The sequence below is a fragment of the Lissotriton vulgaris genome, chromosome 7 (assembly GCF_964263255.1).
Source record: "Lissotriton vulgaris chromosome 7, aLisVul1.2, whole genome shotgun sequence".
NCBI lineage: Eukaryota > Metazoa > Chordata > Amphibia > Caudata > Salamandridae > Lissotriton > Lissotriton vulgaris.
Genome location: NC_141695.1, coordinates 456,215,527 through 456,287,615, shown reverse-complemented (window position 1 = coordinate 456,287,615; position 72,089 = coordinate 456,215,527).

Sequence of the window (72,089 nt, the reverse complement as noted above, 5' to 3'; positions counted from 1 at the left end):
CTATACAAATGCAATTTTTCATTTCATTTCATTTCATTTCATTTCAACATGGACCTCATCAATGAACAATCCTTTGTTTCCTGTCTCCAAACCAGACAATACATATCATCTAGTTTTGGAGTACAGACATTTAAACTCTTGTTGCAAAACTTTTGCACACAGTGCAGCACTAATGAATAACATTATGTGTAAAAAATATAAAACCACATTAGATATTTCTAATGGTTTCTTCTGTCAAAATATTTCATCTGAAAGCAGGTACTTGACCACTTTCTCAATTATGTGGACACAGCGTCAATTCTGTCGTCTCCCCCAGGGATTCAAGAATAGTGCTGGGTTATTTTCAGCCAGAGTAACAGAGTTACTACAAACGTATGATGATGAGGCTTTATCTTATGTTGATGACATCTATCTAACAGACGATGACTTGGATAGGCAATTGAACAGGGTGAATACCATTATACTTGGTTTCGTCTCTGAAGGGTATAAATTCAACTTTAAAAATCAAGAATTGCTCACCTCAACATCCTTTTTCTGGAATATGAGTTATCAAGTGAAGGAAAAAGCCTGGCAGCCAACTTTTTAGAAAAGTGTGCACTGCTCCAACCTCCAAAAACGCTGAAAAACTTATAGGTTCTAGGTTTCCTAAATTTCTGAAGAACATATGTTCTAAACTATGCAAAAAAGGTTAAACCTCTCTACGAATTAATCAAACCTGATTTTAAAACAACTAATTGGACTCAAAAACATACAGAAATTTAGCATTCAGTGCAGACAGACATGTTAGCAAAAACACATTTACAGACACGCGTAAACGTTCGCAACCTTGTAATCAGAATAATCCCAGGAAAATGCGGATTCACATACTTAACCTTTAATGAAGGTAAAAAAGTACCAATTGCGTATAAATCACACTTGAACACACAAGCTGAAATGGAATTTACTCCAACAGAAAAAATTCTGACAGCAGTTCATACTGCAGTAGCAAAAGAGAAAACCCTCACACAGGAAAAAACGGATAATGGTCGTTACATCTGTACCTGCCTTAGAAGCAGTGACAAAAGCAAGCATTCTGAATGCAAAGGCTTTACATCCAAGATGGATACAATGGGTTAACTCTCTTGCTGCAACAGACGTTGAATACGTTTTTGACCCTTACTTGAAACCTCAAGAATTTATACAATACGAACAAGAATGGCCTCTGCCCACTGAGATTCTGCCTCTAGAACAGTACGAATGTATAATTTGTACAGACGGATTAGCACAGCCCGCAATTGGGGGTAAACAAGCTTATAGTGCTGCGTGCGCGATTGTTAGATGTCGCTGGCGCGATGGTAAATTACAACCTATGGTCACAAAAACAATATCTCTCAGAGAATGTACAGCTCAGCGAGCTGAACTACAAGCATTTAAGATGGCGCTTGAAAATACTGATCTCGAATTCCCCACACTCATAGTGTGCGATTCGTATTACTGAGTTCAATCTTACACTGAATACTTGCAGAATTGGATTCAAAACGGTTTCAAAGATGCAAAAGGTGGCACAATCAAGCATAGGTTGCTTTGGGAACAAGTAGTTCAATTACAGAAAGAACTACAAAAGACTCACTTGATCCATACACTGAGTCATCAGCGTGATGGCGTTCACGTTGCAGGAAATTTATTGGCTGATGAAGCTGCGAAGGCAGCAGTGCAAACGGCGTCCGTAGCTGCAATCACTCGTTCAAAAACAAAAATAGACTCTGAAATAATGCAGGCTGTCACCACTTTCAACAAAGACAGCGGCAAAACATTACCAAAAGGCTTTCACTCAAATACTCATATATAACTGATGCAAATAATATTCCTTTTGCTTGAATCCCTGGAGTGGGGGATATAGTAATACCAAACATGGAACATAGATTAGGACTAATCTAAGCAGTGCATGAAGGGCTCACATGCAGGTGTTTCCGCTACAGTGTCGTTATTAAAACAGAGATACTGGTGGCTGCGCATGAGAAAACAGACCAGAAACTATGTTTTAGAATGTGGAATCTGCAAAAAAATGAAAGTGTCTACGGTGAAACGTCCTGCGCAGATGCCCCTGTTAATTTCAGAAAAAACATTAGCTTGTGTTTACCTGGACCACTGCCGTCCCTTACGGAGGGATGGCAACTATAAATATATCACGGTCGCAGTGGATTCATGCTCAAGATTCATTTGGATGTGGCCCCAGCGCTCGGCCGACGCCCGAACTGTTATAAAAGATTTGCGAGTCTTTATCGGCACATACGCAGTCGGCACGCTACATTATGACCAGTGTCCTACGTTTAGCTCCAAGGCTTACAAAGACGCCTTGGCCAATCTGGGCATTGCATTGCAGTATTCTAGTCCATTCCATCCGGAGTGAAATTCTGTAGTGGAGAGAAAAAACGGGACATAAAGCAATCTATAACATCTAGGGTATTAGGCTCGGGTGACGGGTGGGTCAAAAATCTAATGAGTGTCCAACGTAGTCTAAATTATCTGTCAAGAAATTCTCTGGGTGGTATCATCCATATGAAATCCTTTTTGGTACTAGAATGCTTTTCCCGGATCTTAATTGTCACACTTCAGTGGTAGAACAAAAACCCTTTGATATCAAAGACCGTTTCGCTGTTTTGCAGGTCTTAAATGACATAAATGACAAAGCAACACATTACAGAAGCCAACGACGACTGAAGGGGAACCACCCGTCCCAGCAAGGCCTGCCTGGATACCAAAGATTGGGGATCTAGTCAGAGAAAAGATCGCCGACAAGAAGGAATTTGGGCCTTCTTACAGACAACCAGTACCTGTACTAGCAATCCACGGATCAAGAACAGTTTTACTGCCGCCCCTTGCTGTAAGAAAGGAGAACAGGTTTGTATCTATTGACCTGGTAAAACCACATCATGTGACCTATCTTAAGTCATAGGCCCAGTGGACTCCAAAAATGTAGCAGACGACCAAATCTTACTACTATCCAAGAGGTTCAAACTGAGAGACTCATCACCTTTGAGGAATCTACAGTGCGAAAAGAAGGACTAAGCAATAAAGCAATGGAACTTGTGCTTCTTGAAACCTAAATAACAGTTCGTCAAGAAACACCTACAATGATATAGCATCTGACTATACTAATATGACAAAAGATCCGGTAGCTCCAGTGATTTCAAATAATCCTGATGCAATACCTACCATTGACAGAACTGCCTCTGGCTATTTCATTAACTTTGATAAGTTTTCCGAGGATCCCAGCGAACCTGAAACAACGCCAGCTAAAAGAACTTTTAAAGAACAAGCAGCAGAAATTTTTCATCAACTGAAAAAGACTCATCTGGTTTCACCTTGGGGTGAACTTTGGATTGTGCTAGGCATACTTTTCTCCTACTTTGGCTAATTCTTGTATTAACTTTGGGAATGGTGATAATGGAAGATATAGTAAAATGAACACAGCAAGTAAGAACATCAACTTACTCCTCAAGCCACACAAATCATCTCATCATGAACAAAGAGACTTGACATCAGTGAACATCACAGCCATTCCTATACCTGATGGTAGAGCATGGGACAGAACTGATTATGACATCTTTGGCCCAGCAGAGCTGTTGAAGATTCCACATAAATTCAAGGTTTCCTTGAGTGACTTTTTTCACCCATCACTTTTTCTGATGATTGGTACTTTGAGTCTGTTAATAATATGATGTCATACTTAAAGATGTCTGCAAAATTTACAAAACATGAATACTTAGATGGTTCATCAGACTATAAACAAATGTACTGTTCTTTTCACTGTGGTCATCATTATTTGCACAAATCTGCAAACTCTAGAAATGTTTATACTTATAATCAATGGGAACATTTTCCAATGCCACCAAAAGGTAGCTCAAAAACATTTTATGACAAATTTCTGTACTTTTCAGGCTTTAATATTTCCAATCCAGAAACATTTTACTTTAAAAAAGTTAATAAGACAGGAATGAAAAGTATGTTGACTAATACTAAGAAAATGTATTCTGCGGCCTTTTATGCTCAGCTGTCCACATTAGGTTTTGACTTTTAGAGAGACAACATTGAGACTCTCTGGGGCACAAAAGACTGGCAGGTGCAGGGAATAGAAGCTTTATTTAGAGCCTGCATTATCCCTGAACAAATAATGTTTTTGAACGACACTGTGCAACAGACATCCTGTCTTGACCTAGCCAAGATAAACGTTTTAAACAAACCATTCATACCTACAACTACACCTGATAGTAAAAAGACCACAGAAGGAGGGGTCGACGTAAAAACAATTTTACTTAAAAGCAGAACTGATTCTGATTGGATGAAATGGTTAATCCGGCCAACAGACACAAACAAATGTCAAGATAGATTCCTTAATAAGACACAAGGGTTTACATTAACTAGGCCAGATCCAAGATATGTCCAGAGACAACATCCAGGGATAGTAACAACATACAGTGTAGGAAAACTGTGCCTTGAGTGGCTACAAAAGTCCACACTGACAGAGGTAAAACAACACTTGTCTTTACTTAAAGATGGTGTTGATTCGTACAAGGCCCTGCGGAACGGCGTCATAAATGTTTTATATACACTGGTTTATACGCCATTTATAATGAAGCTTGGAAAACGACAGAAGCAGAGACTGCAGAACGAATATGAGACATTGATCGTATTAATTTTGAGAAAGCTCTCTCTGTAGTTGACAATGGGTTAACGACTCTGTCATCCAGAATGTATTCTTTGGACAGCACAGTATCCTCTGCCATTGACATAATGGAACAGGACTTGCTCATGCTACAGCATCGACAGTCACAATTGCGTTCTATAATGCTTTTAGTCTGAACGTTACAAAATCTTCGTTCTGGATATGTGCCATGGAGTCTAATCAACACCACGTCATTGTTTTCTGTATTTAACCTTACAGATAAACAAATCACTCTGGCACAAAGAGGAGCAGACTATACGGTGCTGAGCATTAAAAAACTGAAAAGATTATCATTAACTGTTTAGGAAAAACCTGCAACAGAATGGCTAATACATGGAATATTCACTCTGCCAGTCACAATTTTCAATTTTCAATATTGTTTGAAACGTATACCAGCTGGCGTATATGAAAGGTTGGGTAAAAAATACATTACGTCAACCTGGGAATTACCTTATACACACAGATGTTGGAGTGGGGAAAATAAGTATTTCTCAGTGGTACACAATGCAAAAGCCCACCAAGCGGTACACTTTTATGTCAGGGTATTAATTTACATGGAGCCTGTGACTGTTTTTTACCAACTTATCCTGCCACCTGCAAGGTTCTCCAGTTGCAGTGATAGATCCAATTTTTAGGCAGCTTTCTAACGGAAGCTATATTATGTTGAATGATCACAGCTTCTGTGGCATGTTGCCAGGAATAGCCTATCTCGTAACTGTGTCTGCCATGGTCACTTATTGTATGCAAGTATTGTTTCCTAAAACTAAGACAGACGGTGAGTCGCCATTATGGCCTACACTGAAAATCTCTTCTATATGAATTGATACTTTAAGCAGAATGAAAGCTATTCTTTTACAAAAAACTGTGCCACTGACCTCGTCCAAAGAGACGTATGAACTACAAGTTGCAAGGTCCTCTCCAGAGATACATGCCTTTTTATCCACAAACTGCCCTGTACATTTTGTGGAAATGTTAGGTCGTATCTTAAACATGTCTGATACCAGTGGTATTGTACATGTATTTAAGACAGTTTTTGCAGGATCTTTTGAAGCAGTCCTCTGCATATTTCCAAACTTCGTGCACTCTTTGTTGGGCGGCCTGCCTCTCACTTTGGGACTCATAGCAGAAATACTATTTTTGTTCCGTCTGCTTCGATATGGCAAGTCAAGTCACCAGCGACACCCAGATTACCATAGAGAGCACTCTCCTGGCAATGAAGTGTCGTGAGCGCATGATACAGATTCCGTGCTTGGCTTGTTTAATAAATCTGAATACCACATGGTTTCTATCATTCCGACCAATCTGGCAAGATTGCATCTTACCTGTTCTACGATGCCTGCTATGTGGAGAAGAATGCGAGTTGGATATCTGTCTAACACTCCCATCAGAACTGCCAACGGATGTTGGTACTTTGCTTGGTTTGGTAACGCCCCATGCGTTGTGTTGTTCCCAGCGGCTACCAATCCTGATGACCGCATTCATTGAGGTCTCACAGACGCAATCTGCTGACGGTGAGATACGTGGATTGACAGGCACACAAGTACCATCTCCATCTCCATCTAACATTGCTAACGCGGCTAACGCTGACAACGATGCTTCACATTTTTGTGCAATCGGTCTACTTAACGAAGTGGTCCAACTTTCACCTACAGTGGTAGAGAAATTCTTTACCAGCTTAGAAGATTTTTGGGCACATGCATCAAGCGATTTTGGAATCGCAAACGGTGCAAACCGCAAAAATCGGCCGTTTGCGATTCCAAAATCAATTTTGGGATGCATCATTCATTTTACATTTATCGCAATTTTAGAAATCGCAATTATTTGCGATTTCTCAAATTGCAATAGCATTTAAGAAATCGCAAATTTTGCGATTTCTTAAATGCTGTGCATGATTTATTTTTTTGCGAATTCGCAATTTTGAAGGGAAAAATTACCATGAAGTACACCTTCATGGTAATTTGCGAAAAGTTTAAAAAATGCAAATAAATGCATTTTTGAAACTTACATTTTACACACACACATGCCCTTGGGACATGTGTGTGAGTAAAATGTACTTACGTGACATTTCAGGGGTGCAGGGGGGGTCATTTGGAATTGCATTCTCATTTTGCGATTCCTTAATTGCGAATTCGCAAAATGAGAATCCCTTCCCATTGATTCCTATGGGCCTTGGGGTCTTAGAGCGTTTTTGCTGTAGCCCTTTCTCTCCATTTGTTTTGCATCATGGTAAAAACTCTCCTTAAAAAGCCCCACCTTGACCCTTCAGACCTAGGCAACTTCCGCCCTATATACCTCCTCCCAGGAATCTCCAAAATCATTGAGAAGCATGTTAACCGCACCCTCTCTGAGCTCCTGGAAACCAACAACCTGCTTCACCCCTCGCAAACTGGCTTCCGCCCTAGACAGAACACAGGAACCGCTCTGCTGACAGTCATTGAGGAAAGCAGGATGTTGCTAGATGCAGGAGGTGCAGCAGGCATTATCCTACTGGATCTGAACGCAGCTTTTGACTCAGTCAATCACCAGGTCCTGATCTACTGCCTCGGCAAGCTGGGAGTAGCTGGTACCGCCCTGAGTTGACAGGCCGCACGTTTCAGGTCTTCGAAGACAATATAAGCTCCAAACCCAGACCCCTCCAATGCGGCATCCCCCCAGGACTCGTCGCTGAGCGCGACACTTTTTAACGTATATATGTTCCCCCTTGCCTCCATTGGAGGCCCCTTTGGGATTCATATGGTCACCTACGCCGACGACACCCAATTAGTAGTAGCCCTCAATCAAGCCTCTCCCTACTCCTCGACCCTGAGCGACTGTCTTACGGAAGTGGTGAACTGGATGGGATCCTCCCACCTGAAGCTGAACGGTGGGAAAACGGAAATCATGACCCTGGGTAATTTTGACAATTCTTCCCTTAGAACCATCTGGCCTGCCGCATGGGTCCAGCCCCCTCCCCCAAACCCAAAATGAAGAGCCTGGGCTTCTGGCTGGATCGCAATCTGATGACCAACAAGACTGTGGCAACCTGCTTTGGCCTAATCAGAATGGCCAGGAAAGTGCTCCCTTTGCCTCCCCCCTCAAGCCAAGAAAACCATGGTCCAGTCTATCCTGCTCTCCACAGTGAACCATGGTAATGCGCTCCATCTAGGTTCCCCCACCGCTGTCATAAACAAATTACTGGTCATCCAGAACTACGCAGCAAGACTTTTGACGGGGACGGCCAAACTGTCCTCCGCAAAACTAACCCTCCGCCTCCTTCACTAGCTCCCAGTAAGGGAGCAAATCAGCTTCAAATCCCTCTGTATTGTTCACAAATCCCTACTAGGTCTTGGCCCTCCTCTGATTTCCGCAATGGTTCAACCCTACAAATCTAGGATACAGCTGCGTTCAGATGATCTTCACCTCATGGCAACGCCCAGAATAAAACATGCTCATAGTGGCGGAAGACTCTTCTCCCTTAATGCTGGCAAACTCTGAAATGCTCTGCCTCTCCACCTCCGGACGGAACCCAATCACCTCGCATTTAGGAAACAGTTAAAAACGTTTCTATTTCCCTAACTCTGTCCTCCTTTGCCCTGCTCCAGACTAGTTGGTTCAGCCTTAGCGCTGGGAGGCCTCCGGGTAGCCACGCGCTGTACAAATGCCCTTTAATTTAATTTCATTCATTTACATCTCGGTCTTGACACAAGTTGTTACATCGACTTGCGTTAAAGGGACTTAGGAATAGTGTGAATTACTATTCCATATCCAGTCTACGTACAGTAGGGAAGGAGTTGGAATAGTAATTCACACTATTCCTTAGTCTAGAGCGCCCTCCAGTGCAAGTCGATGTAACGACTTGCATTGTCAAAACCACAATGTAACCATACCGCGTTGTAATGGTTGCGTGATAAAGGATGTTTTCTGTGATGTCCCATTACTGTGAGAGCATCATCCATGTTGCACCAATGACTCCTACTTTTTGATTATACCATACACTTTACCACTGAAAGCACATCTTTGACCCAATAGTTTGCCTACAAATCCACTTCGAACTGCTGACTGCTAGCTGAGAAGCCATGTCTATGCCAGTAGCATAGAGAGACAGGCCGTGGATAGCTGGTGAACTCTGGAGGATGCATTGTGGTTGCATCTTGCAGCCCCACAGAATAATTTCACTACTCCTCCCTCTGACATTCTAATGACCCCTGCATGTGTTCTGGACAGTGGTATAGTCAGCAGTGTGTTCACATCCTGAAGGCAGTACGCCTTATCTTGGTAGGGCTTCTAAAATGTGATTTACTTCCTCTGAAAGTTGCCCTCCACTGAACATTTAAGCTGTTACTGGAACCAGGAAATAGGAGCATATCACACTTATTTTAAAATGTTATTTTGGCCAACACATGATGCATGAAGTAAGTTTAAATGTAAGTACCTTTAAAAGGTCTTCATATTGCACCATCCATAGTACCTGCCAACTAAGCCAATGACCACTTTTGTTTTGAGCTTCTAGCTAGACATTACCAATGCCCAAACACGTTTTTGCATTTAACCAGGCTATCTCCAACCCAACACCAAGGTTATGGTACACTTTTCCATTGCCATGACAGCTGGGACTTGACACACTCATTTTAATTGTGAATTATAACACTGTTTTTTCCAGAAATATTCCAGGTAAGTTACAACATAATACTGTTGAGTTGAAATCACCTCCTTTTTAGAAATATGACTGTAGGTTTCTTAGAATATTTTGTTAAGATTTATCTTTTCATTCTTTTGCAGGAGTTTTACTAGTGATTGCATTTTGTCTGTTAATGTAATTTGTTACCATTTTATCGATTTTACAGTTTTGAAAGTGTTGTGCAGTTTTTCGTCTACAATATTTTTACCAAGGTTGTACTGTGATAACTAATTAGGAAAAAATAAATCAAATACAGTAAAGGACTTAACTGGAGCCAGTCAAAACTCTCATAATATTTAAACCAGTGCTGCCTTAGCTGGAAAATTATATTAATAATCCATCAGTGAACATAACTGCGTATGTTAATGAAACAGTACAAGGTAACAAAAGTAATTAAGGTTTTATGTAGCTGTAATTCACAAGATTGTCGTCTGGTATGTCCACATAGTCATTAGTTGTATCTATATATTAACAGATTCTGAAAGGCTGCCATTTTGTGGCAGACTTAATATTAGGCCTGGGTGGGACTCGCAGATTTTTGCTCCGCACAATTCTGCTAAGTTCCAAAAACAACTCTGTGAGATTCTGCTGAACTCTGCGAATGGGCCGGAGCGATTACACACTGAAAAATCAACACAAACGGCTCCACTAGTCGGCATGGGAGCGGTCATTTTGTTTTGGTTGCACTGTGTTTTCAATGCATGGTGCTGTGCTTGATTTGCCACTCCAATTTAAATATATTCCATTCCTCCTCAATCCCACTCTTCCACCCCTCATTTGCCTTTTTTATTATTAGTACATGTCTTTGTGTATTTTATGATTTTGTTTCTTTTTGTACTTTTTCTGTGACTTTTTGTACTTCTAGTTTTCCTTTTCTACTTCCTTTAGTTCTTCCATTCTGCATCATTTTCTTGCTTCTTTTTGTTCCCAACCCAGCGCCATGTTTGCGCAACAGGTAGCAAGCGGCGACACAAGTACGACTGTAACAACTTGTACTCCTTGCAATCACTGGCATTGTCAAGGGGTGCCCCCCCAACCTATTTTTTCAGAGGCTGAGGTGGCCACACTTGTTTTTTTGTGCAGCACCACCTCCCCTCCATGTTGGCAACAGGCAGCAGTCCTGGGAGTGGGTACATCCTGCATGAATGTCGGCCGCTCTGGGGGAGAGTGCACCAGTGCATGCACCGGTGCACTGGGTTTCAGTGCATGATGAAGCAGCTGACGCACCGCTGGGTCAACCTCTTGGGCTGGGAACAGTAGCTGCAAGACCTGCTGGATATCGAGGTCATGGGGCTCGGTGAGTAATTATTTACTTTTTGTTTACTACAATGCTAATATTTGTTTTTCAAATAGCATGCTGCTCACACTCAGAGGTAAGTTAAGTTCTATTACAAATATTATGTGATCCAGATTGAGCTAGCCAGGTGCTCTGTGGTCGGTGCTGATTTAGGCTGAATATGTAAGAAGTCAGGAAGACTTCTCTGTCCTGTCACTAAAATAGTGGTAGTAATAGCAGTGAGTTAGCATTCTCTGTGCGATTTTTTATGTAACTCATACAGTCCTATTCTGCCAATTATGTGTAGTATGCATCTGTGCATTGAATAGGGAGACTGAGTTGGCCCATCAAAGAGGGTTGAGAAGCAAGCATCACTACTAGTACTATAGGCCATCTGATTTAGAAAAGTACGCACTACGTTTGCCTGTCAAAATATTTTTGGGGAGATTGACTGTACCACTAATCTATTTTATGCATTATCCATTTTTCTGTATTTCATGTTTCTGAAGCTGACTTACTCATGTCTGTATTACTGTGTAGCTTTCTTCTGCTTTGTTAGTAAGCTTTCCCTCTCTGCTTATATATCTTGAGGTACTGTAAGGCTAAGATAACAGACTTTTGATACTCTAATGTGAAGACTGCCGAACCCAACTACGCTATTATTAAGGTTTTCTTTTTCTTGCTCATGCTCAAACAGTCAAAATGAGATAGTGGCCTTGGTCATGGTGGACACCCCAAATCTTTTATTATCATTCAATTATACTGTATACCAGTGGTTTCCATGACAGCGCAGCATGGCAGAAAAGTATGAGGTCCCATTTCATTTGCCAACCATTAAGCCCACAATAGAAAGTGCAGGTTTAAAAGGAAGTATAGCAGTTCCTGGTATTAATTTAATAAAGGGATAGCCTACTTCCATTAAAATCAAGTGAAAATTCGGACCTATTAAGGTAATAGCAATGAAAAACCTAATGTCCTTTAAAAAAAAACATAATAAAAAAAATATATATATGTGGTCACATATATATATTTTTTGTAAAGGACATTAGGTTTTTCATTGCTATTACCTTAATAGGTTGAATTTTCACTTTATTTTAATTCTATTGTGGGCTTAATGGTTTGCCCCTTTCTTTTCACACTTAAGAACCCAATGATGAGAATAAACACCTACTTGTTTGGTGTTTGAGTTTTTTTTTCCCATCTCTTGTTTTATCCCACCTTTTCTCCCTGCTGTGCTTTTTCATTACCCTTTTTTCCTCCTTGCAAGACTGTGTTTTGTTTTTTTGAGGGGTAGTGTTTTGAAAATCTTGACGCTCTTATGTTGTTTTGGAATAGAAGAGTTTTTACCATGGCCTCTTTCCAGAGAGGGGGAGCCTTGCCTGATATAAGTATTATTCATATGGGGGATAGTGGGACCGATGGTGGGGGCGACTTTGGTTATGATGTTCATAGGTGCTGGGTCTCTGGGGGATCCGCTCTTCACTGTGGGCAGAAGTGAGAGGAGCGTGTCCAAGGAAAAGAGGGGAAGTGTTCCAAACGGTGGGTGGCGAGCGGGAAGTCTGCAGTGGACCCACCTAGTGGCAAGTCAAGAGGGGTAAGAGTTTTTAAGATGCTCTGGATTTTGGAGTCAAAGAACTCTGCTTGGTTTTCGCAGCGGGTTCCCTGAGGGTCTGCCGGGATGGAGGGGGCTGCGCATTTGAGAAGCCTTTTCATGATAGCGAACGTCGCTCTAGGGGAGTTGGCTGCCTGCTCGATTTTAGCCTTGTAAAAGGTTGCCTGAGTTTTCCTCAATTCTGCTCTGTCGCTGCGAATGGCGTCCCTATAGATATGCTTATTTTTGACTGTAAAGTTTTTCCTCTATCTTCTCTCTAGGATTTTGCAATTTTGTTTCAAAATGCGCAGTTCCGTCGAGTACCAGGGTGAGCAGGTGGAGCAGAGTTCTTTGGTGGTTCAGACTTTAGGGAGGACGGTGTTCAAAGAGTCACCAATCCAGTTGCAAAAGTTGTTGTACATAATCACTGCGCAGGGGCTAGGCTGGGGAGTGTGCTTTGCAAGTTCACGGGTCCAGTGCTCCAGGGAGAGCTTAGTCCAGTGCGGGTGGGAGCGGCCAGGGGGACAGGCCAGGGGGACAGGCGAGCGGGGATACCAGGAAAGGGGCACCAGGTGACGATCGGACCAGGGGATAGGGATGGGGTTGCTCCCATGGAGCGATTTCATATTAGAGAATGCGGGATCCAGGCAATATCTCAGAGAATGCAAGGGAAGGAGGATTTTTTGCACCAGCTGAATGGACGCAAGATCTTTTGCAAGTTCCTGTGCAGCTGTGGCCCTAGGGTCATTGAAATGAAGGTTAAAATCCCCCAGGAGCAGAAAGTTCGGGGACGTGCTGGCTAAGTGGATGCGTTTTCGACCAGGGAGTTATAAAAGGCACCTACCGTCCCTGGGGCGCTGTAGATAAGGATTCCCGAGAGTGAGAAGACCGGGGTAACTTGTATTGAGAAGTTGACATTCTCGCAGTTCAGGAGAGGGCTGCAGAGGAGGTGACATGTAAAGTGGTCCTTATATATAATCGCAATGCCTCCGCCTCTCATTGCGGCTCTGTCAACTCTTTGGATCGCGTAGCCCTGAGGCAAGGCTTGTACAATGTCTGCTTCGCAGCTATCACTGAGCCAGGTTACATACCGCGTTGTGATGGTACGCCTTGCATCATCATACATTCGGACATCACTGGTATGATATGTGAGGAGAGACATATGTCAAACACAATGCAGTTAGAAACTCACCACTGTGATTGGAAATTTCACCCTCTGAACATGGCAAGCAGCTGAAACAACAGTGAGGCTGTCCTTGGAGGACATTTTTCCGAAATCCTGGAGAACAGCTCTCACTGCAGACAGAGCGTGGGACCTGGGAAGAAAATGTGTTGTGTAATAGTTAGATGCATTCACTACAGTCATTAGCTCTGTTAGACCTGCCAATTCATACAATGTTACCATGTGTCACAAGGTATCAGCAGAGTAAACATTAGCACTCAACAATGCAAGCTACCACGTTATGAAGACCAAGGTTAATTTGAAACCCTTACACAGAGTAGGTTTCCGGCTGGTGTGTGGAGGCCTAGAACAATGAACTCTCCCTTTGAGAGTTTACTGGAGTGAGCATTAAATTCCCTATCATACAGAGTCCATGTTTTTCAATTTATTTCAGAGCACAATTTCCCAAATATATTGGCTATTGAGCTATAATTTCGGACATTCTTTTTCAGAAATGTTTGAACTGCTCCCTCAAAACTTGTTTTGGAGCTGTATCTATGTCTGCAAGATCAGAGAGAGCTTGTATTGTCCCCTGAATCGACTGAACAGCTCTTCTAACAATGGATCACCTATACATCCCTTCTTCTAACAATCGATCTCCTGTACTGCCCCTCTTCTAACAATGGATCTACTGTACCATCCTTCTAATAATGTATTGCCTATACCACCCTTCTAACAATGGATCACCCATACAGCCTTTCTTCCATCAATGCATCACCTGTATATCGCTTCTAACAATGGATAACCTGTACCACCCTTCTTCTATCAATGGATCTCCAGTACCACCCTTCTAATAATGGGTTGCCTATACCACCCCAGTTGGTACTTGGTGTAAATAAACTCATTCTGCTCAGTGATGGTTTTTGTCTCTCCTGCATAAATCACAATGTGTAAATGGGGGCCTTAGCCTCTATTGTCCTGACTTTCCATTTTACAAGTCCTCCACTACAGACTTGTTCAAACAAGTCTGCCATGTCATGGTGGGTCAGCATCACTCCTTTCTTCACAGAACTCGATACCACCAAGGACACAGGAGCTGTATTGATGAAAAAGAGAAATCCACTGATCCAGCCGGTATTTCTAAATTTGATGGTGCCTCTAACACCCCAGCAACTTGGGGGGCTTCCCATCAAACTTTAAATGAGGGCCCTATGACCTGATTAAGAGGGTGATAGAAATATGTCAGCCTCCAAAATAATCAGCTGACCCATGAGTGAATATCTCGCATTCCTCTGCCTCATTTAGAGTGAGGTAGGTGGCATTATTTCCAAAGGTAGAGCCACCACCAACTTTGCCATCAGAATAAATATTGCACTTATTAACTACAGATGCACAGGGTGTCAGAGAGGAAAACATATTTAGGGAAGGTATCTGCCATGCCCAGCACTTCTTCTTTTGCATGACTGCATATACATCATAGTTGTTCCAGGCAGAAAAAAGCTCAACGGTCCATCACCCTATGAGAGAAAAGTTTCAGCTCACGATTGACATTGATTTTTTTTCCTAAACACCACGCACCGTGAAATCCACAGTGCACCATGATGCTGTTCAAAATGGACCCTACAATGAAGGTGGGAGCTGTTACTGTGAATTAAATCTGTTAGCCAGTCAGGAAACTCGAAATGTATTTCCAAACTTTAAATGACAGCCTTACTCTGGACAGTCATGACTATTCATTATTTAAGTACTCCTCTAGAGATTCCTAGAAAGCAGGTGAAGAAAATGCATCTTCATTGAAAACACTCTGTTGATAAGGCTGCATGATAGAGCATTAAATAATATACTTACTTCTAATATGCATGAAACCTCCATTCATGGAGGAGTTTTTTCACTTTATCTCAGAAAGTAGTTACAGGCTGAGTGCTTTCAGGATCACATAACACTGAGGAAACTTGCAGTATGCCCATGAAGTACATTGAGGGTTTATTTTCCTTTATTCTAGCCTACATAGATGTCATGCCCAACATACCTATCACTTGTGCAATGTACCTTTAAATCTCTGGTGTCATTCGAACAACTTTCTGGTGCATGAGTTTCACCCCCACCTTTGATCATGCTTTTCCAAAAATAAATCCTTGTTCCGGTTGGAGAGATTTTATCCATTGATGTATGCAGTTTATTTGCTGGTGCTCCTTTTCCTTGTCAACTGCTTGCATGGAAGTTTATGCAGGATCTGATTATTCCTGCTGTCAATAATTCCACCTCTGCTCTCCACCGGGGACCCCGGTGGTCGATAAGGCTGGTGAGCGTTAATGCCTTTCAGGTGCTTGGTGGCACTACTCCATTGGTGACAACTCCAATGCTCCATTGGTGACAGCTCTATGTTGGGACCGGCTAGTATTGGAGTTGGGTTCAGTGCTGTGTCTCTTCATGGTATCTTTGATCTGGGAAGACTCAGATCCATGGTAACCTATGGTGCTGCTGATCCATGTTTTTACAGTTCAGCAGTGAACGTCTCTGAAGAACGTCTGGTTAGGAAGTCTCTGAAGATGTTTGCTTAAGGCAAACTGACGTATCATTTGCTTCTGCTACCATACTGTACAGGTGAGCAGTTACATTGACGGTTTAAGGCGCACAGCTTTTGAATTCCAAAATTATTTGCATTAGTATCTCAGGAGGTTTAAATATTTGGTGATCTGTTTATTGTGAACAACGTTTCCTATATAATTGATTCATATGATTATGTTATATGTTCTTGCCCTATCATCGAACGAAGATCAGTCTTACAAAATCTTCCACTGTCAGTCTTGTTCTAAACATGGAACTATGGCATCACCAGGCTGAACAGAGGTGTCTGGATGTTCGACCATTTGCCCAGCACACAATATTAAACAATGTTGCTAGACGAATAGTACAGGGGATTCATTTTTAGAAGACGGGCAGTACAGGTGATCCATTATTAGAAGAAGGGTCGTACAGGCGATCCATTAATAGAAGTAGGGTTGTAGGGGTGATCCATTGTTGGAAGAGGAGTGGGACAGGCGATCCATTATTCAAAGAAGGGTTGTATAGGTGATCCACTATTAGAAGAAAGTCGATACAGGTAATCAATTCTTAGAAGAAGGGCTGTACGAGTGATCCTTTGTTGAGCAGAATGAGTTTATTTACACCAAGTACCAACTGTGTGAGCATCACGGTTTGATGTTATTTTATTTGAAACATATATTTTTATGAATTTAATAGTTGACTGTAACATGCATGTCTACTTTTGCTTTCTGTACACTTGCACAAACTAGTTAAGACTACTTATTCCACTGAGAATGAAACCTCCTAAAAGAGTATTTTACCTAGACTCAAAATTAGAGATAGGCGTAACTGGCGTTATTCTCTCATAATTCTGAGTATTTACTTGAGAAGCATAATCCAGAATTTAGTGCACCAGTGCATCCAAAATGGACCAGTGGATGCACTTTGCACCAAAAATTAGCATTAAATGCTATTTGCGAGTTGCAGATCCTGATGTACAACAGTGTCTCATACACTGTTTTCGATTCCCAAATAGGTCTCAAGGGACCTGCCTTATTAATATTCATGGGGCAGGTTGCAATTTGTGACCTATTGGGAATGGCAGGTACTCACAGGGGTAGTTGCCTGCTGGTGTAAGCAAACCACCATGTCTGTCACTGCTTTTTAAATCAATCAATTGTTTTTCAAATGCTGCCCATTTTCCCTATAGAAAATTGGAATGCATTTCAAAAATAAAAATGAACAGTTTTCTTTTTCTTTTTTTACATCAGGCAGTGGTCCTCATTCACAAAGGGGAAGTGGTCCCTTGTGGGCCCCTTCCTGCTTATGAATGGCTTACCACCAACTTGAAATGGTGGCAATCTGCATTCCCAGTTACAAAATAGTGACTTGCACTGGACACTATCCTTTGTAATAGTGACTCGCAAACCCTATTTTGCATGCTGGTAATAGGCTACCAACTCGCGAAATAGTGGTGGTACATAGGAAAACGGTGGGCTGTTTGGGCTCAGTAAAATGTGTTGTACATCTGGCCCTTAGTTTGTTGTTCCTGTGCTCCTGTGAGTACAGTTAAGAGATTGGTGAGTTTATTGCTATATGTAATGAGCACCAAACAGCTGTTGCATTTACTGAATAAGTGACCAGTATAGACAAAAACTCACCTGCCCAAATCCTGTATTCCACATAATGGCTCCTTCATCGACTTGTAGATCCAATCCTAAAGGCCCTCTAGAATTGAATTTACCAACATTTACATACACAAAGGAGCCTTCCGTAGTCGGCTGCCAGTTCAGAATTTTAAAGATCGCTGGTGGGTTTCCATTGGCATCAAAATAAACCTCCTCACCCACACTGTTGTTGAAATGGACAGCTTTGATGTATTGGAGTAACTTCAGTGAAAGGATAGAAAAGCTTGTGTTAATATATTCCGCATGAACATAAATGTGACAGTGAAAAAGTATGTATACAAAATCCATTGAGTGACCCAGTTTCCCTGAGAGCCTGGTTAATATGTGTAAACAAAACAAAGAAGATACTGAGTGAAAACACCCCTATGGTTTAGCTAGTCAAATCTCAAAGTTTCAGCTGGAAAATGAATTTATATTTTTTATACTTACATTTTAATTATATCAAAAAATTGATCAAACGTCGAATCATGGGAGCATGACCCAGTGGGCCAACTTGGTGAATGCTTCGTAGGCGTGCTCCCGGCAGGCGTTCCCTTTATCAGTCATCATCCTGTCCGCATTTTCAATAAATCCTGAATTCACCAACTCAGGTGCTTCAAAGGCTGCCAGGAACGCCCTGGGGCCACAGGGCTGCTGACAGCTCCTGGAGGAACATGGGCAGGCTGAAGGCTCCAGGCAGCGTGAACTTAGCTGTTGAAGCCAGGCTTGGTGCAGCGGCCACCGGAGTTAGAGCTGTGCTTGGGGACCGGGTGAGGACAGTCTGGTTTCTCAACCCCACGGCTGAGGCCCCCAACCCACTTGCTGCATCCCTGCTGGATCAAGTGCAGTGTGGAAGGGGATCCCGTCTCAAAGTCTGTGTGGCCTGGTGGTATTGAGGAGAGCAGCGCTGCAACAGCTGGGGCCTGCTGCAGCTCTGCTATGATTGTCTGCAGGATGGCGGTGGCTGAATAGTGTGCTGCGAAGTGTACTGGCATGGCTCATAGTGGGCTGGCTTGGGGCCTCCATCTTCACCTGTCTGACTTAGGGCCTGAATGAGACTGCCCACAAAATGTTGACACCTGGAGTTGGGGCCTGCCCGGGTCCGTCCCTTTGGCCTGTGGCCGCAGTAGGACATTTGACTGCTGTCAAAGTGTGTGGTTTCCTGCCTATGGCCTGGGAGTGCAGCATGTACTATAGGGCCCTGTGGTATCCTTCTCTATGTTTGCATCTGTATCTTACTCTTTGTAGAATGTTATTCATAGAATCTGATGATGTAGTTATGTTATGATTCTAAATCTGGTCAGGACTGTGTCAGTTGCTGCCTGCCTGTCTCTGCTGTGGATGAGATCCTTTCTTCCTCTGATAAGAATAAAGTAACCTTTTATTCAACCTTCAATTGAGATGTACTTCTTCACATTGGCGACGAGGATGGGATGAAGATAAAGGTTCCCTACTGCTTCCAATATTATCTTTGAAGAAGAAAAAAAAAGAAAATTTTCTTTTGACAGAAAAGGATCTCAACACCAAGCCTCAACTCAAGGTACTTTATAGTACATGTTTAGACTCTATAGCTTGGCAGCATAACAAGACTTGATTTTATTATACATTATTTGACTTTATTTAATGTATTTTCCTGAGGCTTGATACTGTCTGTCTGCTCTTCACTTAATTTAAAAGCAGCAGACTTTTTTCTATTTCTGCTGAGTTTTCATTGTCTTTTGCATATTCATATGCATCACTTTAGGCACTTTAAATAATGATTTGCCTACAAGGTGAAGCGCTAATCCACTAACTCAAACGCTGAAGCGCTGGACTGTGTGAGAGGCTGTTTTGAGGCGTAACGCTCGATCTGTGTGAAAGACTAAACAGGCGTCTGCTGTGCACAATACTTGATCTGAAAGCAAATGTCTTCGTTTTCCTGCCTGCCGAGATAAACACAAGACTGTCTGCTCTGTTAAAATATAAACAGCTGGGACCTTTTGGATGCTTAGTTATCGTGACTTTAAAAGTAAATATTTACCGACATCTGCGCGCTCATTCTGCTCACGCTCCATCACCGGCATCTGTACGCTCGTCATACTCTCTGTGACGCTCCAGGTTACTTACGTCAGCGAGGCTTCAGACAACGCTGCGTTTCAATATTCCTACGTTGCGCTTCACTGACATCACAGTGAGCCTCCTTGCATGACAACGCTTGCTGTCCTTGGCAACCGGCTCGTCAAGTGTCTGTTTTCAGCGGCGCTTCGTTTCATGAGCAATTTGTTACAACAGCGCTTCCTCAAATAACATATTAAAAAAGGAAAAGGAGGAATAGCGCTTTATTTACCTTTATTTACTAACTTCCTCGTGGGACTCAAAGACTTCTACTTCTACTGGATCTAAGTCCTGGGAGATCTCTCCTGCGCTGACACACTCAGCTCCTTTCATGTGTGCAGTTGAACTTTAGAAATACATTTCTTCATGGTTTTAACCATTATTCGCTAACACACTCAGCTCCTTTTAACCATTATTCGCTGACACACTCAGCTTCTTTAATGTGTGCAGTTGAACTTTACCTTTGGAAATACATTTCTTCTTGGTTTTAACCATTATTCATTTACAGTCTGTGCTAATAACATTTTTATTTACAGGTTGTGCTTATGCTTTATATTTAATTCATGAATATTAATTCATTGATATTTTGATACTTGACTTGACATCATCTTATTTTTACAGATTATACTTGTTTCTTGTTTGATTATATTTACTTAATTTTATTTATTAAGTTATGCAAAACGTTACGGCAGCACCCTTTTTCCTTTCAAAACCAGGGGATCCACCCATTCGCTGGTCTAAATGGAAAAAAGTTTTTTTAAACTATGCAAGAGTATGTGGCACTTCTCTTTCTGCAGAAAGGAAGTCTGCACTTCTAATGCACTGCTTAGGCTCTGAGGGGCAAGAGGTATTTGAGCATTTGCCTGAGTTGACTACTGAAGAAGCTAATAATTTAAATGAATTTGAGGTCAACATTAAAAAACTGGATAAACACTATTTGCCAAAAGTGAGTACCATCTTAGAACGGTACCACTTTGGCAGATGCATGCAGAAAGATGAAGAGTCTATTGAGACTTATGTCACGGCTTTACGGAAATTAGCTGCCACTTGTAAATTCGAAGGTACTTTAGAAGAAAGATTGCGTGATCAATTCATGCTAGGATGTTGTTTAGAAAAAATTAAGGATGAATTGTGGCAAAAAGATGATCCTAACTTAGATGAAGTCATCGCCATAGCCAAAAGACTAGAGCACTCTGATGCATGTGTAAAAGTTTTTAAGAAAGAAAAGGAGATCTCTGAAGAAAAAGTCTTAGTAGTTAATAAGAATAAATCTCTAGAGAAACCAGACCTGAGATCAACAACTAGAATCTCTAAGAAAGTATCCAGTTCACCTTCTTCTTCTCATAATTTTTCCAGAACCTCTACTAATTCAAAATTAAAATGTTTTCGTTGCAATGCCTTTGATCATTTAGCCAGTGATAGGTCATGCCCTGCTTTGTCTTCTAAATGTAATAACTGTGGTAAAGTAGGGCATTACTCAAAAGCTTGCAGGTCTCAAGTGATCAAAAAGAAAAAGCAAGTGAAAGAGGTGTTGATTGATGATGACTCTGACTCTAGTTCAGACGACTTGCATTGTGGTGAAATTTCTGTATTTGATGAAGACTTTGATCCTGATTCGGATGAATTACACTGTGGTGAAGTATCATTATCCGATGGGAAATATGTAAAGGTGCTGTTGATGTCGTACGCATTGATAATTGTGAAGTCAAGATGTTATTTGACTCCGGGGCAAAAATCACTTTAATACCCGAAGTTTTCTTTGATGAGAAACTTTTTGGGAAGGTTAAAGTTTTTAAACCTGACATAAGACCTTTGGCCTATGAGAGAAAACCTATTAAACTTGTGGGTTATTTCAATGGTCAAGTTGACTACAAGGGAAGACTCACTGCAGGTAAAATTTACATCTCATGCAGGGGGGACAGCATTTCAAGTTGGTTTCATCAGGCGGACTTACATCTCGCTTTGCTTCCTGGTGAAAACCCTTGCATTGTTCTAAGGGATATAGTATCTCACTCTGGTGACAATTATTCTTCCTTAACCCCTTCAGCGCTAATGACAAGGGTAACTCGTCATGGAGTTTCCATTGATTTCAATGGAAATTACATTGAAGCAGCAGAAGAAGCATAGCATCCAAGTGGTTAAAGGATGTGACTCCATGTACATCTGGCTGTAATGTGGTAACCGTTCAAAAAACCTCCAATTTGAATAAGAGTGAGGGGTCTTTTCCCGATTGGCGAAGACTATTTGAAGGTGTCTTTAGTGACAAGCTTGGTTGTCTTTCCGGTTATGTTCATAATATTGTCTTGAAGACAAATGCAGTCCCTGTGGCATGTAAAGTGCGTAATGTTCCTTTAGCTATGCAGGAACCAATGAGGTTAGAGTTGGAAAAGCTTTTGAGTGATGGAATCATTGTGAAATCTGAAGCAAGCGAATGGGTTTCGCCTGTCGTTTTAGCTCGCAAACCCTCAGGCGAGATTCGTTTTTGTGTTGACCTTAGAGGTCTCAATAGAGAGGTCGTGGCAGATAGATATCCTCTTCCTAATATTAATACAATGTTAACTCAGCTGGGAGATGCCTGCATGTTCTCCACTCTTGACTTGAGGGCAGCATACCATCAGGTGAGGATTGATGAGACATCCATGGGTTTCACAACCTTCATCACACCTTTAGGAACATTTAAGTTTACTCGCTTACCTTTCGGCTTAATCTCTGCAGCCTCTGTTTTTCAGCGAGTGATGGAGGATGTATTGAAGGGTATTACTGGAGTCAAAATTTATCAGGATGACGTACTTGTGTTTGGGTCATCACAGAGTGAGCATGATCTAAGAGTTAGATCTGTTCTAGAACGTTTTGAAGACAGAGGTTTGACTTTAAGGGAAAACAAGTGTAGATTTAATTTGACTGAAATTGACTATTTAGGTCACTGTTTGACTCCTGATGGTGTGAAACCAAAAGACAAGTTAGTGAAGACTATACATAGCTTGCCTACGCCAAAGTCGAGAGAGGAGTTAGTTACCTTTTTAGGTATGGCAGAGTATTATAATAAATTTGTGCCACACTTTGCTAATAAGACTTCTAACATGAGAGCTTTGTTGAAAAAAGGGATAAAATTTTCCTGGTATCAGGTTTGTCAAAAGGAGTATGAACTTGTTAAACAGGATTTAAGTCTAGCTCCCTCGTTACAAAGTTTTGACGTTAATAATGATTCAATTTTGGTCACAGATGCTAGTTCTCGTGGGTTAGGAGCTGTGCTCAAGCAAATGAGGGATGGGAAAGAGATTACCATCTTGTTCTTGTCAAGGTCTTTGGTTGGTCCAGAATTGTCATATTCTGTGATTGAAAAGGAGGCGCTTTGCATTTATTGGGCCATCAGAAAACTGAAGAAGTTCTTGTGGGGTAATTCATTTGTGGTTCACACTGATCATAAACCGTTGAAGGAGGTTTTTTATAAAAAAGGATTGGATGCCATTTCCTCACGTATTTGTAAATGGGTTATCGCCCTTCAAGAGTTTGAATTTGAGGTGAAGTATTTACCTGGGGTGAATAATAAGTTGCGGATTGTCTCTCTAGATTGGTTGTGGAACAAAATGACCAGAATGTTGAATCATCTGAAGATTCGTGGGAGATTGATGAGTTTAAGGTGTGTGAGATTGTTGAAGGAGTTATCCAGGAATGTGATTGGAGAGATGCCATATGTACAGACTCTGAGTTACAGGAAGTGTGTAATTTGTTAAGTAATGGGTGGCCATGTCTTAAGAATCTGAGCGATAGTGCCAAGAAGTACTGGAACGTCAAGGATGAGTTGTCCTTAAAGGATGGTTTGTTGTGGAGAGGTACAAGGCTTATTACACCTTCTTTGATTAGGGAGAAAATTCTTCTCTTGGCCCACCAAGGACATCAAGGTATATCCAAGACTAAGGAGAGGATACGGTTACATTTCTGGTGGCCAGGTATTGACCTTCTTGTAGAACAGATGATTCGTGATTGTGTTGAATGTAACTCCTCTGACAAGGTTTGTAAGACAAGGACACAACCAATGGTTATAAGGGATACGCCTGTGCGTTGTTGGCAGGATGTTGCTTTGGACATCCTAGGTCCCATTTCTTCTGGAAACTCCCAACGGTATGTGTTGGTCATGATGGATATGTTCTCACGCTGGCCGGAAATAAAAATTACCCAAAATATTGAGACCAAAGACGTTGTAAAATTTTTACCTGATGTTTTTAGTAGGGAGGGGTTTCTTGAAACTATCCTTACTGATAATGGGGTACAGTTGGTATCAAAAGAGATGGAAGATTTTTTGGCTAGTAAAGGTGTTAAACACAAGCGTTGTTCTCTTTACCATCCAGAATGTAACGGTATGGTGGAAAGGTTCAATCGCGTACTTAAGGAATCCATTCAGATTTCTAAAGATCAAGGCTCAGATTGGAAAAATAACCTTATCGAAAGAGTCATGGTTTATAGAATTACGCCACATTCTTCCACAGGTGAGATACCTTTTGTACTTTTACGTGGTCGCACTCCAAACACTTCTTTATTTCAGACTTGGATGAGAAATCTAGGGGTGGAAACAAGTAATCTCAACAAGGACTCAGTTCCATTAAAGCAAAAGGTGAAGTCGGAACTGAGAAAGAAGAATTTTGATAGCAGACATGCTGTTGCTTTTACCAAGGTATGTGTTGGGGATCGAGTGAGGGTTCGTCTCCCACTTAGATCTTCAGGGCCAAAGTTTTCCTCTCCTTTTGTTGTCACAAAATTGTTTCGTAATGCTGTTAAGTTAAATGATGGAAGAATTTGGAATTTGAATCGAATTGCTTCCTTTTCAGGTCCTACTGGGAAGTATGCAACAAACAGGAATTTGGTCAAGAAAAGTGTCCATGTTAATTCTGATGTTATGTCCGATGCTCCTACCAGGAGAAGCACGCGTTTATGCCGTGCTCCTACTGCTCTAAATGATTATATTTTGAAATTGCAATTTTTTTTTAGTTATTGTTTTTTTTTGTGTTTCAGGGGAAGGTGTGTGGTACCCTTCTCTATGTTTGCATCTGTATCTTACTCTTTGTAGAATGTTATTCATAGAATCTGATGATGTAGTTATGTTATGATTCTAAATCTGGTCAGGACTGTGTCAGTTGCTGCCTGCCTGTCTCTGCTGTGGATGAGATCCTTTCTTCCTCTGATAAGAATAAAGTAACCTTTTATTCAACCTTCAATTGAGATGTACTTCTTCACAGCCCCCCTACTGTGAGATATACTGGGTCGCGGGATTGAGACACCATCCCTGGCTGTAAAAACGGCAAGGTCTATAAAGTGAGCCTCACAATGTCTACTGCGCTGCATGCTGTTTTTGTCTGGACTCTGATGCATTGTAGGGTTGAACCAAATCACTCTAGTTTAGACACCTTGGACAGTGTGACTGTGTTTTCCACTGCATGGGTTGGCTCTTTGATCGATTTGTGGCCTAGAGACTGAGCTGGACTCAATAATCCTTAACGCAGGGGGGCGCTAGAGGGCGCTCACGCGGAAAGGCTGCCTAACGTTGCAGCTCCCGCACCTTGGCCACTGATCCTTCACTATCCTCTACCACAGACGACCAACATCGCTTCTGACTCAGCCACCTGAAGCGTACTACTATCCCCCACACTCGTCCCGAAGCCTGACCCGTTACCGGCATCAGCGGCGGAGATCTGGCCTGGTGAAATTGGGCCGGCGGTAACCATGGTGACTGCCGAACGAAGAGGCCGGCTGCGAGGCCCCACGCAAGGTCGGTGCTTGCCATGCGGCGATAGGCCTGGCCTACTCCGGAGCTCGTAGTTTCTGTGCGGAGCCCGCCCGGACTTTGGATTACTGTGCAGCCTCGGAGTCCGTTTCTTGACCACTGGCCCCCTACTGCCGGCGGGTGCCGGGAGTGCCCACATTGGACCGTTTGGCCGCTGAGCCCGCCAAGGACTGGCGAGGCCGGGCGGAGCGGAGAGATACTGCTGGCGGCTGCTAGAGGCCGCCGCCGCGACCTTGAGCACGGTGAGTGATGCTCTCCCCTCGGCGGAGGCCCTCCAAGATTGCCCTTCGCTTGCCGACTACTGCGGATGGGGTGGTGCGCGGGCCCTCGTGCCACTACTGAGCCGGTCTGCGTGAGCCCTGGTGCCTGCCTGCCCACCGATTGCCTCCGGACACCTGCAGGGCTCCCTGGACGCCTGTGACAGCACCGCTGCACAGCGCCTGCCACTGCTGTCTCTACAACTCTGGCCTGACCTGCCTGGTATCTACACTACGGCAGCCCGCATTCCTGCTGCGGTCCTGCGGGCTGCACCTTTTGCCCTGCACGCGGAGCCGGCATTGGATCCACCTCCCTGAAGAGCTCCCCACGCCATAGCGGTCCTGCCTGCGCCTACTGGTGCCTCTGCTCCGCCGGAGCTGTGTGGCTACTTACTGGGGCTGTCGGCCTGAACCCTCCTGCTAGTAACCATTGTGGGGCACGAGTGCTGCGCTGCCTTCCTGGACTGCGGCTGGGCACCTCTATGCAAAAGTGCTTGTGGCGAGTTCCTCTATTTGCACGTTTCGACCTGCTAGTTGACTGGACCCGGCTGGTGCCACGCCAGTGAGGCCTGGACGGGAGGCAGCGCCGGACTGGGAGGCCAAGATGGTGCGTCCTGAGAACTTCCAAACAAAAATCAGCTTTGGCGGTGCCAAGAAATCTACGAAGGCGGTCCCTGCTGACCCTGGCCCCGGTGCCGCTTCCACTTCCACTGTTTCCTCCGCTGCCAAGGAACTCGACCTACACCACTTGTTTCAGGAAATGCGACAGGGGTTTGCCACCGTGGTGGAAAAGGTGGATGGTGTGACCGCCAGACTAGACGCTTTGGCCCATAGGGTGGACCGGCATGAGGAACGACTCACGGCCACGGAGCAGCGTATCTCCGATGCAGACGACGTCGCTTCCACTCATACCACTCAATTAGCCCGTATGGACAATTTACTCAGGATTATATCGGCAAAGAACGAGGATTTGGAAGCCTGTAGTCGACGCAACAACATCCGCGTCACGGGCATTCCGGAGTCCACCAACACGGGCAGGATGGAACTGTATGTCGAGAAGATCCTCAAGGGGTCCATAGGCGAGGACGCCTTCTCTCCACAATTCATCATTGAGCGAGCACACCGGTCGCTAGCACCTGTCCCTAAACCCGGTCTGCCGCCTAGAAAGCACTGGCAGGCTCGGAGATATTGTGAGGGGGATCGCCCAGGAAGGGCTCTAGCAGTGTTGACGCGGGTTCCGTGTGATCGCAATGCCATCCTAGAACTCACTGACGACCAGGGACACACGGTCAGGGATTCAGAGGCACTACTTGCCACCTTCACCTCACATTACCACACTCTATACACCACCAACGCTTCAGCAAATGTACCTTATGCTGACTACCTGGGTGATGTGGCACTTTGTTGGCTCAGCGATGGGGACAGGGCCTTCCTAGCGGCTCCGCTTGAACTGGACAAAGTTCGTGAAGCCATTATGTCCCTTAAGAATGGCAAAGCGCCCGGGCTGGACGGTCTACCGGCCGAATTCTATAAAACATATATAGACATAATGCCCCCAGTCCTTCGTGAAGTCTATGAGGAATCGCTCGCTGATGGCATCCTCCCAGGCTCTATGCGCGAGGTAGTTATCACCTCCCTCCTTAAACCCGGTAAAGACCCTGGCTCCTGTGGTTCCTATCGCCCTCTTTCCCTCCTGAATTGCAACGTGAAAATACTAGCCAAAGTTCTAGCTACTCGGCTGTCCCTACTCATGACCAGGATTGTGCTACCCGACCAGTCGGGGTTCGTCCCTGGTCGCTCCACCTCTCATAACCTACGCACCTTATTTTCACTCCTCCGCACGGTTCATCCTGACCTCCCAGTCGCTGCAGTATTTTTAGACGCTACTAAAGCATTCAACTCGGTCGAATGGCCCTACTTATTTTCAGTACTGTCGAGCATGGGTTTCCCCAAACTTTTTCTTTCCTGGATACAGCTCCTCTATACACAGCCGACGGCGAGGGTCCTCATCAATGGTCGCCTCTCTCACTCAGTTGCCATCACGAGAGGTACACGTCAGGGGTGTCCTCTGTCCCCCCTCCTTTTCCCGATTGCGGTTAAGCCTCTGGCTTGTCGGCTCCGTCAGCTACATCGGGAGAGTGCCGTACAGTGCCTACAACGCCAAATAGATGTGTCCCTTTACGTGGACGACATTACACTTTATGTCAAGCACCCTCACCTTCACCTCAACCCTTTATTGAGGGAATTTGTGGCTTTTGGGGGCATGTCGGAGATACACATAAACTGGTCCAAGTCGCAGTTCTTCCCCCTCACTGACTCAGTAGTCGACTTTCCCCTTGACTATCCTCTGGAATGGTGCCGCTCGGACCTCCGATACCTGGGCATACAAATCTCGCGGGATCGGGAGGAGACAATTCGCTCCAACTACGGGGTAGCAATCACAACCCTTACAGCCACGGTCGACCGCTGGATCGCATTACCGCTCTCCATGGCTGGTAGGGCTTCCCTTATCAAGATGGTAGTGTTGCCCCGCTTCCTCTACCTCTTTCTCAACATCCCGTATTACCCGAGTGCCTTCTTCTTCAAAACTCTGAAGTCGGAGCTCTGTCGCCTGTTCTGGGGGGGCAAGGCCCCACGGCTGAAATGGTCTACACTCATATTACCTTACGAAGCTGGAGGCTTTGACGTCCCCGACCTTGAAGCCTACTATCTTTGCGCGCAGGCCCACTATGCATTTCACTGGATGGTTCCCACGCCATTTATGCCGCAGCTCGCGGTGGAGGACTGGATAGTACACCCCATACCGCTCAACGGCTTACTCCATTGTCCGGAGTCGATGATCCAGACTCCAAACACGTCTGTCTCCTGCACCTTGGTTGCATGGCGCCACCTAGCCAGGAGGCTCTCCTGCTCCTTCCCTTACTCCCCATTTCTCCCCCTGGCATTCCAGCCCTCGCTCGCACTATTGCAGGAACGTGGCTTTCGGCTGCTTTGCGAACGGTTACATATTATCACCTGGGGTGATCTATTCGCGAATAAAGTTTTCAAATCCATGGAAGTCTTCTTTGCCACTCACGAACGTTCCCCACTCGATGTATTCTATTACCTTCGCCTCCCGCAGGAGATGAAGGATATCCTACCAGATTATCCTAATGAACCAGAACTCCTGTGCCCGTTGCACTTTCTGCTCAGCTCGCAAGATGGGGCGCATTTGGTCTCTGGCCTGTACCGCCGGCTTCGGTCAGACATAGACCCTCTTGAGACGGGTGCTAGGGCATCCTGGAGTGCGGATCTGCCTTCTGCACTCACTGATGAACAGTGGCAATACTGCTGCACCCTCACAGCCAGGATATCAGCCAGTAGCAGACTTAAGATGATACACTATAAGTTTCTCCAACGGCTATATTACACTCTGGTCAAAAAATACAGGTTCCGTCTTGCTGATACTGACAAATGCGAGCGCTGTCGAGCTGACCATGCGGGCTTCTTGCACCTTGCCAGGGAATGCCCGGCCATTCGGGCGTACTGGCAGCAGGTGACCGATGCTCTCACAGCGATGACTAGGGTTACTATTGAGGCGGAGCCACGTATCACACTGCTGGAACACACACCGCATATTCCGAAACCCAGCAGGAAATTCATTGATACTGCTTTGCTCTTGGCTAAGCGACGTGTGGCATGTCGCTGGGGCCGAGGCAGGGCACCGAAGTTTAAGGACTGGCTCTCGGATATGACTTACTGTCAGGTCCAACACATCACTTATTCAGAATTGTTGCCTCTCCCAAACAGGCCTAAAGACATCTGGGACCCTCTGGTTTCCTACCTGCTGGCTCAGGAGGACGACGACGCAGCCTCGGAATAACAGCGGGAGGGTGACTGATCGGGCTACCGGCCCCGGAGACTGGGAAGCCTTTGTTCCTGGCGTATGCATATACTGAGTCCCCGACCTGACGCATGTTTCCTTCAGGCCACACTACTTACGTTGACACGACACATAGCGCGAGCAGCTGCTATTCCACCACCCAATACGCATCACATTCCCACATTTCCTTATAACTAATTCTTCCTTGGGACACAACACACGGCCATTACCCTATATTTGCACATGCCCAACTGACACCACGACCACTGCCACAATGCCATGTGGCGACCTATGATCATTATTCCATGAGCAACCATATAGATTTGAACTCTTTTTCTCACTCAGACATGTGTATAAGGCCTCTTTTTTATTGTTTACTGTTATGGGTTGATAAGAATTGGGGGAAAACAATGAAAAACCTGTTCTGCTGCTGTAAATCCTGAAATGTACATACTTCTCCTCCCTTTCTCCCTCCCCTTCCCCCCTCATCCTCTTTCCTTTTTTTTCCCCATCCACTCCGGTCCACTCCTTTGCTTTCCCCTCCTTTTTCTCTTGTTTTTTTTCTACGCCCCCTCCTCGTTTCATGCCCGCCACCAGGCGCTCCCTTTTAAATGCGGTTTGTCGCCACCGGGCCTCCGGGATGCCGGTAACAAGGCTGTGTTTATCACTGTTTGCTTTCGTTCCATATGGCTTTGGCTGTGACGCTGCCAGCCTTCGGGATGTGGGCGTACACAGCAGTGTAATTTCCTAATTATGCAATAAAGCAGTTTGAACACCCAAAAAAATCCTTAGCGCAAGACTCCGTTAATGGGCTACACTGAGATCAGTACCCTGGTGGCGGAAGCGGTTAGGCCAGACCCTGGTGCAGCTTGCGGCCAGGGACTTGCTGAGGTTGGTGTGGCTGTTGCAGAGGGCGTCTAGTTTCAGGATCCCTAGCTGCTCCCGCTTGCTGCAGGTAGTGCTGACTGCTTGTGCCACCCCTCGGACCTATATTTGGGCACCTGCCGGGTCGTGCACATTGAAGACTTCAACACAGCCTCCTGGACAGATGGCAGATTTGTAGTTTTGCCATGACCTAAGCCAAACATCTTGGTGCAACGGCTAAGCAGAGCACTATAGATCAATTTACCAGTATTAGTGTTGTGGCTGCGGATTCAATGGGGATTCCTGAGCCTGGCTCCAATAACGCGGTGCTGCTGGTGACCATTACACAGTCCTGAGACATGCTGGGCACCAAAATAGGCGAAGATGGTTCTGATGTTGCCCTGCTGCGACATGACCTCCGAAGGCGGTAGATCGCATAATGGAGATGGAAACCAGGGTGTCGGGTGCCAAACATTCGATGATGCCCTCCCGAAGAAAGTCACTGTATTACCGGTCATGGCAAAGGAAGTGGCAGCATGAGTGGAAGATGCAGAAGGTGGCACATACCATGGCAACCTGCATCATGTGGGCTTCCCCAAGGGATGTGAGGGCTATGGTACATGCAAAGTGCCTCTCATCCTGCTTCGAGGTGAAGAGAGCCCATAGAGCATTGGTGAAGAACCCCACCCCCCCCAGTGCGAGGCCAAGAACAGGAATCACCAAGATCCTCAACTTTTTAGATGGGGATGAGATTTTCAAGCATGCCTGGAGACAAGAAAAGATTATGTTTGAATCACACCACATCATGATATTCAGTTACAGTTCAAATCATTCATGGTAGCAAAACAAAAACTGGGAGACCTCAAATGCAATATATATTGTTACATCCTGCTCCCTTAATGGTGGTCTTCAATTCCTGAACCCTAGTCTTTGACATCCCTGAGAAGGTGTTTGCAAGGGCAGATTAGTCTGTTTCACTGAAGACCCGCACTCTGCCACACATGGCCTCAGACCCATCCCTGAGCGACAGGTGCAATCATCCCAAAAAGTCCACAGTCCCGCTCACCCTGAAATAATAAACACCATGTCAATAAACATTAACAGCCGATTCATAGCATGATAGATCCCATGTATACCTGATGTATCTAAACTAGGCTAATACATTCGCTACGTCTAAGTGGCAGAAACCTTGCATATTTATGTAATGTGGAGTATGGCCATTAGACTGCACCTCTAGAATAACGTGGTTTAAGTTTCTCTAGTGAGAACATTAAGTTGGGAAAGGGATCTGGGGCTCCATTAGTGACGCCCTCCCCCCCGGTCACTGTTGGGGTTCGGGAACGGCTTCTTACACAACAGATACTTCTTGTTCATTGATGGGGCAATTCTGTGTTCTTACATGGAGTGTATGAGGAGTTCTTGATAAGATTAAGTGCAGAGCAGTGTTAAAGCAAGCCAAAAGACTGGGGGCTATCATTCTCCTTCTAAAGGAAATGCATCTTTTCGGATCAAAAGTTCCCTACTCTGCTCAATATGGGTATACACTAATATTTTGTTTGGGATTCACAAGAGGATCATGGGGTATGGGCATCCTAACCCATCATAGGATTCCATTCAATTCCAACAGAGTGTGTGTTGATGCTTACTTCAGGTACACAATAGTTGTTGGTACATTGTACAGTTAATTGCTAAAACTAGGTAGTTTATATGCACCCTCCCACTGGGACAGAATTTTGTAGACTGTGTCATTGATCTTTGGGAAGAGTTGCCAGAATGTTTGTCTCTGATGGGCTGGGACTGGAATAATGTTCTCCACCCATAGATTGATAGTGATAGATAGAGTGTATGGGGAGGTGGGGCAGACCCACAGGGTCCAGGCTGCTTTCCCTGGTGACCGTGCTGCTGGGTTAGATTGATGCCTGTCGGGCATATCATCCTGCTGAAGCTGGATATATATCTGCTATACAATGGTCCCTGGTTCCTTTTCTAGGTGGGCTATCTGCTAGTTTCTACCGAATACATACACAGAGTGTCAGGCTAAGATATACTGCTGAGAGGGTTGCCCAATCATTCCCCAGTAGACCTTGAGCTCCATATGGTCCCAAAGCACCCTTCATTCTGCTGATGTATTTTACCCTGGCACTTGCAGAACCTGTTGTAAATGGCTCTCCTTTATGGGTCTATCATGGAATATTTTTCCAATAACACAGACACAGCGCCCTATAAGATTATAATATAGGAGGCCCTTCAACCGACACTTTGAGGAGTTGATATTAGTTTTTGCACAGACAAACGTAAGCGTAGAATGAGATGATTACTGCGGAGGAATTGTCTACGGCCCTAGCGGTACTGCGAACTGGGTTGGCCCGCGGCATAATGGCTTTCCTAAATCCTATATGCGGCAACTTGAGAATCATCTATTGGGGTGATCCATCAGGTGAAATAGTCCTTTTTCTTAATAGTCCTTTTTCTTAACCCTGGGCACCCACCGAAAGACCGCACATCTTCCCATCCAATTTCTATCTCAATTTTTGAGATGAAACCTTTAGCTAACATTGGGCAATAGATTAATGAGATATATGCCTGATTTAGTACATGCTGATCAGTCAGGATTTATACCACAGAAGCCCACACACCATTATATTTGATGACTTCATAACACTCTCATTATGGTGGGCCATTTGGAGAAACCAGCTGCTGCGCTGCTTGCCAACATAGACAACTTTTTTAAATCGGTTAGCTGGGAGTACCTGTTTGCTTTTCTTACAGCATTAATCTGTGCCTGTGGTTTCTTTCTTATATACCTCTTCTCTACACTGATTTAACAGCTTCTGTCCAGGTCGCAGGCACAGTTTTGGATCCTTTTAAGATCGAGAGGGCACTAGACTGAGGTGCCCATTGCACTACCGACTACTTGCTCTGGCCATGGAGCCGCTGACTGCCTGTGCAAGGGATGATGCCCAGGTGTAGGGATGTGAGCTGTCCGTGGAGCTGTCTGATAGGATAGCTTTATATGCAGGCGATGTTCTGTTCTTCATTAAGGACCTGAGGGCTTCAGGTCCTCACTCCCTGAGACCTCAGAGCTCTGTACTGATATCGGGAAATCAGTAGTGTTCCCGTTAGATGGTGTCACTGACTTTATGGAGTGGGCATCAGTGTTAACTTTGGCTACAACTGGGTTTAAGTATATTAGGGGTATTTATCTCCCCAGATCCCACTGTATCATGGTCCTGCATTTTGGCCCCAATGCTATTGCGCATTAAAGAGGAGGTGAAGGTCTGGTCCCCGCTGCCATTATCTCTGCCGAACAGATCAACAAGCTGTAAGATGGTCTCTTTACTCCATATGTTATAGCAACTACAGAATTACCCCCTCACTATTCCCCCGACTGATTCCGATAGATAAATGAAGTTTTAACTCAGTTCCTCGAGGAATGGTGCGAGGTGCATTGCGCTTCAGACATGCGTCCAGTCAACAGATTGTGGAGGCATCGCCACGGCCGATGTGGAATCCTACTGTGCAGCATCTGACTTATTGATCATCAGGGATTGGTGGTATGGTGTGCAAGATGATCCTGCGTTCACGACTGAGAGATGGGTGACACTTCTTTGCTGGACTTCCTATACAGTGAGATTGGGATGGGTCCCCTTACCCAGGTCATCATACTTACATGAAGATGGTCCCTCCAGCGGATGGAGTGGTGGGGAAGACTGACTCAGGGAACACCCTTGTGGGAGAGCCGCTTTCTTCCACAGATGGGCCTATTGAAGTTTTTGTTTTAAAATATTTTGTCTCTGGTTTCAAAGTTGATTAAACTCTTATAAAAATACTCAATTTCTTAAAGATATTTAGATTTAAACATTTGAAAAACTTAAAAAACAATGAATAATTTATTTGTTCAAATAATTAAAAAGGTTTATAGTGTGGTTTGTGGTTAAATTATTTTACAATGCAATATATTAGATTATTTGGTTTAAAATGACAGTGTATTATATGTGAAAAATAGATATCTATATGTTTTTATGACATTTCGCCCCCCCCCCAAAATAATGTAAACACCTTTTCCATTATTTGCTGGACTGGATTTAGAACAGTGAATATCATTTTATGCATTATTAACAATGTCTGTTACACTGGAATTACAATACGTATTGTAATTCGTGGCCCCAGTTCCCGGACAACTGAGGGGAATCCAGGAAATTCTCTGACTGCGGCTTTTGGGCCTGAGGATTCCTGGTGGCCCTGGAGGTGAAGATAGGATGGAGCCTGCTAGGGCTGGAGATGAAAGTTTAGACCATTCCTGCGTGCCCCAGTTGTATTACGATTCTACTCGCACTCATTGGGACAGCACAGGTTAATTTTGACCCTTGAATATGATATACTCGTAATATTAATCCTTTAATGATACACCCACTAGCTCTCAAGGGACTAAGTGTCAGCAAAGAGTTAGATTTCCACCAAAAGAAAGGGGCTTGTCCCCCTTAACTAATAGGAAACCTCCCCCCTTCATCAGCATGCGCTGCACACCAAACAATGCGGAAGAGAGGCTTACTAAAACAACCACCATGACCGGAGATAGGGCAGGGCCAGGAAACTGATAGAGATGACCCTCAGGTAATTTGGCAGGCGGCTGACCTTGATAAAGTGAGTACCATAGGAGCAACCGCTTGGCCCACTACCTGTACTTACAAAATGTACAGCAACTAATACCCTTTTTCTCTTACATTTCCTTGCTTACATTAATAGATTGTGACAACAGGCACCACATCCCGCCCGAATCGATGTTACAAAAGTCTTTGTAACTTAAGGAAGAGGTACCAAAATCTCTCACAATTATGATTGACGTACATAGAGAGAACCTTTAGTTGGTTGATTACTTGTCAGCCTTGTTTTTTCATGCCTGAAAGTTCGGTACATTGTTGTGTGCTAATTTGGTAAAAACAATTGTCTATTTGGTCACCCGTTGGCACGTCTGGTATAACATAGACTGCATGTCGGACATTGCGATCATAACACTCATGACCGCATTAGTTTGTAGACAAACAGCACTGAGCTGGACATGCATGCATTGATATTTGGTTATCACCACCGTTTGCCAATGGATGCTGCTAACCGCCATGTGTCTGACGGTGAATTACGTAAGGTACGCACCCACTGCACCTACAAACACCTTAGAGTGTTTGTATAGATTACAGTAGCTCTGGGCATAACCCAACCTGAGCCACTGGTCCTGAACAAAGCCAATGAAATTGGAACATATTGGCTGAGACCATTTCACTCTGACCATTTTTACTATTTCAAGGATGTGCAAGATTATTTCTCCTCACTCACGTCTAATAACGTTTTTGAACCCTACCCCAGGAACTGCATAATAAAGAATATGGTATCCTGGAGGTAGTTTTAAAATGTTCACTTTCAGATTATTCACTTCCTCACTTCAAATCAAACCTGCTCCGCTGTAATCAAGCATCAAAGCTCACTTAGGAGGCACTCATCCCCCTGGGTAGGAACCCAATTATGAAGCATGTTACCAACTAGGTTGGTGGGTGAGGGTTCTTTTATAAATCTATTGTAAGGGAGACTTCTTTGATGACCATAATTCTATGGTCTATGCAAGTTAAACCTGAGCGTGTTCTGATTGTGTGATGATTAAGCCCTAGGGTAGACGAGCGATCCCCTCCATTCCCTCCTCTCTGTCTTTCTTGTTACAGACCTTTTACCCAACATTGACAGATGTAATGTCAGCTACAACTGGCATAGGTACATGCTGGGTGGGCGATTTTAATTGAGTGATAAATGGGGATTTGGATCTCCCCCCTCCTCCCGACAGGGCAATTAACCTAGATCGAAAACCAGTTTGGTCTAAGTTCTGTCTCAACTGGAGTTTAGCAACATCTGGAGAGACACTCACCCGGGGCACCGGGAATATACCTGTCACTCTGCCACACATGGTACAGTTAGAAGGTTGGATCGAATATTAGTAATGCAATAGACTAGAGTAGAGGAGGTAGTACATCTGAAACAATATTTATCTGATTATGCACCAGTTCCATGTTGATTCCAATGAAGGGGAAGCCCCGATCCCTCTACTCATGGAGACTCCCTTCTAAGATACTGCAGGACCAGGTAGGTAAGGAAACAATAGCGGAGTCCCTATCAGGCTATAGTGACAGAAACTGGATGACAACCCAGAGTTGCGTGACAGAATGGGAGACACTGAAAGCGGTGCAATGGGGTAGATGTGTGAGTCTGTACTGTAGCGTGCGAAGCACGCTACAGACAGAAGTCCTTCATAAGGAGGAAGCCTTGGCATCATTATGGAGGAGGCCAGGTGGGAAGGGTCGAGGACAGGAAACTGAAACTAAGCTATTGAGGCACCTGATGGAAACTAGGGACAGGCTAGGGCATCACACTTTGAAATCATATCGACAACTGCTTCAGCGGGTCTGAGAGAGATCAGGAAGACTCTTGGCCTGCATCCATCGTCACGAGCTGCCCTGTGTCCCTTTCTTCCACCTTACAGATCCCTGGGGAGGTGAGGTGTGAACCTAAAGTGACATACTGGAAGTGTTTCAGGAGCACTTGGAGCGGGTGTACACAGGCCCAGGAGACCCGGACCATTAACGACTCACAAACTATTTGACATGGATACAAATATCAAAGCTTGGTGAAGTGGCAGAACAAAAACTGGACTCTGAACTCACACTAGAAGAGGTTCGGGCAGCCATAAAGTCTCCTCCAACAGGGAAAGTGCTGGGAAATTATGGCTTCACAGCTGAATTTTACCAGGCCTCTAGTACAGTTGTGGCACCCCATTGAGGTTTATGTAGAAGGACTAGCTATTAAAGTACTCCCGATATCAATGTGCGAAGGTACCATTGCAATGCCCTTGCAACACAGTGCTGTGACATCTGACCTGTCCTCCTTTCATCCAATCACAATGATAAATATAGACATGAAGATCCTGTGTAAAGTTCCCGTATTTCAATTGGGACCGGAAATTGTCAGGTTGCTCCTTCTGGATCAGTGTGGGTTCATACCCTGGTGGAGAACTACCAGGAATATTCAGTAGTTAATGCATGTCATACATGAAGTGGAGGACAGGGAGGGAGAATTCTTCTTGGTATCCAAAGATATTGCAGAGGCATTTGACACGGTGAACTAGAGGCACCTTGTGGCAGTCCCGGGGGAAATGGGGTTTGTCCCTTGATTTAGAAACTGGATAAGTCTGCTATACACGGAACCCATGGCCAGGTTGGGTAGACTATGTTATGCACCTCTGAACGTCATGAGGGGAACACAGCAGGGGCCCCCATTGTCCCACCTGTTGTTTGTGATGGTGCTGTACCATCTGGACCTTAGTTTCCTAAGGGACCTGGAGAGGTGGGTAATCCGAGTGGGAGGGGTGCATCTAATCTTGCTCTATGCAAATGGCGCACTTTTCTACCTGATGGCTCTGACGGAATCGCTTCCATTGCTTCTAGAACACTTAGATGCCTTTGGGGACATTTCATTGCATAGTAATACAAATAAGCCTCTGATATTCCCTCTGGGCTGGCTGGTGACACAGGACTCCACCACACCGCTGGATAAGCCATTACGCTGGAAAACTAACCACTTCCGCTATTTAGGGATAATGGTGGCACATCTGGTCCAGAAGCTGAACCATTACAATATTGATTGTGTGACTGAGGGCTTAACTAAGTTGGTGCATTCTGGAACATGCTCCCCCTATCCCATTTGCGACGTGAGAAACACAGAAACAAGGTTTGCTCTTTTCAGCCAACAATAGAAGAGATGCACCGTTAGTGCAAATGGCAGGGGTGCGGGCAGTGGAACCTCTGATGCATTGGAGGAGAAGCCATCAAAGTCGATGAAAGCATCCGAGCGCTGTCCTGTCTACCTTGGGCAGATTTGCAGGCTGGGTCGAATTAGAAGAACACTCGATCTGTGGCCCATTGACGTAGATCTTGTTCATATCGGGGTTCCAAATTGAACTCTGTGTTTCTGTACTTGCAGACTGCACATTAGTTGTTTTTGAAACAGGTAGAAGACATTCTTCATTTGCGTTCATTGCTGCCTTACTTTGAAGAGAGCAGGTTTAATTTGCTATTAAAGCTTCCATCTGAACTTCCTGAACAGCAGCAAGAAGAGATTGGTTGATACCCAGGATTCCATGTGACCTTCTGTTGAGAATTGACCACATAGTGTGGTTTGATCAGATCAATAGAGACAAACCTTTTGTCACTGCGTCCCGCAAGGGGCGGAAGAAGTACAGTTTGCGTGCATGCAACAGCATTGACAGGCACAGGCCCTCTGTAGATTGGCCCACACTAGCTTTTGTCCATCTTTTCTCAGAGGAGATCCCTGATCTTTGGGATCAAGCTGGTTCTTGGCAGGACAACCTTCACTTCTCCAGTAGTCATGTGCTTTACCTGGACGTTGCTTTGTTCGTACTGGAAATTGTTCAATTTCTGGGAAACAGCCATACGTTCATTGATGTCAAATGGTCTTTCTGCCACCACTAAGCTGGCATTATCAAGGTTTGGGACCAACATCTATGCCCCAAACAGGATCTAATAAGAAGTATGACCACCCAGGGACTTTCTTGGCATATTATTCAAGGCTCTCTGGACCCCATATCTGTAATCAAACCAACTGTGGCCTGAGCCTAATATCCTTTCTGTTAAATACTGCTTTAAATCTTGGTTTTTCCTCTGGATGACCACGTTTCCCTTGGGAAGGAATGGAGATGAGAATCGTACTGTGCCACCCATACTATCCATGGCCTCTTTGCAGGCTTGAGAGCTAAATGGCAGACTCTGGTCGGAATGTAATGTGCCACTTGCGAATGTCCCGATAAAGACTCACAGGTCCTTTATAACAGTTCAGCATTAGCCGACTGCTGTGGCCATACCATCAGGAATTTACAACAGGAGACCACTGGCACCCAGATGTACTTGTAACCCATCAGATGATAGGGGGACACAGTGGTGAAAATACACAAAAGTCAATGGCTTTTCCCAAATCAATAGAGGCGTCTGTGGTGGATGCACCACGGTGGAACCCATCATATCCTGGCAGATGTCACATCTCAGGACAAAGTCCTTGATCTGTTTTTAAAGACCCGGCCCCCAATAGTATTTCTGCAATGGAGAAATTGTAGCTGCCACCCAGGTGTGTGCAGAAGCCAGAACCTCATGTGCAGCCAGTAGTAGACCTAGCCTGCAATCACTGCATGTTATTACTCTATCCCCTACTCCGGGATACTGATGATAAGGTATGTTTTGTGCATCTAGTTTGTAGAAGTACTTGAGTAGAAAGCCTTTCGACAGGTGTGTGTCAATTCATTCATCATTGAGGGCCACCATGATGTCTCTGTCTATAGTCGTACTTGAACAAGTTATTGCAGCAACCACAGTGGTGCAAACAATTGCCTTTGAGGCTTCATCAGCCAATGAATTTCCTGCACCATGTACATGGATGACTCAGTGTATGTCTAACATGGCACTGTGGCAAGATTCATTCAGCTTTGCCACCTGTTCCCAAAGCATCTTATGCTTCACTGTGGAGCCTTTTGAATCCCTGAATCAATTTTGACTCCAATAATGAAGGTATTCATTGTATGACTGTTCGCATTAATACAAATCACACAAATGTGTGAAGAAAATCCAGCATCGTATTCTGTTAGTTCCACCAGCTGTGCCATGCAATCACCGAGTGACTACATATCGTTTTTTTCTAGATGGAAGCTTCCATCATATACGGCTATTTACAACTGTGCATGTGGCTGAATATTTCTGTTTTGTTCATACCTCAGGTTGTGGAGAACCATCAGTGGAAATGATGTAGTCATAGGGGTCTAGAGGCATTATTTCTTTAGGTAGAGGATATTCTTGCCCATACTGGAAAAATCCTTGTGTTTATAATGTAGTCTACATCTATTGCAATGAGAGAGTTTGCCCATTGTATTCATCTTGAATGTAGAGCTTTTTCGTTTAGAACACTAGGTCTGGTAACCGCCTCTAACCCTCTTACTGGGGCAACAACAATAATTTGTTTTCCTTGGGCCAGAGCACACCCTTTCACTACAGCAGTCTGAATTGCTGTCAGAATTTTTTCCGTTGGTGCAAACCGCATTTCAGCATTTGTATAGAGATGCAATTTATATGCAATCAGTACTGTGTCAGCTTTGTTCAACATGACATATGTCTACCCGGATGTACCTGCAATTACACGAATCACCAAGTCTGAAGTGCTTACACATGACTGTAAGTGTACGGAACATACAATTTCTGGATGTATAAGGTTGTGGAATGGTTTTACTCATTTTGCGTAGTCATTCTGCGTAGTCAGGAATGCATGTTCTGTCAAAATGTAGAAATCCTAATATGGATTGTGATGTTTTCAGAGCCCTCCTTTCTCTAAGAAATAGGTTGCCAGGCTTTTGCCTTCACTTGACAGCTTGTATCCCAAAAACAAGACACTGAGATGGGCAATCTTTGATTTTTTCTATTGAACCTGTAGCCCATATGAGCAAACCCCAAATTTATGCGGTCCACTCTGGCCTAGTGCTCTGTTAGACCTGGCATTTACAGCGGATGTGTCCCCAGATTTTTTGTTTTGTGGCCTTCTCTTTCTGAACTGTTTTAGTTGGTTTTATGACTCTGGGCACTTTACCACTGCTGATCAGTGATAATGTGCATATACTCTCCCTGTAAATTATTGTTATGGATTGGTGTTTCCATGATTGGCATATTTGATTTACTAGTCAGTCACTAATACAGTGCACTGTGTGTGCCCAGGGCCTGTAAATCAAATGCTGCTAGTGGGCCTGCAGCACTGATTGTGCCACACACATAAGCAGCCTGTAAATGTGACTCATATCTGCCAGTGCAGTATCCAAGGGCAGTCTAGCACTGCCATGTTGACTTGGCAAGTGCACTCACTTGCCAGGCCCTAACCTTCCGTTTTCTTACATTTTAGTCACCCCTAAGGTAGGCCTAAGGTACCCCTGTGGGAAGGGTACAGTGTATGTGAAAGGTAGGACATACCCCAGTGTGTGTGGCATGTCCTGATAGTGAAATACTACCAATTTCGTTTTTCACTATTGCAAAGCTACCTGTTCCTATAGGACCGCATGGGGAGTTTGCTTATAACATCTTATAAGCCTAACTACCCTTAGGAACAAGGTAGGAAAATAAAGTTTAGGATGCCAGAACTCATTGTTAAAATGCATCTTTTAGTGAGGGTGATTTTTACATTCTGTGTTTGAAAAAAATACCACTTTTAGAAAGTAGGTATTTTCTTGCTCAACCATCCAGTCTGCCTCTACTGGTATGTGGATTGACTGTCTGGGATTGGAGTATCAGAGACTTGGGAGGTGCAGCAGCTCCAAAGAGTCTGATAAGTCAGAGCAGGGTTTAATAGACCTGGGCCGCATTTAGAATAGGGGGAGGAGATTTCCTTTCACCTGAATTGGCCTAGTCTGCCTTCCACAATGCTGTCTCCACCTCCTGCCAGGAGGCTGCACCGAAGAGAACAGAACTGGTTTTGACTGAGGACAGGGTTTCTCTGCCACCAGAGAGCAAAGGATTTTGTAGTATAAATATTGGGACCCAGACCCAAGAAATTTAGATCATTTCTGGGAAACAAGAGGAACCTTTGCCAAGGAGAAGAGCCAGAAAAGTTGAAGAGGAATACTGTCCCTGTGGTGTTTGCTGTGTGGGGTTTGCATGCAGTGGCTACCTGTTGCCAAGGAAACGAGAAAATGACTTTGCTGAGTCCCCTGATTGAAGAAGATCTCCAAGGGCTTGAAACTGAGCTTGTTTCCTGTTCTGAAGTCTCAGGAACACAAAGACTTCAACACTAGCTCCCCAGAACTGCCTTGCTGGGAGTTCTGACCTGCAAAGAGGTTCTGCAGTTGTTTTGGACCTCTAGAGACTGTCTTCCGCTAGGAGCTGGAAAATCAACGCAACACCAAGAAGCGTGATGCATCCATACCTGACGCATCACCTCCCCTGCGAAGCAGTAAGGAACCGGCGCATCACCTCCCCTGGAGCAAGGAACTGTCTCATTAACTTCCCTGAGCGTAAGGAACTGACGCATCTCCTTCCCTGCGCTCCATTTTGTTTGCTTGTGTGACGCATCCAAGGTACTTTGTGTGAGAAGTGTCACTTCTGCAATTTGCTTTGAACTGAAATATTTCTATCATTTGAAAATCATATTTTTATTACTGTATTGTGGATTTTTGTCATTTGGTCTTGTTTTGGTTTAGATAAAGATTACTTATTTTTTTAACTGTTGTGGTGTCCATTTGTGTTCACAAATGCTTAACACACTGCCTCTGAGATAAGCCAAAGGGGGTGAGCAGGGTTTATTTCAGAAGTGTATCCCCCTTAAACTGAAAAGAAGGAAGGGTCCATATTTGGACAAAAGTACCTACCTCTGCCAACTGGAAACCCCCATATCTAGCATGCTCCATCAGGTCATTGTCAGTTAAGTAAAGGTCATTGACATATGATAATGCCTGCTCATCAAAATTCTTAAGTCATTCTGTTAGTCTGACTGAAAATAGCCTGGGTCTATTCTTATAGCACTGAGGTGAATGGCATATTTGTTTCTGAGAGCCCAACGCTGTGAAGACAGTCAAATATCTGCTTCCATGCACTATATTTTGGCAGAAGAATGCATTTGAGATATCAAGTGTTGTTTCATATTTTTTCCACAGAAAGTTATAATTTAGAGCGGCACTGAAAATGTGCTAGTATCTGTTTTCAAATGTCTGTAATCTAATACTAGACAGTATGATTGATCTGGTTTAATTACTAGAAACAGAGGCTTATTCATTCAAGAGGTGCAACTTTCAATCACACCTTGATATTCAAGTTGTCTCAGAATATCCCTAACTTGTTGTTTTGCTTCACTTTTTTAAAGGGTATTGTTTTTGAGATTGTGGGGTTGTCCTCTGTGGCATATCATGATAAGGTGAACTGTAATCTCACCCTACATGGTTGCAGTATAATACTAGAGCTAGATCTAAAGTTCACTCCCAGGCGTACAAATGTTTAATTTATTCTGGTACGAGGTCAGAGAAAGCTGGTAAAATGACAGTTTCTCCCTTTGGAAAATCCATTACGATGCCAATCATTCTTGGCCAGCAAAACATCATATCCTTGAGTGACTTCCTCACAAAATAGGACATTACTGAATTTGGGAGTGCCCCCTTCCAGCCGTAGCTGTATTACGTATAATCAATGTGGGATTTTCCCCTGGTAGCAGGTTTTTCCACAGTGATATGCTCACTCAGCCCTACTCCCACCATACAATTATTCAGGTTCTGGTGAACTATTGTGACTTCTGTCGCACTGTCCAGCATTGGCAATGCCCATTTCCCATTCAGAAGCAGAGTCTTCAAAATCCAGGGAATGCTTGGCTTTTAGACCGGCTACCTTCTTCTTTTTAAATTGAGGTTTTGATACTTTAGTTTTATCTTCCTGTTCAGTTATGTATTCAGATGAGCAGTGTGGGTCTTTTATTTGTTTTATGTGCTCTTCTAATCTCCACTCTGACCATTCTCCTCTGTCCGATCATCTGTCGGAAGCATCCTGAAATGTGTATCAGTAGTATTCTGATACCTGCCAGCTGGTTTAGCATTATCACAGCTATGTAAGTTTGTAATGTTTTTTGAAGATTCCTGTGTAGGTGATTCATCCCATGATCTTTTATTTTTTTATTTTTCTTGCTGTCCCACTACTTCTTTGTAGAAGAGTTGGATGCTTGATTAGGCTTATAGTTTTCAGAATTACTCTTTACCTGTGGTTTCCCTGGCCTGGCTCTCAAATTATCTCTACCCAGTGTAGCATAGGTTCCTTTGATAATTTCAGTTTGCACTCCTGTTATGCAGGAGGCAAATACCGCAAGCATTGGCGTATAGTTAACATGGCTGCTTCCCCTTTTATGTTACTCAACGTTATGGCAGATACCGCTGCACAACTGCCCATTAGTTTCAACCCTATGTCCAGGGCAGGTGCTGCCCCATGCTCATTCTGTACCTGTTCCAATACCTCAGGTAAAACTGCCAAAGAAGGGGTACCATTTGTTATTGTACATACTGCAGCAAAGACTGTTCCCCAAGTAGCACTATTTTCTATGGGGGAAACATCCCCATTTGTAAGCAAACTGTCAGTATCCTGTGTTTTTCCTGTGGGCCAGTATGGGGCGATACTGCTTCAAGTTGGTTTGTTTTTAGAGCAATACAATCTGGAATTTTTGTTGCTTTTGTTGTTTTAGCGGGATTTTTCCCCATTACTGCATTTAATGTTTGAGGGTTGATGTCTGGTGTTTCTAAGTGTGTTGCTACCGCTTGAACAGTCCACGCAGGAGCGAACGTTAATATCTGCATCACAAATTGTGAAAGACTTCTGTATGTTGTTACTATATTATTGTATAATGCCCATATCTGGCCTGTAATCAGACGATCAACATTAAGATGCAGTGTGTCGCGCTAGGACTGGCCATGTCGCCCCCTCATTACTGAGTGGGTTAAATTTCACATTTTTGTATACTATGGGGAATCATCAGGCCTACTTCCAATGGTCCAGGACTGGGGTGGAACCACTTGGAAGGGCAAGACTCACAGTTGGCTAAGTGTAAGTGCTGGGTTCAGGGTTGTTGGAGCCTGGTCTGTCCCTGAGGCTCTGATCGGGAGGCCAGCCAACTCACCCTTGGAGTCACTGTGGTGGTCCTGGTCCAAGACGCAGGTCCAGTTCTTCACGCATAGACAAGATGGCAGCACACTAGTAGGGCAGGGCAGCAGAGTGGCAGTCCTTCTTGCAGAAGAGCAGCACAGCTGAAGCCTGACACTTGAAGCCCTCAGACTAAGCACAACATGTCTAGCCGAGACCCAAAACATTTACAATGTAACAAGAAGGTTCCTATCTCCTTCAACTCTGAGAAGGCATTCGATCGGGTTGAGAGTCCATACCTGTTCTGGGTAATGGAAGCCATGGGCCTGGGGGAGGCATACATTGCTAAAGTCAAGTGGCTTTATGACAACCCTACAGCCTTGGTAAACTTGCAGTGGTTTTTCCTCACCCTTTTTTGATATCCGGCAAGGGACAAGACAGAGGTGACTTATCGAGCGGAATATCTGAGACAACTGGGTGAAACTAATGCCTACACCCAGCTCAGCACTGATCCCACTAATAGACTGACTACTGAGATCAAGAGTCTCGTGGAAGAGGCAAGTGTGGAGGGCTTGATCACATCACAGGAAGCCCAATTCTTGGTCACTTCACATCCAGTGATTCCATATTTTTATGCCCTGCCTAAAATACATAAACCAGCAAGGCCACCCCCCGGACGACCGATCATCTCAGGGATCGGGTCGCTTCTTAAACCCCTCTCATCTTTTGTCGATTTTTTCCTGAGACCGCTTGTGCGGACTATGCCCACCTACCTCCAGGATACTAAAGACATCCTGCGTCTTCTACCTGATGTGGAGTTCAATGTCGAGACTGACATTCTTGTTAGTTTCGACGTTGAATCCTTATACACCTGCATTCCGCAGGAAGAAACTTTGCAGGCCGTGAGGGGCCTTTTGGAAGCTAATACTCATGAAAGCATCACACCGATCAATTTCATTATGGAGCTAGCAAGACTTGCTATGACGGAAAACTTTTTCCAATTTGAAGATACTCTGTACCTCCAGACATCAGGTACTTCTATGGGGAGCATTTTTGCCCCCAGCCTGGCAAATTTGTATGTCCACCTCTTTGAAACACAACATGTCCTCGACCACAACAACCAGTATTACCAACAAAACGGTGTTGTGGAAGAGATATATTGATGACGTGCTAGTAGTATGGCGTGGAGACACAGCTTCTATACTTGCATTCCAACGTTGGCTGACTCTCAGAACCAATTCCTTAGGTTCACAGTGGAATATAGTGAGAAGGAACTTCCTTTTTTAGATCTACTAATTTTCCCCAAAGATGGCCACCTAGCAAGCAAACTGTATCGCAAGCCTAAGTCCAGAAACTCTGTCCATAGCTATCATCCACGCTCTTTAAGAGAGAATTTGCCGTTCGGACAATTTTTGAGAGTTCAAAGGAACTGTACCGAGAAATCAGACTTTAAATATCAGTCTGAAGATCTATGCTTCAAACTGAAACAACGACTATACCCGAGTACTTTAGTCAGAAAATCATGTAAAAGGGCTTCCAATAACCCACGAGAATTCCTGCTGGCCCCACCAGTGGAAAAACCTCCTTTGGAGAAATTAACCTTCGTTACCACTTTCAGCACCGTGTCTACTCAGGTTCAAAAGATTATACGGAGAAACTGGCGTATTCTCAATACTGCTGGCAAGAACATTCCACCTCCGCTGTTCTCTTTTAAGAGAAGCTCTAACTTAAAAGATGAGTTGGTTCATACCAGACCCCGGTCCACATGCCAAGATTCCATTACAACACTCTGGAACCTTTCGCCAGTTCAAGGCCACCACCCGTGTGGCAATTGCTCTGTGTGTCCTCAGACCATGTAACTCTTACTGTTGATATTGGCACCTCACGTCCATGGGTCCTTAAAAAACACACTAATTGCAATAGTGAAAGGGTGATATATTTAATCAGATGTCCCTGTTCACTATGTTATGTCGGTATGACATCAAGGAAGGTTAAACTGAGAATCCAAGAACATAAGAGTACAATCAGGCGTAACAAACAGGCAACACGTCTTACTAACCATTTCATGACAATGAAACACTCTGCCGAAGACATGGAATGGCTAGTTCTGGAACAGCCGTTCATTCCTCACCATGTCAGTGACATGTCCCGATACCTGTTTATCAAGGAACAGAAATGGATTTTTAAACTTAATTGTGACACCACAGGGTTGAACGATGACATCCCCTGGATCCAATTCTGACCCCTTACCAATAGTGCATAAGTGCCCTTCCCATCTAGCATTACTCATATGCCTTCTGAAATTTGTAATTTCCTTATACAATCTATTTTCTGACCACCTATAAATAAATATATATATATATATATATATATATATATATATATATATATATATATATATATTACGATATATATTTTTTGTAGTTTTTTGTTCGAGGGTCTGGAAAAACAATTTACACAGATCCTGATTGCTCCCAAACATTACCAACGTGCCATCACACATGGCCTTCAGTATGCTGAGTGAGCTTGCAATACATCTTCTTACTAAACTATGGTGATTATGCAACCATTTCTTTAGTGTTTGGTTCAAATATGCGAGGTATGGTGGCAGAGAGCTTTGAAATAAATGTGGCCAAACTCTTAAAGCGCCTGGTTGATATTGGCAATGTATGGTGACAGAGAGTCGTGGCAACTGAATGTGGTCCAATTTGGCCGCTTTTCTGACCTAGCCTTACATAGACGGATAAGATACGGTGCTCCGACCTGTTTTACTTCCGTTTTCCTGTTTTTGGAACTTAACCAATCAAGAAACAGGAGAAAGTCCGCCTAATAAATACTACCTCATTCATTTGATATGCATGCAGGACAAAAGGCGAATAATAAAAATCTTTTTTGTACTATTTTACTGCCCATCCGGTTACTCGGATTTTGGTTACAACAACTACGGGGCGGGAGCCGGAGCCTGGATGTGTCTTCTTGTCTTTTACCAATGACGAAAAGTCAAGCCCTTTGACAATTGGTTCACTTGGTTTCCAATCATAAGAAAGAAACACATGCCCCCATTCTGGTCCGCAGGGCATTTTTTCAACATCTAGCACATCGAAGGAGGAGTCTCATGTTGTCTCCTTTTTCGACCAATGAGGAAGCGGCAAACACCTTCGCTGATTGGTCCGTTTTTGTTCCCAATCACAATACAGAAGCACATGCTTCCTTTCTGGTCTGCAGTGTGTCTTTAACTCCTAACACATCGGTATGCCTGCTACCTTCCCCTCGGCTCAGAAGGCAGCAGGAGGTACCGACGGACAGGTGAGTCTCTGTCCTTTGACACGTCTCTTGTGAGGGATTGGCCCTAGAGCGTTTCCTTAGAGGGCGCGCCTTTGACAATTCATTTTGGGGTACCAGCTCCAATCACTATTTAAGATAAACTTAGCATCACTCCAGAGTATGGAGCAAAGCATTTTTTTGACAAACTAGTCCACCTTTTTACAACTATGATATGGGGACTTTTTTCATTATATTCTTTCGAGCTTATTCTTCGTCACTTCCTGCTGGGCTTTAGAGGTTCCTCTTTGTGTTTGCCTTTTCTACTCAGAGTCATCTCTCTGAAGCCTACTAATTCAAAAATATAATGAATTATATGTTTTCTCCCTCTCATCTCTTTAGAGCGGGGCCTCTTTTTTGACCTGAGCGAGTGCCAGGCCAGGTGAGGCCATCTCCATATAAATTTATGGGTGAGTTTATTCAACTTTGAACCTGAAATGTGGACTATTCACACACTCATTTCACGGCTTCTGTTTACTACAATAATGTAATTACATTTGTTTTTGTTATAGGAGAGTTCTTTGTTCATGATGTTGAGACCACCACATAAATAAATAATTTATATCTGGTAGGTCATTTATTTTTCTTTTCTCACTTTTTACAGTTGCAGTAGTGTAAATCCAACAGGTCCTGATGAAAGCCTTGTATGGCTGAAACATGTTGACCATTCTATTTTCACAACTGGTAATGATATTTGTTTAACACACTATCTTCACTCTGCTTTTAATCTTGCCAGTATGATGACCCCCCTTCATAAAGTCGTGTCTTGGCATCACACTAGGCAATCTTAACACACACACACCTTTTCACCACTCCACAAAATTTCTTTTTAGCACAGCAACAATACTCCATCTTCAACCCACCTATACTTTTCTACTGGCTCTCTATCACTGGTGGATCTGTTGCTAGTATTCCTCTACATACAATCAAGGAGGTACTTAGCAGATACCAGTTCTTAACAAAACCCAGATGACGAGACTCCGCCATTGGGTGGGCTGATGGGTATTATTTCACACTCTTCCTGCTCTCCTTATACAAACTACTTATGAATGTACTGGTTCTTTGTAGTTTTCTCTTTAGACCCTTAGCATCCCTGTTGTGTTTTTTGTTAGCTAGATTGGGGGATAGGATGCAGGCTGGTCTTTAAATATTCCCCTTAGACCCCTCTCACGTTGTGTTTTTATGACAAGACAGTGGTTCCCACCTCCCCCCTTGTTATTCTTACTGGCACTAGAGCCTTGGTGGCTAATATCTTCAATATGTTATGTATTCAAGGGGTAGCCACATCTGCATGTGAGAGAAAAGTATTCAGTTATGCTGACAATATTTTGGCAGTCTTCTCCAACCCGCAGAATTGTTACCTGCCCTTATGTAAGGGATATAGTCTTTTTCCGGCTTCCCAAATTTGACAAAATGTGAGGACATGCCAAGGACGCCTGTGCCTATGGTGGCATTGCTGGAGGATGCACCATTCACCTGGTGGCCCTCGTAACTAAAATACTTGGGGGTGTACCTGAATAGGGATCTTTCCATGGTGGTACGTGACAACCTCCCTCCTATCATTGAAACAGTGAGGGCTGAAATTCAAGTTGGTTGTCACTGCACCTGTCCCTCTAAGGAAGAGTACAAATTATCAAGATTAATGTGAATGTGATGGATGTAATTACTACTGCGCCTGCCTCATGCAGATTCCTACTTGCTGGCTGTACAGCTGACATACATTGTGCAAATGCTGAAGCTGGCTAATGAGACACCTACATGGGCACTTTTGGAATGGAATTTATTACAAACAAAGGGGGTTCTCATGATTTTCTACATGGATCAAAAGCAGACTGGCCAACATGGTAACCTGATCTTCCGTGCCCTGCCCTTGTCTGGCGCTGCTCTCATAAATTGCTTCACTCACCCAGTACGACCACTCTCAAGGCACTGATATGGAGAAACAGGGATATCATGACTGAGAGGTGAGGAGATCGATTTGTCCCATTGGAAGGAAAGGGGAATATGCTATGTAGACAACTTGATAAATGATAGCAAAGTGGTCTCATTTCATACCATCATGCGTGACTAGGGAGCTATTTCTAGCTTATGCATAGCATGTGACACACAACCTGGGTGATTCCCCACATGATCTTGAGACCGATCTACTGTTACACTATATCCTTACCTGGATGTGGTACAGAGGGACCATGGCGGGACAATACGTTACCCTGAAAGACACCCTTTTTTGTTCCCCAACTGCCACAAGTTATGCTGGTGGGTATAGATACTAGGTCTCCCACTAGCTGTACAAGACTGGCATGACCTTTTAGAGGATCATAACGGTTTCCTTTGAAGAGGCCTGGTTGAAATTCACATATTTCAAGGTCGTACACCAATGATGGTGGACACCGGAATGGCTAAATAGGGCACACATGAGGGTGGACTTCAAATGCTGGCGGTATGCTGCACCGGACTGTGATGTTGTGCATGTTCTATGGGACTGTATGTTTCTTTCCCATTACAAGAGCTTGGTTTGCGGCACTTTGCTGAACAACTTGGGTGTAGCATTGCATTTTATGAGCTGAATAGCCTTGCTACATGACATCAGCAATCCCAGACTTGACATGTCATGGTAAGCGATGGCTGGCTACGACCTTCGCAGTAGCGAATGTGGAAATCTTGCCTTATTGAAAATCAGCCATGCCACTATCTTACGGTATATGACTATCTAATGGGGAACAGCGTTTACAATGCAACTTTTACCACGCAGTACCTTTACCACGCAACTTTTACAACGCAAGTCATTACAACGACTTGCGCTGGGGGGCGCTGTAGGATATGGAATAGTTTATTTACTATCCAAAACCTTCCCTACTATCCACGGGGACTGGAGTTGTAATAGTAAATTAAACTATTCACTATCCAGAGCCCCCCAACGCAAGTCGTTGTAACGACTTGCGATGTAAAACCTGCATGGTAAAGGCATGCGTTGTAAAAGCATGTGTAGTAACGACATACATCCCTATCTGATATGCAAGAAATGGCCACTTACGTAAAAACTCATCTATAAACTCAATGACCAACTGCAGAACTTTTAGTAGGCTTGGGGTCCCTTTCTTAACACATAGCTGTTCGTAATGTCACCAACTAATTCCGATTTCCCTAATGTTCTCGGTCCTTGGATCCATTTGGTCTGTGAGTTGGCTTCCTATAGTGCGACCAGGGGGCTCAACTCTATGTGTTTTCCAACCCCACCACTTTGTCCTTTGTCAGCCTGCCTCCCCTCATCCTCCCTTCCTACATTGGGTGGTTGTCCTTGACATTTACTCTCTGTATAGTGGAGTAATGTACTAATTTTCATCCTGTACTGTGGGGTTGTTTCTGTGGGATCATTGATACTACAGTTGGAATATCCCCTGTATATGTTACATGCTTGTTGTGTGAGGAAATCCCAATAAAGACTTGAGATATAAAAAATTATGAAATACCATGTATGTGTTATGTAAATGCAGTTTTTTACCATGAGACAACATTTATGTTCATTTAAAAAAAAGAGAAATATATTTAATTACTTTTAAAGGATTTCATATTTGTTTTATTTTAAGTCTCTATCTTATTCAATAGAAGGGTGTTGCAGCACTAGTAGTTGGCCATGTGTCTTGCTAGGTCTGAGCTAGAATTTAGGAATTTATGTATGGCTGTTTTGGGTCCCTTTTTGCTGAAGTGCAGTTTGTGAGTAGGAATTGGCTTATGTTGGGTTTGCGCTAGTGTTTGTAGGTCCATCACCCTCCCTAAACCTCTCCATGGCACTCACGTAAGACCTTCTTACTTCACTCTAAACTCCTCTCATTTAGTTGTAAATATTCCTCATTTTTCAGCCACTTCCAGCTCCCTCCTATATTCACTACAAAAGCATTTGCCTATATGCATGGAGATATGTGTAATCTGGGATAAGATCTCTGCACATAAAAGGTAGGAGAAGGGGAGACTTCCGCATGTGGGTTGATGACTAGCATTTTGCAGTACTAATACAAGTACTACGAAAAACAGCTTGTGAATAGGCCCTACAATCTGGCTTTTACACAAAGTGACCAATTAACCACAGTGACTTCTACGCCTGTTTGTGTTTTTTATGTTTTTTTCACACATACAAAATCCATTTAACATGCACCCACCACAACAGTATAAATTTTATGATTCCACCATATATAATGGCTTGGTTTGGAAAATGAGCATGGCTTACACTCCTTTGTTTTTACTGCATTTAGTAGGAGTATGTCTTTATGGCTCACTAGGATGCCGATCTGTTTCATTTAATATGTTGAGGTGAAATTGGAACTCAATTCTCAGTTGATAATTGAGCTGGTAATGTTTCCAACTTACCTTCCAAGGTTGGAAACTGCATATTCTGCTACTCCCATTGTCTGGCTCTTTAGTTTTACAGAGCTGCATTTCATGCACAGCATGTGCTATGGCGTAGACTGCATTATATATATTAAAAGCTGCCCATAGCTGGTCCACGCTGTAAAAGCTGTCATTGAGCGCTTTCAAATCCTCCTTTCCTGTGCAACCTTTTGATTTCAAAGCTGCATCAATGTTTGTTTGGTTTCTGCCAGTTACATTCCATTGACAACCAAAAATCTCCTCCCAGAAGGACTTGATGAAAATATCACCCGTAGCGCTGAAAGGATGGACCTGGTAGAGGAAATCATCAAGGCCTGGAATCTTGCCTGATATAGGCGATAATCCAATGGTTCCTTGAAGGGTGTTCTTTTGATATGGCTTATTCAGAATAGTGTTGATGGTCCAGCCATCGCTGGCCAGCCAGACCTTACCTTGAACTCCATCCCTGGCTAAAGCATCCATCACAGGGGCAAGAAAATATACTGTTGCAAAAACCATGATAACATTTGCCGTGGATGTTTTGATGATTTCCACCAAGCTATATGTAGTCTCTTTTGAGATTACCATTGGCAGAAATTTGAAGAAAGCCACACAGTGTTCTGCTTCTTGAAGCTGGTTGTAGAAGGCCTGGCTCCCTTGTACACCATAATCACTCTCTTCTGCCAGAATTCCAACCCATGTCCATCCAAAATGGATCACCAGCCTGGCCAACCCATAGGCCTGGTCGATATCACTTGGTGTGGTCCTCAGGAAGGAGGGGAACTGGACCTTGTCACTCAGAAGAGGGACTGAGGCAGCAAAGCTGATCTGAGAAGAAGCAAAAATAATTGAACTTATCACTGGCCTGTAGCTACCACTGCTGGAACTGAAATAATTATGCAATAAATACTCCCAAAATTTCAAAGGGGAGTTTAATGCAAATCTGTTCAAAAACTCTAACCGCATGTGTTACTGAAGAACATTTTGTTAAAGAAAAATGTGTAATCAATCGTGTTTAAAAACATCAATGAAAGCACACAAAGATTCATGCAACTTAGTTAGTCTTACTTAGTTTTTACAACCGCTTTTTATCCAGGACAGATGGAAGCAGTTGCCCAACTTAACCGAACAGTACATAGGAACTGAAATAATCTAAATTTCCAAGTAAATCAAAATCAGGTTTTAGGAATCATCTTACAATGTTATGTAAATACCATTGCTACCACAATAGGGACAAACTAACTGGGAGATTAAAAGGCCATTATTCTTGAAATATGTCTGATACCAAATTGATGCGAGAGAAACAATGGGCCATTATAGTTAATGCAAGGAATTTACCAACTCTTGTACAATTGGATCTTTTTTAATATGTTTCTTGAGTTTATAAAAGACTATGACATTGTTTATGGTCCATGGAAGCCATATATTGTACTTCTTTATTATACGTTTAATGATGAAACATTATTCTGTCTCACCTGGATTCGTGTGGCTACTTTTTCCTTAATAACAGTGGTAGTAGCAATAAAGCAAATCAGTAGACTACCAGCTTCCTACATCAGAATCATGGGCCAGATTCACAAAAGTAATCTGAGACAAAATCCTAACTTTCCGACTTTTGATATTCACAAAATTCAATAAAACTTTATTCGGTTAAACAACGTAAACTATAAAAGTTGCGCAAATACATAGAATAAAAGTGACAATGCATTGTATAAAAAACAGTCAAAGAACAGAAAAAATTACAAAAAAGAAAAAACCAAGAGAAAACGCATTACTGGTCCAGAGAATGTCTACATTTGATGATTGCTTTTAAGAAACCCACAATAAAAAATAAACAATCCTCTTTCAGAAGTTGAAGATAAACGAATGCAGGTCCAGCCTGCATATAGTTCAGTTTTTTTAAAAGAGGAACCAGATAGCATTTACGATAAAATTCATACAAATTGCAGAAAAACATAAAATGCAGCATATCCTGCGGAGACTCTCCGTCGCAGCCGCAGCCGCAGGGAGCTGCCACTTTAATAATAAAACATTTGGGTCTGGCAAGCAAGAGATGAAAAAGATTCAGCCGAAACCTGGTTAGGAGGAATTTTTCGTGCGTAGACAACAACCCCAAAAGATACAGCTTTACTTTCTGGGTTGGTTTGAGCATTATATACTACCGCACGCTTGGTTTCTGTACCTCCCTTGCCTCTCTATTCAGGTTCCTACCTGCCAGAAAGGCAGTTTTGATTTCCTCCACACAGGATTAGGGAATATATCTCCCCGCACTAACCTATCAAAATTTTCCTTGACGTACCTCAGCCATAAAATACGAGATGAGTTGTCAAGTGACACACAATCTTTTATAATCATATGGGTCAGGGAGAGATCGGGGTTCAGCCAACACTTTAGCCAATAAATCAATGGGCGCAGGGCGAGTGCATCATTTATGTACCGGACCCCTAATTCTCATGGACAGCTAAATTAGGCGTACCAGGGGGAACACACAAAAGCCGTTTCAGAAAATCATTTTCCGTTATTTGAAGGGATTCTCCCACCATATAACCCCAGATTTCGCTGCCATATGAAGCGATGGCCAGGCTTTTAGCCTAGTACACTTGCAGCATCGCTCCAGTGGGTTTCTTCCCCAATTTGGAAGCAAAATTAAAGATCGCTGCATTCACTCTCTGAACATGAAAGCTTTTTTTACCAGCTGCCCCACCTGCATAACATATTATTTGGTGTTATTAGTTGTAAGGTCCCTATCTGATATAAAGCCTGAGAAGGCAGTTAAGAGTGATTGTAAGCCCCTTTCTGTCCTGGATATGAGGACGGCATCGTCCGCATATAACAGGACAGGAATCCCTCGCCTTCCTACCCTAGGACAGACAGTCAGCCCCTAACGCCTGTAAAATGCTATCCAATTCATTAATATAAAAATTAAATAAAAAGGGAGCCAATATACAGTCTTGCCGGACTCCCTTCTTTATGTTAAAATCCCTTGTGACACGCAGGTCTTGTGAAAACCTAACATTAGATTTTGTCGTCTTATGTAAATCCATAAGAAAGTTTACAATGCTTGTCTCCACACCCATTGCCTTCATTGACTGCCATAGCTTATTCCTTATTAACACAATCAAAAGCAGAGGACAAATTCATGAAGGCAAGATAAATGGTCCCTGGATGGGCAATGGTATATTTGCTCAAAATCAAAAAGAGGTTGAGGCACTGGGCAACTGTGGATCTTCCGTGTCGAAACCCGTACTGGGCTTCCGACAGTATCATATTATCCTCAGCCCAAGATGATAATCTTTGCAAGAGGACCCTACCCACCACTTTTACCACTGAATCTGTGAGGGATATAGGTCTGTAACAGTTAGGACTGACTCTGTCACCTTTTTTAAAAACAGGGACTATGGTGGAGATGGCCCATGACTGAGGGCATCCATACAGTACCGCCACGTTAAAAACGGACTCCAATATCGGGGCCAGAAGGTGGGGTCTGACTTGAAAAGATCTGGGGGGGATGCCACCAGGGCAAGGTTCCTTTCCCGGTAGTTAAGCCTGTTATACCTAATAGGATCTCACCCCTCTCAAATCTTAATGCCCCCTCCTGAGTACCATGATGGGTTCCTTGATTTTGCACAGAGGGATAATCAAACATGAGTTCGAAATGGGATCCCCACTCCTCCTCTGTTATATGGCAATCAAGCCCCCCCCCGTCCTGGACAAACAAGAGTTTGTTTAGCACGCTCCAGAACTTCGAGCTATTTCGGAGGGTATCAGGGTCCAACAACTCCCTCCATGCTTCATCCTTCAGTAATCTCCTTTGTGCATCAAGGGCCAGCTTATATTCCCTGCAGCAGGCCGAAAAATCAGCCTGCATTCTTGGTGTTAGTGCCAGGGCTTCCCTAAGCCTCCTCGCTGCTTTAGAACAGTGAGTGTCAAACCATCTGGGAACAACCAGGGTTTGACCTTTTACTGGGACAGATAATATCCCTGCAACCTTTTCAGTAATAGTCTTAAAGGCATCTAGCACCCCCCTCGGTGATGACCGTTCCATGGTGCAGACAGTTAGTTCATCAACACATACAGTTTTAATTCTATCATCAAATGATTCAAGGGTCACCTGCGACCACTTTAATCTGCGCATTCCATCAGTAGGTCTCAGTGAAACTATTTTTGGTACAGCCCCTATTTGTTCGACAAGGGGGCCTGTCACATAGAGTGTTATTGGGTTATGATCACTAAATTCACTCTTTATGATCTTAAAATAGCTTACTAAAGATTGTAGGGAAGATGAAATTAAAACATAATCAATAAATGATCCCTTCCCTTGTCACTAAAACAGGTGCTCGAGTTGAAGGTCAAATTAAGTTACACAATCATTAATCACCCCAAGTTTGGGGTGATTAATGATTGTGTAACTGAATTTGAGCAGCAACTGCTTTACTTTATCTATTAGAGCTTCCTGTTGAGGCTGACTTTTGTAACTATTTTAGAATGGCTCTGGCAGCTTGCCGGCGCCATTCTAAAAGAGTTACAAAAGTCAGCTTGAACTTTTGACCCAAAATCCATTCCGCTCGCGGATTTTGCGGGAAATTCGCGAATCTCGCGGATTGCGAATTTACCGAAAGCGGAACGGAGCGGATTTTCTGCCCATGCTTAATTGGCAGGGCGGGTGGGCTTTGATTTTATTTTTTGTGCTCTTGTTCTAGCTATTTGTGGGGCTAGGCTCGATTCCTGCTCCATTATCATGGTAGGGACTGTGACGTTCCACTGTGTTGAGTCTACCATTGGTGATTGACTACGCTGTTCCAATGGTCGCTCCTGGTTAGATGAAGACAAGGCTTCAGGGATAGCGGGAGTAAGGGAGAGCCTACCATATCAGATCGAGGGCTCCAAGGATAGCCTGCGCTCCATCATCAAGATTTCATTATTGAGAACAGACTCTGCCCTGGTTAAAAAGGCGTCTAAAGTTTCAACTACTCCTTTCCCCACCGTATTTTTCCACCTACTCATTTTTGACTTGTTTTTTTTAAACAATTTAAAAAACACAAGATCTTAACACTAGACTGATACAGATTAGCAGTCAACAGTTAGGATATCAAGTACACTGTTAGTATATATGCGTGACAGGACATGAAAATAACGGAGAAAGGTAACTTCCCAAGTCTCAGGACCAAACAGCTTATCGCAAGATCAGTGGAACCACAGTACTGAAATATGCATATATATGTTCACTCATACGCCTAATAGGCAACTCACGGTAGAGGTTCCAGAGAAAATACCGTTGAATAGAGTACCTGTGTAAAAAACTGCTACCGGACAGAAGAGAAATGGGGGGGAGACCCGGCCCTGCCTCTGCCTGGCTTGGACGGGATCAGACGGGCCCGCCCTTGGTCTGCTCTTCGTCCGGGTGCGATCCGCTTGCACGTCCTGCAATGCGGGAGTGTGCAGGGTGATTTGTAGCGCCCCTGGTGCTCTCAGGTGATGTTGCGGCTGTGCGCGGCCTTTCAGGAGGTCTAGGATGCGTGGTCCGCTCAGCAGCAGTCAGGTAACAGCCAAAATCAAAGACCCGCAGTGCGGGAGTGTGCAGGGCGATTTGTAGCGCCCCTGGCACTCTCAGGTGACGTTGCGGCCGTGCGCGGACGTTCGGGAGGTCTGGGATGCCTGGTCCTCCCAGCAGCAGTTAGGTAACAGCCAAAATCAAAGACCTTTGACTACTCCTAAACTGAGACAAAATCCTAACTTTATGACTTTTGGCATTCACAAAAGGCATTTAGGAGTAGTAAAGTTCGTATTCCTAACTTTACTACTTCTAAACTCAGACAAAATCCAGACTTTATGACTGTTGGTATTCACAAAAGGCATTTAGGAGTAGCAAATTAGGATTCCTAACTTTACTACTCCTAAACTGAGAAAAATCCTAACTTTACAATTTTCGGTTTTCAAAAAAGGCATTTAGAAGTTGTAAACTACTCCTAAATGCCTTTTATGAATACCGAAAGTCATAAAGTTAGGATATTTATCAGTTTAGGAGTAAGCTACTCCTAAATGCCTTTTGTGAAGGTCAAAAGTTGTAAAGTTAGGATTTTTCTCAGTTTAGGAGTAGTAATGTTAGGAATCCTAACTTTACTACTCCTAAATGCCTTTTGTGAATACTGAATGTCGCAAAGTTAGGATTTTGTTTCAGATTACTTTGGTGAATCGGGCCCCATATCTTGATTATCATCTTTAAACAAAACTCAGAGGTGCGGACTAAAATGTTAACGTTAATAATTTCTAGCAATATCTTTAATTGATAAGAAAATGAAGGACAATTAGTGAGCCTAGCAACTATGGTCAAATAGTGTTATTAGACTTAAGAATAACAATCTTTGCTATCGTAGTGTTACATAAACAATTGTGTTTGGTAAAAATAGAAAAATAATAATCTATTTACATCTTTTATTGATTAAAGAGCAGCGTTCAATTGTATTCTCAATTAAAATTTTGGGAAATTAACAATATCATTTTAAATGTAACTGATGCATTTCACAGTCAAAGATGGATCAGGGTGGAACAATCCAGAATCCATAGGTTCTGTCATATCAACATAGATACATATGATTCAAAGCAAGCATGCATTCTACCCCACTGCTCTTTATCAAAGTATAAAGTTTTACTTCAAGGAAGTGTAATGGTAGCTTAACTTAATACCAACGATTTGATAATATTTAATTCAACCTCCCTCGGCCTAAGGAGACTTTAAACTAAACCCTAAATGCTGGAAAATGTTGTGTTGTAACTAGCTGGGACTTGTGCTGCTTTCCTTGTCTTTTAAGTTGTGCATATTATGTTTTAGAAAGTAGTTCAGGTCCAACATGGGGCCTGAATACGAGTTTGGTGGTGTGGGAGCAGGCCGACACGCAAGCGCCCGGCTCCCACACCACCATACACGACCACCGGACACACACCAGATTATGAGTTTCCTCGTGGTCTGGTCAGCGGTTCTTTGGCAGTCCCACGGCGGTGCCTATTAGAAATGCACTGCAATAGGAGCAACAAAGCCTGCTCCTGCACAGCATGGACTGTGCACTTCATGCAGGAAAGGGGGTGCATGCACACAGGGGGGGAAACAATGTGCCCCCCTCCACGTATACCCACCCCCAGAGGCAACTAGGGGGTCTGTAGGGCCGCCTTAGTTGCCTGACCACCAGCATTTTCATGGCATGGGCACCACCAAGAGACAGCTGGCGGTGAGGAAACTCGTAACATGCTTGGCTGTTATCGGCTTCTATTTATATTGTCAGTCATTGTTTACATTCACTTACGTGTAATGCGGTGATACTTCCAACCCGCATATGGGTTCTATGGGGGACTTCATGCATGAATTCTCACTCAATAGACCACTATTGTCTAACCGTGACTGTACAATCACTTAGGCACATCTAAATGGATTAACAAATGGCCTGTAGTCTCTCTATCTCTTAATAGGCTCATACACCGTCTGAATTCTCAGAGGTACATTCTGTGTTATTCTATATTTTGTTACTTTACAATTTATCTGTTTTTCTGTATCACCACCACGTGCATCAATTTACGTAATCACAGTGAGGGAACGTCTCTAATATAAGCGGTAGAGATGTTTAGCATGTTTTTAAACTAAGACCAAATAGCAATATATATATATACATATTGCGACATATAATTTTCTTTTCACTCTGTACAGCCTTGGAAAAGTTGTGGGTTACATTCCCAATTACGACGAAACACGTGTTGGCTGTGTGAACGTTTCCAGTGAACAAGAATAAAACTTGGAACTGAATCACAAGAACAAGAATTCTTCTTCATTTTTACTGTGTAAATAGGTGGAAACACTGGCATATAAGAACTGTATTATAATCATACGTGTGCTAGGGAGTGTTGTAGCTTTGAGGCAGTAGCCAAGTTTAAAAGGAATAGTGGTTCCTTTTACCCTATAGCACCGTCTAATAAAGTAGCACTAATCATATTGTTATCTTCTAAGAGGCGCCTATTAACCTATACTAAACCACTGTCGAGTCTAGTCAGCTTAGAACCTATAGGTGGCAGCTCTAGAAACACAATGAAATCTTTCAGTAATGACAGGAGCCAGAGAGACAAAGAAGCAGAAGACCTTTTTAACAATATGGGTAATCAAGATCCTAGTACATCAGCACAGGGAGGACAATCGTCTAAAAAAGAAGGCCTGAAAGAAAAATTCAATAGATTGGAAAGGTTACGAATGAACGAACTATCCAGATGCAGCAACCCTGAAACAATATCTGAAGGTAAAACGAGTTCCCAGGGGCTTAAGGTCTCAAATTATGCCAACTTACGAGGACCTGGAGCCAGACTTACTTTCTGACTGGAAAAAGGAGCTCACTAATAACTCCAATAGACTGATGGTTATATTAATATAAAACTGTGAAAGGAAGGTGACCCTTCTCCAGAAGGAAATAGAGAAACTGGAGTTAGAAATCAAAGATCTAAACTTACCAGAAGTAACTGACAAGAACTACGCAATCTTAAAAGACATTTTACAACGTCACGTTACTGATATTAAGGAGCGCAAAAGTAGAAAATTGAAGAGAGATGAGCGAGATTACACCAGTGGCAGGATGTTTACTTTTGCTAAAAAGTACGAGCACTTGATACCGAAAACTGTTCCCCAAAATGTAGGAGAGGCAAAATCAGGTAGCTCCAGCACAACATCACTTGACACAATACATTCCAGTGAGAGTGAACCAGACAGAATGGGAGGAGCTAGTAACATATCAAGTAATGAGAACAGTTTTTATTAGAAATAAAAAGAATAAAAACTGGAAACCGAGAGAATCGCAGATAGGCCCCACCAGAAAAACAAGGAGAGGCAAAAGAGGGGGGAAAAGATGCAAATCGTCCAGGGATGAAAAGAAGATCATGGAACCAGAATCAGAAAAAGTAAATAATGTATCTGTGATGAATTTGAGCAATGTTGATCTTACTGATAATATGGTATCTGTATTACAAAAAGGCATGAGTTTTTGCCCCAATGATGTTGGTGATTTATGTACAGCCAAAGTGGATCTTTTCAAATTTGTCCGACGATTGAAGCTTAAAATTTTTTTGAAATGAACAAAACACTAAATAAAGAATTGCAGCCAAACTTGGGTATGTTGATATGTGATGAACAATCTATTGGAGACATACAAAACACAAGATTACTAATGTCTACAACGGAATTTGAGGATGAGGTGATAACAACAGATATGATAATGAGAGATTTAGGGCCAGATGCATCATGCAAAGAAATAGCAATTCCTTATTTGCGATTATTAAGGAATCGCAAATAAGGACTCGCTGTTGGCTATGCATGATGAGGATAGCGAAGAAATAAGGAATCGCAAAAAAACGCAAAATACAATAGCGATTCCATGTTAAGGAATCGCTATTGTTAGGAAACTCTAAACTCAAATTTAGCGATCCCGCTATTTGCGATTTCGCAAATAGCGATATCGCAAATAGCGATTTCGCAAATAGCGGGACCGTGAAAACTACAGAGTCGCATTGGGAGCAGGCTGATGACATCACAACCAGGAAGTCAATCAGCCCATGCTGCCACCTGTGCACAGAGGAACACTGAGGCAGAAGCTGAGTGCAGGTAGAGAGAGCAGAAGAACACAAACTGCAGTCTGCTCACAGGTGGAGACAGGCCATGTCCCAAACAGCTACAGAGGAGGGTGCAGTGGGCAGGAAGCAAAAAATCAAGTTCAGTGAGAGTGAACTTGACCTCCTCATTGAGGAGGTTGCAAACAACCATAAGAAGCTATTTGGGAAGCTCTCCCTTAAAGTGCCAGAGGCAGATAAAAGAAGGATCTGAAACAGATTAAAGACAAGGTGAATGCTGTGGGGGTCACACACCGCAGCATAGATGACTTGAAGAAACGCTGGTATGACCTGCACAGTCGTGCCAAGGAGCGGGTAGCGGAAAGGCTGAAGGAGGCGAAGGGGACTGGAGGAGGAGGCCCAATAGTCCCAGACAACACAGCCCAGGAGGATATGGTTGAGGGCACAATTGAGGCAGAAGCAGTGGTGGGAGTAACGCAGCTGGACACATCCGGGCGGCCAGTAGCACACAAGGTAAGTTGCATGACAATCAATAGAACAATGTACATCCTGATAGTGCCCAAATGTAAATTAACCTGCAAATTCACATTAGAAATAGTTAGCACACATTGTACATAGGGACACTAATGCATCATGGGACATGTAGTCAGTAGAACCCAATTGCCTGTCAGAATCCAACATGGTAAACCCAAATGCTACCAAAATGCAGTTCAGTCATTGATGAGAGACAGTGAGAACATTAATGTATAAATTTATTAATGTTGCTCAACTAATGCAACAACATAAAATAACATTGCACTGTTTCACATCACAGATGCAGCAGAAGTAAACACTGATGACAGTGATATTGGAGACAGCACACAGGTCAACCAAGAGGCTGCCTTGTCAAAAAAACCTGTGACACCACCACCCAAATCCAAGGCACCAGCAAAACGCAGGGCCACAGTTACACCACTGCAGCCTATGGAGTCTGAACAGGAATCAGTTACCGCTCCTAGTACAAACCGTCCAAGTGCGAGCCACACAACTACACCGCAGGCACATGTCTGTCCAGGAACAAGACGCAGGCCAAGGACCCATACTTGGGCACAGGATGCAGGAACTCCCAATGAGTGGGGTGGCGTGGAGTCACAGATGGTGCGGGTGCAGCGCGTGCAAGCGAGGCACATGGGAGCCATCAACCTGCAGATGACGAAAATGAACACAAACATATCTGTAATGGCTGAGAGTGTGAGGGAGCTCACTACTGCACTAGTGGAAGCACACAGAGAATCCAACAACACCCTGCTGGAGGTGGCGCGTGTGATGCAGGAGGGACACACCACATAGAGGAGGACGCATCACCAGTTTGTCACCTGCATAGGCGGCTATACCAGGTCCAACAACAAGATCTGCGCAAGCATGGCACAGCTGTCACGTCGGTCTGTGGAAATGCAGATAGATATGGGCCATTGTTGTGGGGATCTGTCCAAGGCACTCGGCCAAATTACAACTGCTGTTGAACTGATGCAGTCTAGCACTGGTGGTCAGGGCGATGTTACAGGGGAAGAGGGTAGTGAGGCATCCAGCCTCAGCAGCATCACTGCGCCACTCACCACTGTCAGGAGGAGCAGTAGCCATAGACAAGCACCTCCCGCTGCATCCGGGAATGCAGATGCAGATGCAGGAGAAAGACATTTGGGTGTGAGAGGGAGGAGACGCTAAACCTATTCAGAGGGGTGTAATACATCATGGTGACGTAACCATGTACAAGACTATCTTTGTGACTGCATTACAAATTACAAGTCCTTTGTGTGTCTCTTGTGTCCTTCAGTGCATGCAGTTAATGTGCTAATGGACACCAGCTCTGTTCAATTTCACACCCCTACCGCCTGACGTGGTAATAAATAGTTCACCTTCATATGAGTGTTGTGTGTCATTATTACATACCTTAGAAATAATGCAGGGTGATGTTTGTACCTTTTCTTTGTCCCTCCGCTGAACTCCCAAGATGTGCCCGGCATGGTTGTGCTGGGGGCTGGTTGCCCTCTGTGTCAGATTCCTCAATAGGGATACCTCTCTTTGTTGCTATGTTGTGCAACATTGCACATGCCGCAATAATCCTGCAGCATGTTTCCGGTTGGTACAGCATTGCTCCTCCAGTTTTATGCAGGATGCAGAAGCGACTCTTGAGCAATCCAAATGTCCGTTCTATTAGATTACGTGTCCTGATGTGGGCTGCATTGTACCTCTGTTGTTGTGGGCTGGCTGGGTTCAGGTATGGAGCCAAGATGTAATGCCTCACCGCGTATGCACTGTCACCTACAGAGTTACGAACAATATGTTAGTGTCAGTTATGCATTGCCATTACCTAAGTCAGTGATGAGTATTGTATTCAACTTACCTAGCAGGTCTCCATTGCCAAAATCACCCCTGAGCAGACGTGTGTGCAAGCCTCTATGGCGGAAGATGTAGGAATCGTGAGTGCTTCCGGGGTATTGTGCAACGAGGTCGGTGATGATGTTCTCATCATTGCACACTGCTTGGACATTAATTGAGTGATATGCTTTCCGGTTGCGAAATATATACTCATTTACGGCAGGGGGACATATGGCTACGTGGGTGCAATCTATGCATCCGATCACGTGTGGGAACTGTGCTACTTGGTAGAAGTCCTGTTTTGTTTGGCTCAATTCCTGTGGGGTTGTGAGGAAGGTGATGTGGTTGTTGATCACAGTCATCATGGAGACCGGGAAGGATTTGAAGTACCGCGAGAGGGAGCTCTGTGATACCCCTCCAGCTTCTGCCACTATATCCTGGAAGCTACCTGACGCAAGCAGGTGCAGGCTACATAGCACCTGGACATGAGTTGGGATTGCCTGGGTCCTACGTATTTGGCGCTGCAATAGTGGGTCCAATTCATCTATTAAGTCTGGTATCATTGCTGCATTCATCCTGTACTTGTCATAAATTTGCTCACGAGTCTGTCCCAACAATGTGATGCGCAGCCGGAAGATTCTCTCCTGGATTCTCCTTCTGGCCTGGCCTGCTGCAAGTATCCTCCTCGCAAAAATCTAAAGTCCTGCCATTGTGGGAGGCCACTATGGCCTCATGGGTCTGTTTAAATTGTGATTCCCTTTAAACTGCTATTGCTAAATAGCGAATTTAGATGTAATCGCAATTAGCGAGTTTTCATGCATCGGATTAGCGATTTTCTTGCGAATTCGCAATATTGATATTGCTATTTCGCAATATATTTCGCAGTATCCTTGGGTTCTCGCTAATTGCGATTTGCTAGGGGGTTCTACCTTGATTCTGCGATTTCTTTTGCGAATTCGCAATTTTGCGTTTGAGATTTCGCATTTTGCTAGGTTTTCACTTCATGAATGGCTTTTCTTTCTTTTGCGATCGCAATTGGTAATTCGCACCAGTTGCGATCACTATTTTGGTTGATGCATCTGGCCCTTAGACATCAGTATAGACTAAAACATCTCTAGTAATCTCAAAGACAAATCCAAATGGACACCTAAACTGACTGCAGGCAACAGAATAGATTTATTTTATAAACTGGTATCTGCGGATCTGGACAAACATGAAAATAGGGAAACGGCAACACATATCCATAGGGACAACCTGACACTAAAAGAAAGAACAGCCCTTAAAAAACTTACGGCCACATGCATCATTGTTGCCGTTTTTGATTTCTTATTTGTGAAAATTAAGGAATCGCAATAAAAAAATCGCAAAAGGCTATGCATCAAGAAATCTTTTTTGCGACTTCTTAAAATTCCTTAATTGCGATTCACAATTTGGGAATCGTAATTAAGGAATCCATTCCCATTGATTCCTATGGGCCAAGAGGCCCATAGGAATGAATGGGAAGTCATTCTCAATTTGCGATTAGCAATTTGCGAATCGCAAATTGTGAATGCAATTTCAAGGGTGCAGGGGGGCCTGCACCCTTGAAATATAACTTTAAGTGCATTTTTCACACACACATGCCCCAAGGGCATGTGTTTGTGTAAAATGAAACTTTCAAAAATGCACTTTTGTGCATTTTTGAAAGTTTTCGCAAATTACCATGAAGTTCAACTTCATGGTAATTTACCTCTCCCTATTTGCGAATTCGCAAATTTAAAATGTTCATGCATTGCATTTAAGAAATCTCAAATTGCGATTTCTTAAATGCAATCGGAATTTTAGAAATTGCAACATGATTGCGATTTCTAAAACTGCAAAAAATATGATGAATCCCAATTTTGTCAATTGCATTCGCAAACGGCCGAAAATTGCGATTCGCACTGTTTGCGAATGCAATTGACAATGATGCATGTGCCTATTTGCAACAACAATGAGTTAACCATTAGAGAAGCAGACAAGGGAGGCAATATGGTGATCATGAGAACTAGTGACTATGACCAAGAAATATTAACACAACTAAGGGACATAGAATGCTATGAAACATTACATTGTACCCCAATATGGAAACTTACAGACTACATTAACAAACATCTGAAAAGATGGCATGGATCAAGTTTACAGGATGATAATTAATTAACATATCTCAAAGTGGGGCACAATCTAGAAAAGCAGGTGGTGAGGTATTACCAGCGCATAGCCCATGCAGCATTAAGTAAGAGAAGGGTTATTTTGAAGTGGCATCAAGGGAACCAAAGACAGCTACCACCCCCGCTGTCAAAAGCCAACAATTGCAAGGTAATTGTTGTCACAATAGAACAGACATATAGGATTCCCTGAGCACAAAAGTACACGTATCTGTGAGTTTTACAGATAATATCTATTCAAAAAATCATTGTCCAAAAAATCATTGTCCAAATTATGAAAAGTCCTTATTTTTATTTTCTCAGTCCAAGATGTTCACGAAGACTTGTGGATACAGCAGTACAGTCTTGATACAGTACACAACAGCCAAAAGCCAACACGTGTTTCGTCAAGGGACATTACCCAATGACTTCTTCAGGGCCTAAGACTGTTCTCACTCTTAGTGTCAAACAATCAGGCTCGTATCAAGGACCTTTATTATATAATTCACCTTCAAATGGTATTTCAACTATTGTAATAGTCACTGTCTTCCTTAGTATAATATTCTTGGTATGTAACATCAGACAATATCAGCCTTCGTTCTGTGGAACCATCATAAATATCAACACATGTTTCGTCAAGGGACATTACCCAATGACTTCTTCAGGGCTGTAACAATAAATTTGTACCCAATTATAATCCCCATACAGTGGGGAGCCACGTCAAGACACAAATTACCTCCACCAAAAGGTCATAGGATGTGTCAAGTGAAGGGAAAAGTCACCTCAAAAAAAGAATGAAAAGATAAGTGGGAAAAGGAAAACCACAATTGCCAAAAATTATATACATGTGAACCCAAAGCGTGCCAATATATGGGACACACCGTGACAAGGGAAAAAGAGAGATACAAAAAACAAGAGGGAGGGTGGAAAACCATCCCAAGATCAGCAATTCCAATCAGAAATGTAGATATAACTGGTGAGTAAACTAAATTGAATTTTGACTGTGTATTGAAACCCAAGTGCTAGATACCTATACCTCTCTTAAAATTAACTTAAACTCACCCTAAGACTGTTCTCACTCTTAGTGTCAAACAATCAGGCTCGTATCAAGGACCTTTAACATATAATTCACTATAAAAAAGATTAGAAACAATCTAGGTTATTCATACTTATAAATCATTACATATAAATAGTTCTAAAACAACCACCGCATTCAGTTTATTAGTAAACTCTCTTACCCTTCAAATGGTATTTCAACTATTCCAATAGTCACTGTCTTCCTTAGTATAATATTCTTGGTATGTAAGAATATTATACTAAGGAAGACAGTGACTATTGGAATAGTTCAAATACCATTTGAAGGTGAATTATATAATAAAGGTCCTTGATACGAGCCTGATTGTTTGACAGTAAGCATGAGAACAGTCTTAGGCCCTGAAGAAGTCATAGGGTAATGTCCCTTGACGAAACACGTGTTGGCATTTGGCTGTTGTGTACTGTATCAAGACTGTACTGCTGTATCCACAAGTCTTCGTGAACATCTTGGACTGAGAAAATAAAAATAAGGACTTTTCATAATTTGGATGCACAGATATGGACAATGATTTTTTGAATAGATATTATCTGTAAAACTCACAGATACGTGTACTTTTGTGCTCAGGGAATCCTATATGTCATATCTCAAAGTGGACCGACCAAGCTGTCCATCTATTTACACAGTACCGAAGGTACATAAGACATGCACATTTCCCCCTGGAAGACCTATCCTATCAGGCATAGGTGGCACGACAGAGAGGATATCGGAGTATGTGGATATATTCCTAAAGCCACTGGTAACAAATCTCTCATCATACATAAGAGACACGAAACACATCCTGGGTGTTATGGCTCATCAAAGCTGGGAAGACAACATGCTTATGGTCACTCTGGATGTAGTCTCACTATATACCAGTATCAAAAGAGACATTGGTCTCATTGCAGTAAAGAAAATGCTCAGTAGAAGAACAGCCAGCTCATGGTTACACAAATAAATGATCCTAGAAATGGTAGAGATCATATTGGATAATAATGTGTTTATCTACAAGGCCCAATGATACAGGCAAAAACAGGGAGTGGCCATGGGCTCCAGATTTTCGCCCTCATATGCCAACCTTGTCATAGGTTGGTTCGAGGAGACGAGAATCTGGGGCCCAACAGGCATAAAATGGAATGATTCCATTTTATTTTGGGGCAGGTATATAGCTGACTGCATTATGATTTGGACTGGCACAGTAGGCAAACTACAACGTTTTCTTGCATATCTTAATGATACTGACCTGAACATCAAATTTACCATGGAATACAGCAATACTAAAATACCTTTTCTTGATGTGGAGTTTTATATACACAATCAAGAAATCCACAGCAGACTGTATTGTAAACCCATGGCCTGCAACTCATTACTCCACGCATCAAGTGCACACCCCTCACATCAAATCAGAGCGATCCCATATGGTGAACTCATAAGAACACGCCGTAACTGCAGTAGGGATGAAGAATTTGAAATCAACAAAAAAGCAGTTCTAAACAGATTTGAAAACCTGGGATACAACAAAAAACTATTGATGACAGCAGAACACAGAATAGACAAGGTCAAATGGATTGACACACTCAGGGAACAACCTAAAGAGAGAAACAAAGATGATAAGATCAGAATAGTGACAGGCTTCAACAACTGGTCTGGAATACTAAGAAAAAGCCTTAACAAACACTGGCACCTTTTAAAAACTGACACATCACTCAAAAAATACGTATCCGAAAGACCGACTTTGACCTACAGAAAAGGAAGGACACTCAGAAATATACTGAGTCCTATCTACCCTACAAAGAAACCCATAGAAACATGGCTTAACAGACATACAACAGGCTTTTTCAGTTGTGGCAACTGCAGTGCCTGTAAATTGGCCTGCAAAAAGAAAAATGAATTTGAAGGGCCAGATAAAAAACAATATCGAATCTATACTAACATCAACTGTCTGTCCAAATACGTAATCTACGCTTTAGATTGCAAATGTTGAAAAAGATACATAGGCAGCACAATACGGACACTGAGGGAAAGAATCAATGAACACATAAGAGCGGTCAAACAAGGAGACATGAGGTACCCAGTGGCTGCACATATGTCAATCTGCCAAGCTCAGATGGCAAACCGATCATTTGAGTTTTTTTGAATAGAACACACACCAAGACACCCAAGGGGTGGTAACAGAGAATTGGCACTGAGACGTAGGGTGGCCCAATGGATTATGAAAATGCGAAGTGTGGAACTGGGCCTAAACATTGACCATGAGCTACACTACTTCCTAGGGAGCTAGGTAGATAGTAACATATAGCACATGACAGCGACAAATTCATTTTAGTAGTGGACCAACACAACAACATGATTAACTGCTAAGAATGAACTGTATATTTGTGTAAGATATATTTTGTATTAATATGTGGGTAATAACGAAAGCAATATGTCACTACAACAAAATTCATGAAAAATAAGATACGGGATACTAACAAGTTTGCTCTATAAATTAGTAACATGACCATGTACTGATCCTTATAGGCTGAAGAGACTAATAGATCACATGATTTAAATAATAACTACATTTCGAAAATCCTAAATCTCAATATAGCATCGACTCTATAGGTCTGCACTGCACAAAATATAGTCAACCACGCCAAATAACATTCACACACATCGAAACATGAGTATAAACGCATGCTTGCTCTTCACATACGCTTAGAACTTCATGGCTTACCTTTATGCACAACCACTGTTTCTACCCTAATCAGGGTAGAACTAGTGAAGTAGAGATTTCATGTATATATCAACCAATGGTTTCACATTTACTCATCACCCTATCACTAGATCCTGTGATTATACTATCTCAAAATCAGATATCACTAGCTTAACTATCTTAAATTTAGACACTCTAATATGGCCGATATACATTAACATGGCCACTGTATTAACTACAACCCCGTATTCTGGGAACAAACAGTCGTATTACAGGGGCGCCATAATTTTAAATCCAGGTTTCATTAATATACCTCTTAGATCCGATTCCTTTTATAAATAAAACCCGACATTGTGCAATATAACTAATTAATCAATATTATTTTAGGAGGATATACAACAAATCTTTAGTCACAGGACATGGCTTTATATATGAAGTAATACATTAATTTGGCAAGAAGCAATTTATTGTCCTCTAAAATTATAAGTGTTTATATACCATTATAGGCAAATTATGCGCACTCATAGGTGCCGTCAGTACACTCCAATATGGCCACCACATAACCTGGGATTCTATCCCAATATGGACACGAGTCACAAATCACGAGTCAGAGGCACAAAATGAACAGGCCAATCACAAGCAAGTTATACGCGGAAGTAAAATTACAAAACAACGCGTCAAGCAGAGCAGTGCGTACTCAAGCAGACACGCTACGAATGAACGGGGGACCGACAGAGACCTTAACAAGCGAAGACTACAGGCGAAAGGCGAGCAAATCGCGAAGGTACTGGGATAATGTCAAAAGCAAGAGAGGAATACGGATATATTTTCTCAAAAGTTACGGAGAATCCTATACAAAGGACCCGTGCTTAAATACAGATAGCTTTCCGACTAATACCTTGCTAGACTTGGCCCAACTCACATTGGCATAATAAGTTCAACTATATACAGATAGCACGGACGTATTATGAGGCCATAGTAGCAGGATAATTGCAGTTTGTTTTAAATAATACTCTGGGGCACAGCATGATAGATATTTTTAGCAAAGGAACTCAAGAGTTGGGTAATATATACTATACATTTTGCTTAAATATAGATATTGTTTTACAAACAAAACCGTCCAAATATTGGAAGAAAATAAACAGTTGGGGCATATTAACAGTAAATACTGCCTAAACCGGGGATACCGTGAAACGATTGAACCCGACCATCCTTGACTGGACTAGATAAATAACTGACTGATACAGAATATAGTAGGCCATTTGAATAAAATCTAACATAGACACCTGTATTCTTACAGCCATCGCAACTGAATTGGAGCCACAAAAGATTACTGAATTCCCTACCGGGAACATAACTGAAGTCCCCCGTAGAACCCATATGCGGGATGGA